The sequence below is a fragment of the Rattus rattus genome, chromosome 2 (genome assembly GCF_011064425.1).
Source record: "Rattus rattus isolate New Zealand chromosome 2, Rrattus_CSIRO_v1, whole genome shotgun sequence".
NCBI lineage: Eukaryota > Metazoa > Chordata > Mammalia > Rodentia > Muridae > Rattus > Rattus rattus.
Window position 1 is genome coordinate 131,753,594 of NC_046155.1, and position 72,089 is coordinate 131,825,682.

General features: G+C 43.5%; 1 pseudogene; it reads right to left on the reverse strand.

The window, feature by feature from the left end:
* Positions 1–16,480: 16,480 nt before the first annotated feature.
* On the reverse strand, positions 16,481–16,909 carry LOC116894288 (annotated as a pseudogene).
* Positions 16,910–72,089: the final 55,180 nt, after the last annotated feature.

The following is a 72,089-nucleotide window of genomic DNA, read 5'->3' on the forward strand; positions in this document are numbered from 1 at the left end:
CCAGATAGCCCTCTCCGCAGGAACCAGAAACAGGAGGGTTGAAAGTTTATGCACACCAACATGAACAGACTTCTAAAGCATAGCAGTCCGTGGGAAAGGAAGAAAGGACAGAACTAAGTCAGCAGCCTAATACATTTTTGAAAACTAGAAGCCCACGAGGAAAAAAAATGCATAGTTTACAGTAGTGCCCGCTGCTAAACAGGATAGTCTGATGAAGTGTAAATCCTGTTCTTGTAAAGATAAAGGGGAGGGGGAGGCAACGCAAGGGAAAATGTAGATAAGAAAATGACGGGGAAATTAGTGAACGCATGAATGAATGAATGAATGAATGAATGAATGAATGAATGAATGAATGAATGAATGTGTCTCAACAGTTTGATACTGGCAAATCTTCCACGAGCTGAGAAGCCCAAGCAAGTCTCACACCTGACTTCATTCGGTATCATTCTTATATATTCTATTGTTCTCTGTATCTATCGTTCTACATATATTCTTGGATTCATATACTGCATTATGTCTATTGTGCGGTATCTACATGAGGATGCATTTTTAATGATCAAACCAATATAATCAACTACCTGAGTGCCTTCCAAAGAAATCAGACAAGTTGTTCAAAAAATGTCTGAGACTTTCTTTCCTGTCATAGTCACAGCCCACAAACGAACAACTGCAGGTTTAAAGCCCAGTTAGCTATACTTTACCCTATGCCTAACGTAGATACGATAGCTACAAAAGAAATTATAAATATAGCAAAAAGAAAGCAAGGCAAGAGGAGGGATGGAGGAGGGATGTGTGAAGAATAAATCTAAAAGTGGCATTACCAGTTCCCAACCAAATGAAAAACGTGCAAAATGGAACGTACAGCGAGGCAGAAAAGAGTCTTCTGGGTTTTTCGGAGACCTCCTGTGCCCCTTGGGAAGTGGATTTGAAAGTCAGGAACTCTGCAATCTTTCCTAGGTTTGGGAACAAATTCCCGATTGTTAGGGGCATCTGTTTCCATCCGTGGAACTCTGCTGCCACCTACTGGTAGCAGCCTGCTACTTCTCCAGGAACCCTACTTGTTAGCCCCAGGCTACCCACAAACCATGTCCCTGGTCCCTCGGGACTGAAGTATGGGGATTCACTGCTGTCAATCACTCTACCTAGATTTTCAGATCAATACATGTATGTGTTCCGAGGGTAATTAACAATAGGCTAGTTTATCGACTAGGTGAGTTTCTGTCTTCCCATTATTTCTTTCACTTTTGAAAATCAAAGAAAAGACAATTATCACTCGAAGCATGGCCTCTTCCCTGTCTTTCCTTTTTCCCCCCAAGAGAGGTGTGAGTTTAATTAAAGAAAAGAATCACACGTTTTGTGGTAGTTTGCAAAGCACATAGTGTGCTGGTGTCTAACAGGACTTCCCCTTTTCTTGTAAATACCACGGGATGCTTTCTCCCGGCTAAGGTGTGAGCTGTGCAGGGCAGTAAGCGATGTTTGTAGAGTGGTCCGGTCCTCATGGATGGCGCTTACCAGCTCGGGAGGGGGCCAGTAAATGAACTTAATGTGGTTTTGAGTTCCAGAATAATTACTCAGGTTTAGCTGGGGTACAAAAGGGGAAAAAAAAAAAAACTCCACTGAATCATCGAATGAGTCCTTACTTGATCAAACAGCAGTGATTTGAGACGGGAAGTATAGTAAATTTTGGTCAAATTTACTTATTTCCCACAACTCACCTTTTAAGTTTGGTCCACGAGATTAGTTTGCTGTGAAAGAAATAAGATTCCATTTTATCTTGACTCATCGAAGCTCTTTAATCAAAGTCAGTCACTACCCCCCCCCTCCACGCCAGCCCAACACCAAACCCTCCATCAAAGGCTGGCCTGAGAATCCCACACAGAGGTTCCCTGAGCAGGATGGATAATTAGGAGCTTGGTAGTTCCAAGTCCAGCCTTGGAGCTAAAGAGATACCAGAGATGGGGCCGAGAGGTGGATCTATACAGAGAAGTGTCCAGGAAGGAGGTCAGGGGTAATTACCGGGCTGTGAGAGTCCGTGTACACCTTAAAAATTATTGGTCCATAAAATGTCTGGAGATTTATACCAGAAGGCTCACATCTCCTGTGTTGTGCTGAACTAAACCAGCCAGACGTGATGACTCGAAGAGAGCGTCTTGTTTAGGGCAGTAGAAGGAGCCAATGGAGAGGGTTTGAATGGAGTTATACACAGTGCCCAAATCCTACCCCTACCAGCGGTGGGGTTCATTCCAAAAACATTGGGGTGCACGGATTCAACTCCAAGAACTTGCAAAGTGGAAAGAAGAACCTCTAAGCTCGGAGAGGACGCTGCCTTCATTTGACTCATTTGACTCGGAGAGCGACTCTCCCAGACCCAGGCACTTGTATTTCATGCTCTGATGACTTCAAGTCAGTTAGTTGCCTTCTCTGATGTGCAGGTCAAGAAGTATTGGTTTATTCCAATGCAAGAAGGGAAACATGTCAATAGGATTTGTGGACCGTCAGTTGACAGTCGCTGGTGTAGAAGCTCAGAGAGAGAGAGGAGAGAGAGAGACAGAGAGAGAGAGAGAGAGAGAGAGAGAGAGAGAGAGAGAGAGAGAGAGAGAATATGACTCTGTGAAGTTTCACTGGCTCTAGGACCCAAACCACATAAGTATCAACCTGTCTAAGCCCAGGCTTTCTCTTTCTAAGAAACCGTGGATGCCCATCACTATTGAGAGGATTAGATGAGGGCAGCTGATCCACCCTTGGCAAGCCCTGGGCAGCCCTTGCCCCTTTCCACAGAGAACTGGGAGCCCTTGATAAAGATCAGAGCTGAGCCCTATGTACTGTGTGCTATCTTTGCCCTTGGGCCACGATGCTCCCGGGAGCGAAACAGTCTTCACTGAGGTACCTTCCCAGGCCCTTCCGGCCTTTGTTTAAGCAGCTGAGTCATCCGGTTACATCACTTCAAATTAGGTATGCATGAAAGAATGAATATCAGGAGAGATCTACAGCCTGTATTTTAGACAACCCTGAATGTTTTCAACAAAACCACTGCAAGATCCCACAGAGACAATGTAGAGTGGACAGCTGTTGGGGAGTTAGTTTGTGCCGGATACTAGGTGTTCCTTCAGCCCTCACCCCACCACTGAAGGGAGACAGCATCCCTATACCTACAAAAAGAAATGCAGGCAGGCAAAAGGCTTTCGACAAATGTGCCCCTGGTCCCATTGGCTTGGGTGGTGGCATGGAATCACACTCACCTTGCTAAATAATGTGTCAGAAGAATGATTCTTTTCCAGCTGAAAGGGTTTGCAACCCCATATGAACAGGAATGCCAACCAACCAGAGCTCCCGGGGACTAAACCACTACCCAAAGACTACACATGGACAGATCCATGGCTCCAGCTGCATGTGTAGCAGAGAATGGCCTTGTTGGGCACCAGTGGAAGGAGAAGCACTTGGTCCTGCCAAGGTTGGACCCACCAGTGCAGTGAAATTTCAGGGTGGGAAGATGGGAAGGGTTGGGTGGTTGGGTTGGGGAACACCCTCATAGAAGAGGGGGAGGGGATAGGGAGTTTATGGATGGGAAACCAGAACAAGGGATAACATTTAAAATATAAATAAAAAAATAAAAAATAAGAATTAAAAATAAGAATACTTTCCTTAAAGTATTCAGTAAGACTATTTTTCACTTCCTTAGTCACAGACGAAGAGAAGCCAGGTACTTAGTACTCTACTATTAAGAGTGATTTCATGTTCCAGATGCCAAACTGAACACTTGTTTGCACTACCTTTGTCAAAACTTCTCATTGGAAATAACACGTGCATGTATGAAACAAAATCCAGGCCTATTCAAGAAAATGTGGATGGGATGGAAGAGACATAAGATAGCATAACTTGGGGTTTTTTATTGGTTTTTTGTTTTGTATATTTACTTGTATATGTGTGCATACATTTCCATGTGTGTACACACACACATTTGTGTATGTACACATATTTGTGAATGTGGAGGCCAAAGGTTAATAGTAGGTATCTTCTTCAATTACTGTCTACCTTATTCTTTTGAGACAGAATCTTTTACTGAAAGTGAAACTCACCTGTTTTTCAAGTGAGCTTTGGGGATGCGCCCATCTCCATCCTCTCAGCATTAAAGTTAGAGGTCCGTGCCACCATATTGGCTTTTTACATGGGTCCTGAAAATTTAAACTCTCTTGCAAGCACTTTACTAATTGGGCTTACTTCTCAACTTCTAATTTATTATATTTAAACTAAAGAAGTCAGATTGGTTAAGTTAGATGCTAATTTAAAAAAAAAGAGTCAGAAATGTCAGGAGAAGGGACCAGGGTCAGTTGTGCTGAGAAGAAAGGTAGGGAAATTGATTAGGGAAAACCATGGGAGGAGTTTGTGGGACAAGGCTTCCCGTGGACAGAGGCTTTCCCACTAGGCCACTAGAGTCAGAGTTCACGACCTCCAGACTAAAACACCAGGAGACTGAGCCCTAACATCTAGTGGTGAAACGGCCAGATGAAAATGATGGGGGCTCCCGGTGATGCATTTTCTTTTAACTCTGAAGGTTCCCATCTCACAACCTGGAGGGTGCACAGGAGGGAGAGGGTCAGGCTACCTCCAAGCTGTGCTTTGTGACATCGGCCTGCTATTACGTTAGAAAGTCTATGTCCTACAACATTCATGTACTGAGACTACATGTCCAAAGCAATATCGCTAAGAAGTGGGGACCTGGGGCGGTCATTATGCTGTGACTTCTCCCCTCTGCCAGAGGGGAAGACTGATTGTTCCTTCTGCTACTAAACAATCAAAAGTAGACGGTGCCTGAGGAATGACCGCCTTCTCTCCACACACGTATGCACACACTTGCACGTGCAACACACACATTTGCATGAGTGCAGACACACACGCATGCAGGGAAGTTTTCAAATACAAGGTACCTGAAAGACCTATCAACCCGGGTAAGCAGGGCTCCTTTTTAATGATTAATTAGTAAAAAATCGCAGCTAGAAAAGCGAGTTTCAGTTTCAGCAGCAGCATCTTCCATTCACCTAACTTGCAGTGAGGCCGAGACCCTGCGGACAGACAGCTAGTAGGACGTTTGTCCCTGAATGAGAGCTGAAGGGCATGCCAACGGCATTGAGTCCCCGGGTGCGTGGCGTTCAAGTTCTGCCTGTGTTCCTCACACCGTCTAGACTTGCATCCAAACATGGCAGCCGGAGTTCTTTCTGGTTTGAGCATCCTGTGTGCAAATTTAGGCCTGAGCAAAGCTTTTCTTGTGCTTTTCATGTTATTTCAGTTCATATACCCCACGAATTTTATTAGGCCACAGTTGAGATTTCACATTATTGTTATTTTTATTTCGTAGTTGTCTCTGGGAGTGTTTATCAAAATAATTTCCAAATTAGTACATGGAGAACTATTTTTAAGAGAGCCTAATGATACATAAATACCAGACCACGCCAGGCACAGCAGTGAGGGTCTGCACTTCCAGCACACGGGAAGCAAAGGCGGGAAGATCATGAGCGAGCAGCTGCATGGCAAACTCCAGGCCATCCTGGACTACATAGTGAGACCTTGTCCAATTTACCAATAAAGTTATAGCGTCTTGCCTTCGTTCAACAAACCAATTTCTAAGAGAGGCGCTATCTGTCTTCTTATCCAAATAACGGATTCCAGCGAGGCATTCCCTTGACCCCACGGTCGATTTTGCTTGCCCACTGTTCTTGAATGCCTTTAGCCATTCTTCAAAGAGCCATTGCCTTGCTCTGCCGCCATAACTCAGAGAATAACCAGATGTCCTCGGCAGTCATTTGTCCACAATGACGGTAATATTTTATGAAGGGCAATGACAGGCAACATGTTTCTGAATTCCATTTAGCCTCTTGAGTTTAAAACAGTGGGAGGTGGAGCTCCAATGTCCTCCAAGATTACCCAAAGGAAAGAGGAAAGTGACCAGGTGGCAAGGACTCCCTAAGCGCTAGACGCTGTGGGAGACACACACTCACTCGCTGATTTGAGAAGGTGGGCTAGACAACATGGAATTCAAAATAGTCCCGAGATACCTGAAGTTGTAGCCAATCCCATAATATTCTATGGGGTAAATATAGACCTCTGGATAGAAAGCGAGGCATGAATAATTTAAAGTAAGCAAAGAATGAGAAGGAGATACACTCCAGCCAGCAAATTAGAAGCGGAGAAAGGGATAAAAATAAAAGGCCCATCTTTTAATAAATACCTTACTGATATTACTGAGCAATTTATAAATAAGCTGCTTTGCCACCAGAATTCTAAGGTTTTAAAACAACGACTTAGCTCCAAGAATCCTGATATAGATATGGAGTGCTCTGCTTAGTTTTTTATTTTCTATGTTAAAACATTGACCAAAACCTAATCGGAGAGGAAACTGTTCATTTAATCCTGCTGTTTCCCCTTCATCACCGGGGAAGTTGAGGCAGGAACTGAAGCAGAGGCCATGAAGGAAAGCGGCTTACTGGCTTTTCCCTTGTGGCTTACTCAGCCTGGACCACCCACAGCGGGCCTGACCCTCTCACATCAATTACCAATGAAGAAAATCGGCTAATCTGATGGGAACATTTTCTAAATCGAGGTTCCTTCTGCCCAGGTGACGCTAGCTGTGACCACTTCAGAAGAAACTAAACAGAAGATGGGTGTGGTGGCTAACGCCTTTAATCCCAGCACTCAGGAGGCAGAGGCAGGCAGATTCTGGGTCTAAGGCCAGCCTGGTCTACACTGAGAGAGTTCCAAAACAGCCAGGACTACACAGAGAAACTCTGTCTCAAAAAAACAAAGCAAAACTAAACAGGATAGATAGATAAATAGATAGATAGATAGATAGATAGATAGATAGATAGATAGATAGATAGATAGATAGATACACAGATAGATACACAGATAGATAGATAGATAGATAGATAGATAGATAGATAGATAGATAGATAGATAGATAGATAGATACACAGATAGATACACAGATAGATAGATAGATAGATAGATAGATAGATAGATAGATAGATAGATAGATAGATAGATAGATAGATGATAGATAGATGATAGATAGATACATACATACACACATACATAGAAAGATAGATACATAATACACAGATGATGGATGGGTAGATAGACTTATACTCATAATTACTTAATAATTTTTCTATTTACAATTAGCAGACACAAACACACACACACACACACACACACACACACACACACACAGAGTTCACTTTTCCTTCAGTTTTTCCGCACCCTATGTCAGAACACTGCAAGGACATAGCCTTGGTGTGCAAGTATAGATGACTTCATTGTATTTCATTCGTTCCATAGCTCAACTTATTCAAATACGAATGATAGTCCTATTTTGGAGAGAGAGAGAGAGAGAGAGAGAGAGAGAGAGAGAGAGAGAGAGAGAGAGAAACACAGAGAGAGAGAAACACAGAGAAACAGAGAGGGGGAAAGGAGAGGGGGGAGAGAGAGAGAGAGACCTAGGTGACCTTCATAACCAAGGCCACAGACTGAGGACAGAGGAGCCCTAGCTCCAAGCGCACCAAGAGGTTAAAGTAAACAAGAGCCTCTCAGAAATGCAATAGTAACCATGAGAGGCGGTGAGGTCCCCTCACCAGTAAAACTCCCAAGAGATTGAGTATACATAGAAGGCCCCTATACTAGAGAAAAGACCCTTGAACTCGTTCAGAAATTTAAGAGTCGTAGGAATAATCCAGAAAAGGGTATCTTGTAGGGTCTTTTGAACTTACAACTCCAATTTATTGGCGTTGGCATTGTAGTCATCCTGAGAGCTATTCACATACAATCTGATTCTATCTTCCTTCTGGGCATGCCTCATATGTCTTGGTGTAGGCCAATGAAATGTAAGTAACCCATGTTGCCCTGTAAAGGCGAAGCATTAAGAGTCAGGCTTAATTCGGTTGCTCCATAGCTATCACATTGCAAAGGCAAGTGGTCTCCTTCAGTGCACATCTCAGCATGACCCCATCGAAGAGAGGGCCCTGCTGACCGGCAGAGGACATGCAATGTGGGTAAGTGTTAAGAATGTAGGGGGTTTGAAGCATCTGATATGGGAGGTTCTTGCCTCCTCATAATCTCAAAGTGTCCCGCTGGCCAAGAGTCTCACACCTGAAGTTCTCACAGACAACCTGCAAAGCTGCATCCTACATTCCTGAGCTGAGGGGTTAGTCGTGCTGGGCAGTTGTAAGGATAAGTTGGTGACACAGACCAGATGAAGTTCCAAGTTAAGCATGCAAAAAAGATGAGAGGAAGAATCAGACAGGGAGTGGGAGAGTGTCTTCATTCAAAGGGTAGAATTATCCCTCGGAATCACAAAATCCAGTAATTTACCACCTCGGCATTCTCTTGTCTCCCAAGAGGAAAGCAGCGCACTTTCTTCCTAGGGAAAAAAAAATATTGACCTTTTCTTTCACACAGACCGACTAGCAGCAATTTAACTATGATTCCTGTAGATGATCCCCCAGGACGTCAGTCATGCAAGGGAGAGTATTGATTTTTATCTTCTTAAAAAATAAACTTGCTAAAATAAGCACATTGGCGATGGCTTCTGTCTTGTTCGGTTTTGTTTTTAATGTGGAAGTTGGTTGATTTAAAAAAAAAAAAAAAAGCAATGAATTAAGAGATGGGACTGATAAGAGAGGATGGAGATGCTTGGGCTTCCAGACAGAACACCCACCAAGAATAACATCCCACTCCTCCACTCCTGCGTCCTCGGACACAAATGCTTTAAATATAGATGCAGTCCAGTCTCTCTTCATGAACTTCAGATCTGCATCTCTGGGCCGTTCCAGCAAGACAGGAGCTTTACTGGGAAAGGAATTGTATGGAGGCCTGTGTGGACCTAATTGTCCTTGCTAAATGTCCAGTCCAGCCACACCACGGTTGAGAGCACTCAAGTGTGCAGCTGGCCGCCAGAGCTGTTGCTGCACGAGGAGAACCGAAGGCAAAAACTGAAACCTCTGGTTTGCAGAGTTAAGAGTGGAGGCTTTGAGATGAGCTCAACCCTCGCCCCCTAATTCCTGACACTTACAGATTCCAGTAAAGACAAATGGACTCCGAAATCCCGGAGGCTTGTTTATGGCATCACTCCTATCTCTTGCTCTGCTAGATGGTACACTGACTCACCCCAGAAAAAGGGCATTGGAGCATTGCTAGCATCAACTGGAAACCTTTAGATAGGTAAACAGGCCACTTCCCTTTGTGACCTGTCCCCCAGTAAAGGTGTGTAGGCTCTGGGCCAGAGCACTCTTGCTTAACACGGCCAGGCCTTGTGGATTTGCTTTGTTTGCAAACGAAAGCCAAGAGCGTTTATTTTACCAACCCCAATGTTCCAACGCTATCTTCAGTCACAAGTAACTTAAAGTTGAGGTTCACGGGCCTATCTCATTCCTTCAGTCGGATGGGAATGCTGTGTGTAATTTACGTTAACTTGCTAAACTGCAGCAGAATTCCTTCTGTTCTGAGCACTCAAAACCTCTCCACTGCACAAGCAGAAAAGTCGGCGACAGAGGGTAAGAGGCCACCACTAAAGACTGTAAATGCTTCGTTGCCGCAAAGTGGGATTTCACCATTCCATGGTCTTTCCTATGTAAATACAATGTTTTATCCTAAAATGCTGTCTTCTTTTGGTTTTGGGGTCCTGACTTGAGACTGGCCGACTCTCCATCCAAAGCAGCTGATGAAGTCTAGATCTCTACCACTTCCTTTACCTGGCTACCACACTTTCAGGCCACTGTGCACCTGCTCTACCTAGCCCAGGGCCAAGTACTGGCACTGGTCACTGGCTAGAGCAGGGGTCACTACACCTCAGTTCCCACACATGCCTTCTGATCACTCACCCCCTCTTGAAGCACAGGAGCCCTGTCAGCCCCACCCTGTGTTCCATACAGAAGCTGTCCCTGTAGAATTAGCCTCAGTTAGCCTGTCCCTGGGGCGGTCTCCTCTGCGGTTCTTGTTGGCAGCATCCTCTCATTCCCGTGTGTGAGTAACCATAAGTCTGCCTTTCATCTATCTAGTTTCAGTGTGTTATATACTGCCATCAAAGAACCCTTTTACCTCATATAAAGCACCCCAAAGAACTGAGAAGAGCCTTCTCATGGCCATCCCTCCTTGGATCAGACAGACCAAACACATAATCTGGAGCAACCCCACAGCTATTTGGGTAGATCTTACCAAGAAAATATTCAAAGTGTTTGCTAATACAACCAAGTTGATACTTGCCATGGTATAGCGACCATGGCAACCAGAAATATGGCAGGATTGGTAGGAGCTACAGCCACTAGGAACACTCAGGGCAGTCAGACATAAAGAGACTGGGTTTATCCTCAGCACCCACGTTACATGCATTTCCACTCACCTCCCCGACTCAGCAGGTAGTAGAGTTCCTGTCCTGCAACAGGCACCTCATAATTGAAGGCCAAAGGCATGAAATGCAAGATCCCCGAGAAATAAATATAGACAAAGTATTTATCCAACACTCAGTGCTTGTCTGGTATGTTTCAAGCATCTGGTTTCAGAAGTTAGGCTAACACAAATCAGGGCACTTTCGCATCTGAGAAGCAAACAGCCACCAGCATTAACTGGTTCTGCTTAGGAAGCTCCTCGATGACTTAGTTCAACTAGTATCGAGACGCACAGCTCACCTCCTAGATGGAACATATTCAGAACTCCCTGGGAGAAGTGGCTGTCCCCCTTCTCCTGCTTCCGTGGCACCCATCACCTTACACAATATCCATTTGCTGGCTCTGAGCTTCCTAAGGTCAAGGACAGTCACTAACTCTTTTTTACATCCCACACGCTTACTGAGCAGAGCAGAGCTAGGGACCTGACAGGTGCTTAGCAGGAGCTGGTTGGATGAGTGGAAAATAACTAAATCCATTTCCTTCTGTGCACCCCTTCTGTGTGGATGCTGAGATATATGACACAGGTGGAGAATAGATTTTAGTGGGCATGAGAATTTTCCAGAGGACCTCTTCAGTGCTGGGCTAAGTCCTTTATCTGACTGTAGGTTTAGGAAGACAATCGAATGAACCCCTTTCCCAAACTCCCAGGTAGCGCTTATGCTGCAAACACAGGGACCACACTGTGAGTTGCGGTGTGTCCCACTGACATCAGGTGTGCACTGGCTCACAGAGACAACACTGGGAGACCATCAATGACGAGGCTTACGGCAAACATCCTGCAACCGTGCAGTGGAGACGATACCTAAAGACCAAGTCAGGCCTGACTTTATTAACATTCTTTAAACCCTAAGGAGTACCCTGGTTTATCAGAAGTCAGCCCACCAGCTGGACATGGCGGAAGAGAAATACTTGCATGTACCATGGGCAAGCAAATATCCAGTCCTTACTGACAACAGGCCCAAACTATACACAAGCAAATTTCCAATAATAACCTGAACAACAACAAAAAAAAAACTATAGCCATGTGATAGCCATGTGAGAGGCATGTGACAGCCACGTGAGAGGCATGTGAGAGGCATGTGATAGTCATGTGAGAGGCATGTGAGAGGCATGTGATAGTCATGTGAGAGGCATGTGAGAGGCATGTGATAGCCATGTGATAGTCATGTGATAGCCATGTGATAGCCATGTGCAGTAGCATTGCATGGATGAATCTCAGAGAAGTGAGAAGAAATGCATTCTGTTTATGAAATTAATCTGATGTGGATCCAGAATGGTTCCTTTGGTGAAACAGGGGAGGAAAAGAATTGAAAGGAAACCTGAGGGGTGTATTTGGGTGCTGTGGCATCCCACTCCTCCATGGGAAGGGCGATTACAATGCACCACACAGTGACGTTTTCCACTTCCTGCCTGTTTACTATACTGACAGACATGGGTCTTTTCAAATGAAAAGAAAGAAGAATAGGGAAAGTAGTTAGGATGAAAGCAATCAAGAAGTAGACCTGATTCCTTACATCAGTGCCTGTGTGGAGGCTGACAGGGGTGATCTCAGAGCAGCAAGGAGGAGGATGTGAATTCTTCCAGGAAGCCCAGTGTTCAGGAACCAGTACAGATGGTTTCCTCTAAAGCGGTTTTCCAGGCTCAGCATGTGACTCCTTCGTGCCACTAGAAATGGGTTACATATAGATGAATTTATTACATGAAACTTGCAGAACAAATGTATGCATATGATAGATTAAAAAGACATGGCCGTGTGTTTCCCAGACAGTGTCCTGTGTGTCCCTGTCTGGCCCAGAACTTCCTACGCAGCTGAGGATGATCTTGAACTTCTGATTCTTCTGTGTCCTCTAGAGGGCTACGATTAGAGGCAAGAACTACCTACCACACCTAACTTTGTGTTAGGGATGGAAGCCAGGGCTTTGTGGATGCTCTGTGTCTGTCTGTTTGTTTGTTTTGGTTTTTGTTTTGTTTCTTACATTTTTATTAAATTGAGTATTTCTTATTTACATTTCAAATGTTATTCCCTTTCCTGGTTTCCTGTCCATCAGTCCCCTAACCACTCCCCCTCCCCTTCTATCCCCATGTTCCCCTTCCCATCCACCCCCTTTGCCGCACCCGCCCAGCAATCCCCTACACTGAGGGTCCAACCTTGGCAGGGCCAAGGACATCCCCTTTTATGGATGCTCTGTAAGCACTCTACAATTGAGTTACGTCTCTAGCTCCACCTGATTGATATCAAAATCCAGAAGATTTTATAGCAAAATTTCTTAGAGCCTTTCCCATTGACCTTCTCAGCACTTGTTTGCACTGTGAAGCTGGTTAGGTAGACTAGGGATGAAAGTATTTAGGGGTTCAATATCCACTCTGAAAAAAAAGTTTTTCCCCCAGTGGATCCTGAGACCCGTCCTCAATCAGAAGCATGAGGTTGTGCTTGAATATCACCTCATAGAGTGTGTTCTTTTTTCCTAAACTACATTGTTAAAACAGCCTCGCAAAGCCACAGAGAAATCCGAATGATCTTAAATCCTGTCCTGGAAGATGAGACCATCTTTGCCCCCAAATGGTTTGAAAACACAGCATCCCGTGAACTCTGAAGGCCAGTGCACACATCTGGCTGGCCGAGAAACGAACCTCCTAACTGATGTACAAACAGTAAATGGTCTAGACAACACCACTCGGCCTCTTCCCTTTTTTAACACTCCATAAACCTGTGTGTAAGTGCAGGTGAAGGTGGTCGTAAATATCGAAACCACCAGAGCGGGGTAGCCTTTGATTCTTTGTTGTCACGGGCTAATTAAAACACAAGCCGAACATAAGTCAGTTCTTTAATGGAGTTTACCAGATGTGTTGTAACTAGACTTCGCTCTGTATGAAGTCTGCGTATAATAACTATAATTTTTTTATTTAGTACAGCGGCCTGCTGTAGTTGAGGGTGTGTCTATTTTTTTGATTACAAGGTCCACGGTTTAAGGAGCAGGAAAAAGGATGGTTAACTACTGAGAACATGTTCTCTGGGCATTGAAACCATGATTAATCTAAGCCCTGTCCAGGAGTGAATTCTTGGATGCCCTGCATACTGTAGTTATGCACCGTGCCAGAGACATCCCTGGAAGTATAATTACTGACTTTTAAAAGTCACCTTTCATCCCAAGGAGCCCTGGCTCTCTCAAAAGCGATAGAAAGCCATTACAAATTACAGTTAGAGTAATAGCTTCCACCATTCAGCCATCACTTAAGAAGCACTTCAGCTGCCGAGAGCAGGAAAGGTCAGGCTTGCTGGGCCTTCCCTCCTTAGCTGGGAAGCCATGTGGATCTTTCCCCAGTGTGGTGGCCACTGGGGATGGCCGGGCAGTACTGAGCATCCACACTGGCTACGCATTCCTATAAACAGTCTCTCAAACTCTTGGGTACCATCATAGTTTTAGGATGACATGTACAGGCTAGGGTTTTCGGTGTTTGATTGATAGCTAGGGTGTGATACCGGGGAGGCACCGGGAACATTGGGAGGTGGGTACCAGCTGATGGAAGTAGGTCACTGGCAGCAGGCCCTTGACGATATGTCCTCCCTGCCCCCTTTTGGTCTCACTCTTTCCTTCTTAGCCATCAAAAAGTGAAAACTTCTCCCATGTTTCCTCCTCCACAGTGTTTGCCCAAGTGTATGATGTTAAGTAACCATGGACCAAAGCTTCCGAAATCACAAACTAAACCAAATCCTTCTTCCAGGAAATCATTTCCACCAGTTATTTTGTCTCGGGGATGAGAACTGTGACTGGTAAATGCACCCAGGACTTCCAATCCTGTGATGCTGTTAATGAGCCAAGAAGGGCATGACTTCAACCAGCCCTTATGGGTCCATGGCCTTTGCTTGCCAAACTCTGAGTCAGGGCCCGTCCAAGACTCTCCTGAACCCATGATTCATGCATTCTTTAGTGGATGCCCTTCAGGCTCTCCAAAGTCAGAATTCCCCAAAATGGAATTCCTCACTGTCTTAGTTAAGGTTTCTATTTCTATGACAAAACACAATGACCAAAACCAAGTTGGAGTGGAGGGGGTTCACTTCAGCTTACAACTCTCAGGTCGCCACTGAGGGAACTCCAGGCAGGAACCTGGAGGTAGGACCTGAAGCAGAAGCCATGTAGGAAAGCTTCTTACTGGTTTGTTCCCATGCCTTGCTAAGCTTGCTTTCTTGTACAATCCAAGAGCCCGCCAGGGGTGGGAGTGAGTAGGTGACACCATACACAGTTGGCTAGGCCTTCCCTCATCAATTATTAATCAAGAAAAAGTGCCACAGACTCACAATCTGGTAAGGACATTTTCTCAATTGAGGTTCCCTCTTCCCAAATGACTCAAACTGAGAAAGAAAGAGAAAAAAAAAACATTAATCAGGACAATCTTCTTCTTAGGTAACTACTCTTAACTTCCACAATTCGGTTTGCTGAACCTCAAAGTGGATTCATCCTTGATTTTTTTTTCTTCCTCATATTCACATCTACCCAAAACCTGCCAATTCTACTTAATACCTCCTAACCACATTTCCACCATTATCTCCCATATAAATTCAGATTAAAATATCTATTTCATCCCTTAAGGACAAGAGTTCTCAAACAGCAGTGACTCTCCTCACCACCTAATCCCCAGGGGATGTTTGGCAATGTCTGGAGTTACTTTTTCAGTTCCCTATCTTGGGACTCATGATGGTGTTATCGGCAACCAGTGAGGAGAGAGTCAGGGATGCTACTAAATATCAGGTAACACGACAATCCCACCACTGGGGACTCCCTGCCATACTGCCAGGGCAAGCATCTAATGGATGTGTCCTACTAAGAACCCTCCAAATGCCATCGATCTTAAAGTGAAGGCCCTCGACTTTAACAGACCCAAAGAGAATTCCTTTCACCTGGTTTCTCTATAGGCTCCATACATAAAGAACCCACCCCAAGACACCTGCACTTCTCCAAGTTTCCAGGGCCTTGCCTCGAAATTCTTTCCTCATGCTAACCAACAAATTCATCCATATTAAGTAACTGACAGACTTCAGCCTAGACCAATCCCTACTCAAACACCCCACAGCACAAACACTGTACTATCCCTTGCCTCTTTAAGCTGCCACTGAACCTATGTATGCTATATGTTCAGAGGCCCTTGTCTATCTGTACATCCATTGTAGCTTTGTGCTGTGTCTGCCTTACAGTAAGGGACTCATGGATGGTCAATGAGGTTGGGAATCTTTGTTACCCTGGGGAGATTAGATTCCTTTTCATCTTCAGGAACAAAACATCCAACATAAGCAACCCAAGGAAGGAGGAGGTTATTTTTACACCTGGTTTCAGGTTCAGTCCAAGGCTGACTGGCCCCTGCACAGTGGGAACTCAGGGTTGCTCTTCATTTATCTGTGACCTGGAAACTTGGAGCATGGGAAGGGGAGAAGGGGAAAACCACGATATGCCCAAAGTCCCCTCCAATGACTTCTTTCAACTAAGCCCCTCTCATGCCTACCAACAAGGCCACCCTGTCATGAATCCTTTAAGGAGTTAACCAAGTGATGAATTCAGAATCTCATAATCAAACTGCTTCTGGAAATATAATCTCACACACACACACACACACACACACACACACACACACACACACACACACTCACAGACATTCCCATACACACAGACACACAAACACGAACACAGTCACACACAGGCACTCACACACACAAACATAGACTCAGTTAAGTTTCCTTCTTCCCAAATAACTGGTTTGTGTCAAGTTGAAAAAAAATAAAAATAAAACATTAATTGGGACAAACTTCTTAGGAAACTACTCTTAGCTCCCATAGTTCAGTTTGCTAAATCTCAAAATGGCTTCTCCCTTGATTCTTTTCTCTCCATTCATATTCACATATGCCCACATTGTCACTCACACACACACACACACACACACACACACACACACACACACACACACACGCACGCGCACACGCACGCACAGAAGTGGGCTTTGGAAATCTTCTAGGTGCTTTTCTTTTGGGGGGTTGTGGGGCAGGAACTTTATAAAATTTATTCTCGATATTGGATGTTACAAACTTTAGGGTCTTTGAGATATGCAGGATCCTTGTATGTAACTGGCATTAGTCTCATTTTCTGAGCTCTCTCAGTGGCTTTAGTTATTTCCCTCTGTTTCTTTCCACAAAGACCTATTATGTGTCTTCTGTAAATGCACCCGATAAATGGAGAAATAAACGGGGACAAAAGCTGCACATTCTTGTAATCTACGCGTTTCTCACACAAGACACACTTAAGAGGCTCCTTAGAGGGGTTTTCCACGGGGATTGGCAGGTCCTCATTGCTGGTTACCTGTTCATACTGTGAAAAACATCATCTCCACAGCACAGAAACCACGTGAGTTCCGAGATCCGTGAAGCCGCCAGCCGCAGTTGTCAAGGTCTTCTTCCCCACACTGCTGCACACAGCAACCAGAGCTGCCATGGTTCCCCGCCCTTCCTCTTCCTTTTCAGTGTCTTCCTTTAACTGAGGTTTAATTTTTGTTTGGTTGGTTTTGGTTTTTGACAGTTTTATAATTTTGATTATCTCCCCCTCCCCCATTTATTATCTTCATTTAGCCCTGTTAACCCTTCCTACCGGCCCCGTTCCCATATGGCATTATTTTAGATCCCCATTTAGTTTCACAAAGGTCATCACTATGATCGCTGAATCAGAAGTATTCCTTGGAACCTGCCATTGGGTTCACAACTGAAGAAAACTGATTCTACCACTCCCGGAATCTATCAGTAGCAAAGCACTGAGCAGAGAGGTTTAGGCTCCCCTGAGGCCCTCTTCCAAGCACTGCTCACTGTTGATGGGGCCATTCTTGTGCAGATCCAGTACAGGCGCCTGTACACAGTTCCTGTGAGTTCAAAACTGTAGTGACTGTATCTTTCACAGCAGATAACATCTGGACGCCCTTTTCCAATCTTCCAGATTTTGCCTCCTTTCTGCACCCCCTCCTCCACCTCAATGTTCTCTGAGCCTTGGAGTATGTGGTATACATGTTTTACTTAAGGCAGACAAAGCCCCCATGTGTCACTGTCTCTTGGTACCTTGTACACCCTCACCACACTACACAGGAAAAAAGAGGTTTCTCAGATTGTGATTAAGGCTATAAATTGACCATTGGTAGAAACAAAAACATTTAGAATACAATGTGATGCTATGCCAATTTAGCTAAATAACAGTGTTTAGTTCCTCACTAGGACCTATGACTTCCCCAACTATGGGTGACCAGGTTTACAATACCACTCCAGGTCTACTTTCTGTGATGCAAGCCTCAAATCCAATCGAAGAATGACTGGTTACACTATCTACTACTTAATCTGAATCAAGGGGACAAACAAAATCAACCTTGATAACTTTGGAGAAAACAAAACTTTACATCTTAAATGAGCTAAATTTGCATATGTTGATTGATTTATTTATTAAATTAATATCTCAGGCATTTGCAAAGGATTTGCAAAGGCATATGCACCTTCCCTATACAGATTAGCACATCCATACATATCTGCAAGTATTTCACATTCATACATATGAAGACATTCACAAACACAAGTACACATGAGCATAGGCATATACATACACATAGGTAAATACAGAACACATATGCATGCTCAGGCATACACACACAGCTAACATAAAGCCAAAATGAATCAGCCTTGATTATTTACACATTTAGCAACAAAGGTCTTGCCTCCTGTGAAGCAATGGGCTTCATATCTGGCAAACACCTTAGGGGAAAAAATTTATCCTGCGCCCTAATGTTTCTGCCTGAAGCTCTCATCCCCTGTCAGTTCCAGTACTCGGGGATCTCACAGGACAAGACAACCTTTCTATCTGATAAGTGGCATGACTCCATTGAGCTTCACTCCTGTTCTTCTCTCCTTTAGTGCTCCTTCATTTCTTTCCTCATCTGAACACAGCTCCATTGCATGAATATCTATCTCAGAATACCTTTGGAACAGGAGTTAGTGTCCATAGCTAAATTACTGCCAATTCTCCCTTTGGAGAATAGATTTATGATATGTATGCCTTTTGACCCGATACTGTTCATTTCCAGTAATATCTCCTTCAATGCACAAATGCTAACCATCAAGAATCTTTATATTGTGGTATCGTTTTCAAAGGCAGTAAGCTTAGAATGCCCTTAAACATCCATCTTTGAAAGGCAGCTTCACAAACAATGGTCCATCTACAGAACAGAAGCCACTTTTGTAAGTACATGGTGACCCTTGGCATACTGAAGAGACATCTTGAAAGGCACTGCATTACACATAAAATGCAAACTTAAGAACAATATACCTTGTTACCACCTAGATAGGAAGAGAAATAGAAAGGAAGAAGAAATAGAGGATGACCATACTAATGAAGAAAAACTGTTCATCCAGTCTTCAGCATCATTTATGGAAAAATAAGGTTAGGAAAGACAAGTGTGTAGCAACTCAAGTACCAGCTGGACAAGCAGAGAATAACCAGCATATCAGAAAATAGACATCACTATGTTTTCATTAGTTAAACATAATCTACTTAACTAAATCACCTCACTGAATAAGCAGACGAGCTCACTGAAAAGACGGAGTAGGAATGGATAAAGAAGTGAGTCTTCAAGCAATACACAGTACTTCTATATAAATATATCTTCTTGTATTGAAATTGTGATCCTTCCCAAAGACAACAAAAGGTGGTAAGTGATTAACTTGGCACTATGTACAGTCAACCAAAATTTAAAGTATCTTTCCTAGGTGGTTCAAAGAAGGAAAACCAATATTTTACTAATACCTTAATAGAGTTTCTGATTAAGGGAATATCCTATATGTTGTTATTATTATTTATGGGTACATGATGTTGCCTAAAAGCTGTTTCCAGACGCCAACAGACACAGTACTGAAAAGGAGCCATCACTCCAATACTCTCCTTACAGCAGCAGCTGTGAGGACAGGAAGGGCCACTTCCCTGCCAAGAAAAGGATAAGGAGTGGGCAAATGGATTCTGAGTTTTCATTAGGCATTTTCAAATCTAGGCCACTGTGGACTCTTGAGCACATATGAAAACATTATACCATCTAGGTATGTAATCTAGATCTGTAATCCCAGCAGTTATGAGGCTGAGGCAGGAGGATCACAAGTTTTAGACCAGCCTGAGCTTCACAGTGAGACCCTGAAGTAGAAAGCTTGGAAGGAAGGAAGGAGGGAGGGATGAGAGGGAGAAGGGAGGGAAGGAGGGGTTATGGAGGCAGGGGGGGTGAGAGAGGGAGGGAAGGAGGAAGAGAAAGAAGATGGAAAGTGGAGGTAAAAAGGGAGAGAGACCAAAATAGGCTGGAGCAAGAGAAGAAAAAAAATTATACTAAACCACTAGAAAAATTGTCAACAATTCTTTGAAACTCCAGTAATCAACAAGGATATTTTTAAGTTTTTACCAATACTCACCAACAGGCTTCAAAGGTGCTCTGAGCTTAAGAAAATTTGGACTCTATTGGGCTTATTAAATATCAATCCTGAAACAACCCATTCGAAGCAGCTATGGAACACAGAAGGACAAACCAATGAGGGAGGGAAAGGGGTTGCAGACAATGCAGATGACTACATAGTGCTAGCCTACAGGATGACTCTTTCCTGTTCAGGAATGACTTGAGGGGAGTGCTATTCTTTCTTTGTGTCACTCACACAATCACTGCCATTAAGTACAGCACCACCTCAACTCCACATACTTTGAAGGAGTGTTTTGTGTTTTATATAATCAGTTATCACATACAAGTTACTTTAGGAGTGTAAAATGAGGGAATTCTTTCCAAACTTAAATTACCCTAGATATGACCACTTTGTAAAAGGACATCCTGCCAATATTCCCCTCCTGTATGAAACGCAGATTATCCAGAACTGCTTTCTTGACTTGCAAGATCAGACCTAACTTCATTCCCGAAGAAGAGAGGTGAGCCATCTGGGGGTCCCATCCTTTCACCCACCAAGAAGTAGAACCACAGTGGAAGATCTCTCTTCCTAGGGGTAAGATTTGATTCTAACTCGTGTTACCCTGTACCACTCTTCAATCATGCATGTCTGCTGGTACAAATACACATGCATACAAACCGCACACACACACACACATACACATGCACGTATGTGAATACATATACATCTACCCTCATGAACAGAACTACACAGAAGTTTCCTTTGTGGTGTACTACTGATGTATGTCAATATGGTAAATCCATAGAGATCATCGGTCTGAGCTTCCTTTTTTCTTCCAGCTCTGGGTTCTGTATCTGAGCCACACCCCTTCCAGTTTGGATCTCAGTATCTCAAAGTCCTAAGAAAATCCACTACCTTACACATAAAGCAAATGGAATACCCACTGGATGCAAGTCCCCGAATCCCATGGTCCCTGAATCTAGAATATGTAGAAACACCTGAGCTGGTCACATGACAGCTTCTTAAACAAGAAGAGACAGATGAAGCCGATCTATTTATAACAACTATTCACATACTCAAAATCAGCTAGATAATATTTTTTGTAAAGTTAAAATACGATTTCATTTGGCAGACAATATGCATTTCCAAAACGTAAGTGTCGATGAAACTGTCCATTATTTTATTTTCTTCCCCTTAGACATGAGCCACTCACTCCATCAATTTTATAGACCCTTAGACTTATCTATTTCTTCAATAACACCCTTTCCTATAACCAGGGTTTGTGGAGAGAGGGAAAACAGCATGGTTCCACCCTTTCTCAAACTTCCCCCTTGTCAGCGAGGACCCAACCAGACCATGTTACATGCATGTGAGCTGACCCTCCACAGCCTCTGGTCTCCAGCAGGTAGTCAGAGTGATGCTTGGATGCTTATCCCATGACATCTTTACCCCAGGTTCCCAGTGCACAGAGGTTCTCAAGACCACTGATAAACAAGTCAATGAGTGAGTGACGCACTTCCCAGAAGCCCCCCTGCACAGCCCTGCAATTCACAGGGAATATGTCCGCCTTTATCACTGATTGCAGCAGGCTCTAGTTTGCCAGCAAGAGTACAATGAGAATAAAACATCGACCTTGAGACTTCCATTTTGATTCATATGTTAATGTCGGAGAGCTAGGATTGAACATTCACATATTCCAACTACAGAAAGTCTCATTGTTGTTTTAAAAAGAAGAAGAAGAAGAAAAAGCTTTGATTTCTAAAGCTTCTGCTTAAAGTTTAGCTGGAACCCTACCCATCACCAGGTGCTTTCGCTGGTGTGGATTTAAAGGCTGGATTTTTCTAAAGCATAATTAACACCTCTCTAATATTTCTTCTGAGTTTGTTCAGGTCATCTGACAAAGCCAGCTACTGGAAAGAAATGATTTAACCCATAGGTGTTGAGAGCCAGCCAGTGGGAGCACCCTGCATCGCTCGGCCGGGAAACTCCTGCCAGCAATGTGAGGGTTAAGCCTACTCCTGTCATGTTTGCCCTGAACTTGCCCAGTTAAATTGCAACAGCATGGGTCTCCATAATTATCTAATTGTTAGTGTTGTGCCTTTACGTAATTTATGATGTAGCGTTAAAGTCTGACCCTGGATTTGAAATGGAGTGCAGTACTGCTGACATCGGAGCTCAAATTAGTAGGTAAGCACCCAATTAACGGTTGTGCTTCTGAGCTCTCATTTCCATCTGACCACACTGCTACGCTAATCAGTTTTCTAAGCCTTTCACCTTCGCCATAACTAACAAGCATTTCTCTCCTTTTTATGTCTGTGGGTGCCCTGCATCCTCATAAAAAATAATCTCCAGGACGCTGTCTTTATGATTACTGCTGAAAGTGGCTTTCTGTGAGTCAGCTGGTGACCTCAGATGCCCTCCGTGGGTGAAGCCAGAGGCCACCTAGATGGGTCCCCACATCCCCGCTGTGGCTTTTCTCAGCTGCTGCAGTCTCTCAGCCTGGAGGATGGATCGCTTTGAATATTCAGATCATGGAGATGGTGTATGCTCTCACTCAGGGGGCCTTGCCAAGAGGTCTACCCTGTCCCTGACAGCTGAGGAAGGAAGGAGGGGATTAACTCCAAGATGGAGAGCAGTCAGGTACGTATGTGAATGCTCATTGGAGCAGGAAAATGACTTGGTAATTACCACACACTTGTTCGGCTGTGCTTGACTGCTCCTGGGTCTTCACTCACTCTTCCTTCTAGAACCCAGCCCACATCCATTTAGTTAACTGAGCCCACCCCCACCCCCACCCCCACCCCCACCCCCACCCACCTCCCACTCCCGCAAAGCTGAGAGAGGTCATTAACACGCCCTGCCCATTGTGAAAACTAAGAACCAAATATATAAATTGCACCGTCCTGAATATATTCCCTGGTGGGAGCTTGGACTTCCCTCCCACTCCAGGTTCACCATCACGTGTACCTGACCAGCTACTTCTCTGTGGAGTTCATGCTCCTTCCAACTTCAGTGCGACCAGAAACTTTATTCAACACTAGTAGCATCCAGTCTAAGTGCCAGAAGCCTATTGTTCGACTTATTTCTAATATCTTTATTACCCCAATATAAAAATCTTATTATGAAAAATGGATAGAAAGGAAGCTTCTCGTAAAGGTGAGGCTGAAACTCACCACCCCAATAGTGCCACCTGAGGACATGTCTGGGATCCAGCACTTGACAACTACTGTCAATTTAATTAGTGTCACCCGACTTTGCCAGTTCTCTGAAGTAGTTGTGCCCTAGCCTTTGAGCCTTGGGTCCTAGAAACCTGACTAAGGACAGTTGAGGAACTGAAGAAAGGACATGCACACAGATTCACAGACAGGAAAGACGGAATCTACTGGGGGATCATCTACCAATAAACCAGGCCCCGTGGCATGTTCATTAAGTATAGCTCACAGGGGAGGGGTCAGCTACTCTTCATAGGAGGTGCCTGTCTCAGGCTGTAAACATCTCAGAGAAGGAAGCTGTAATTGCTCATCTGTGAACACGTGTGCACTTAGATTCCCCCAGCCCCCATTTTTCCTGAGCTTCAGGGGTTAAGGCTCTGCTACTCCTCTGGGACTGAGCCACTGGAGTTCCCATGGGCTGTACCAGGGTCAACAATATACACTCACTCAGGACGTCTACAGCTCCCACATGCTTTCATATTCATAAGTACAGTGTTTATTTATTTGTCTTTTGAAATAAGACAGAGGACACCAGCCATTCTGTAGGCTAACCTGAACACAGAACTCAGTAAGTGTGGAAAGCTGGGGTATGAACTTAATTCCTGAGACAGGAGAGTGGCTCTGTGGGTAAGCGTATGTACTGCCCTTGCAGTTTCCAGCAGCTGTATGGAGTCTCACAAACATCTGTAACTCCAGTTCTAGGGGATATATATACATATATAGATATAGATATGTGTGTGTGTGTGTATAAAAATCTTTTTAAAAAAATCGAGTAGACTCCTCCTGTGGATTACGCCTCATTTAAATGCTTCCCGGCACATAGCTAGGTGTCACAATCTCCCTAAGGCTCTAACTGGAGACAGTAAGAAGAACAGAAGTTGGAATTGCACTGAAAGAGCACACCAGCAGCACAATAACTGAGAAGCGGCTTTAGAAACTCCCTTACTGTGGTGTCTCTCCATGTTCTCATCCTCTCCCTCAGCCCTTCATTATGTAAATTCGTCCGGATAAATTCTGATCAAGTCCAGCTAGTTAAGAGCAATGAGGACACATTAGCATACCTTCATCTTTGATCAGAATTTGATTAGAATCGTTTATGGCATCCAGATATTTAAATGTGTCAAGTAGGCAGATAACTCAAGTTCTTTTGGAACTATGTGCTGCTACGAGTGTACGGATAGTATAGAGGCCCAAAAATGTACCAGCATTGCAATGGGGACTATCTAGGACTCTTGCTTAAAAGACATGGTAATGATCTACAGAGAAGGGGCAGCTCTTCCTCCCCAGAACTGGAGAGAACCATGGCTTAACAGGAAGTTCTGGTAAGAGAGGAACATGGCTGACTGAGGAAACCCCAATGCCTAACTACCTCTGTGGGGTCTGTGTTCACGAAAACTTCAAATTATTTGACAAAAAACCTTTATTCATGTTGTGTTGCCCAATATAGATTTGTGGAAGTAATAAGCAACTGAAATCTCCCATTAGTCATTGCTAAAAAAACTCAAGTTTTGAAATAGAAAACTTTGGATCCATACTTCAATTAGCCGTTAACTGAACCCAGCCAAGTAACTTAATCTTTCCGAATAAGCAGCTATAAGGTGGGAACAGCACCACTAATTATGCTGGGTACGTGTGTGGGAAAAAAAAAACGTAATGCAGATGTGCGTGAATCGCACTGCACGAAAGTCCTGCTCAGCAGCCTCCAACTCCTCTTCTTCAGCCCGAGAGACAGAAAATCGTTCCTCGGTTAACAATTCAAAAACAGTCCCTGAAGAAGAATCTGGCAAACAAGGGCTAGGTAAATAGCTCAGTCAGCTTGCAAAATGTTTGCCTCACAAGCGCAAGGGCCTAAGTCCCATCCTTCGCACCCACAGAAAAGTCCAGGTACAGTGACATAGGCTCATCACACCAGCACTTGGGGAGCCAAAGACAGGAAGATGGTGAGGTACTGGCCACCAAACCTAGATGGATAAGCAATCCTTGAGCCAGGAAGAGAGCCTATCTCACAAAGCAAGGCACGTCGGTTCTGTTGTGTCTGGAAAACACTGTTTCTTGGAGTCATCTGTCCCATCCATCAGGCTCTTACAACCTTTCTGCCTCTTCTTCCTCATAGATCCCTGTGCCTTGAGGGGGAGAGTTTGAGGAAGACATCCCATTCAGGGCTAAATTCAGAGACTGTGGCAGCTCATTCAGGGCCTGCACGGGTTCAAGCCAGGAGACCCAGTGCTGAGAGGTATCAGTGCGTACAGGCTCCCACCTTAACCGAGAAGCTATCGACAGTTGACACTGACTTACAAAGGAAAAATGACTTTTCTACAATAGAGCGTCATTGGGTATATAAGCCATATTTAACTGGGCCTTGTGCCCAGCAGTAGACGGCCAAGACACAAATGAACTCAATGGTATTTTGAATATGCTTGGCCCAGAGAGTGACACTATTGGGAGGTATGGCCTTGTTAGACTAAGTGTGGCCTTGGTGGAGGAGTGTGTCACTGTGGGCGTGGCCTTTAAGACCCTCATCCTAGCTCCCTGGAAGCCAGTCTTCTATTTGCCTTCGGAACAAGATGTAGAACTCTCAGCTCCTCCTACACCACACCTGCCTAGATGCTGCCTTGCTCCCACCTTGATGTTAATGGACTGAACCTCTAATCCTGTAAGTCAGCCCCAATTAAATGTTGTCCTTATAAGAGTTGCCTTGGTCATAGTGTCTGTTCACAGGAGTAAACCCATAACTGTGATAGAACCCAACAACTCAATAAAGAATCTAATTTCAAAGTAGGAGAGCTCCTTCAATAGAGGCTTAAGATTTAAACACCCAGTGGTTACAGGGCAGAAATAAAACTCAGCATTGCTAATCACTAGAGAAATGCAAAGCAAAGCCACTAGGGTGCAGGCAGGGGCCTCTAGAGGAACAGAACTGGGAGAATGAATAAAACTAACAGTTAATTTGGTGGGTGGAGATACAGCTCTGGGGTTAAGAGCATTTGTTGTTATTGTGAAGGACCCAAGTTCAGGTCCCAGCACACGCATGGCAGCTCACAACTGTCTAGTGTGTAAATCCAGTTCCAAGAGATCTGATGCCCTCTTCTGGCCACCAGGTGCACAGACATACAAGCAAGCAAAAAAAAAAAAAAAAAAAAAAATCCACACATAAAAAATAAATAAATCTAGCAGGGGTATTCATTAGATTAGCTCTCACCATATCATTTAAATAATCCAGTAATGGCAGCCCTCACGTGGGACAAACAGTATCAGGTAGCTGGCTGCTCAGTCCATGAGGCTGGGTGTACCAACAGTCTCTACCTAGTGCTGAAGGCCTGAAGAAGTTCTGGAGAGCTATAGTCTTCAGTGAAGCGGGTTCTGATGTCACTGAGAGAACCAACAACAGCAGCCACAGCAATGACAGAGTAAGTGAGTTTCCTGTTACCCAGTTAAATATGGCTTATATACCCAATGACGCTCTATTGTAGAAAAGTCATTTTTCCTTTGTAAGTCAGTGTAAGAAGAAGGCACTGTGGCTAATGCTTCTCTGCCTTTATCGGGCACCACTGGAAGGTGCTGCCGCCCTTAGGATGCACCATCCCACTTCAGTGAAGCAGGTCATCCTCACAAGGGTACCAATCAGGACACCTCTTAGTTGACTGCATATCCACTCATGAGGGCAAAGAAGATTGACCATCCCAGATGCTGCCTCGTGTCTATCCAAACGTCTGCGATCCAAAACCAAAAGACAGCAACTGTGCCCAATGTTTGCAAGAACATCAACTGCTACAATCATGCTACAACCCCTATACATGTGTCTCGAAAAAGTTTAAAATGCCATGAATCATGCATCTAGATACCTCACTGATGGGTAAATATCTGATGGAAAAGAAATCAGCAAGATACCTGCACCTCCATGTTCATTGTTGTCTTATTCACAATCGTCAAAAAAACCATATTGTACCCCTGTGTTTACATCAGTCATAGTCACGATAACCAAGATAAGAAATCAACTTATGTGCATCAATAAATACGTGGTTATCGAAAGTGTGCGAGGTAAACATAATCGATGGCACCCATTTTTTTAAAAGGAGGAAATCTTGATAATGTTTTTCTTTTATTGTTTTCATTGTATTTTAATTACGACATTTCCCCCTTCCCTTTTCTCTCTCCAAACCCTCCTGTATACACCTCCTCCATCTCTGTCAAATTCATGGCCTTTTAAATGTACTATTACATTCATATGTGCATATGTAAACACAAATATATTTCTAAATACAACCTGCTCAGACTGTATAATGTTACTTGTACGTCTGTTTTCAGGGATGACCCTTCGGTATTGGATAGCCAACTGGTGCGCTCACCCCTGGCAAGACTACTTCTCCCACTCTCAGCATCCCTCAGTTGCCTGTAGTTCTTTGTGTAGAGTTAAGGCCTCCTGGGGATTTCCCCATCCACTTCAGCATGACTGCTATTCCCGTTCCAGCTCATGTGCAGGCTTACTATTTTTGACAGCATGACAAAGACTAGAGGAATTTATCCTGAGTGAAGTAAGTCAGAGACGGAAAGACAAATACCACATGATCTCACTTAGGTGCTGGATCAAAAAGGACTGGACTCGTGAAGCAGAATGACTAAGTACACTGAAGTTTAGGAGAGCTGGGTTAAATTATACACAGTTTCAATTAAGCGGGAGGAACGAATGAAAGAAGTCTGTCTTAACGCCTGGCAAGTAAAGTTAAGGACAAAGACTTAAATTCCCACCGTCCCTGAAAAGTACCTATCGGAGTTAGAGAAATGACTCAGCCAGGGCGCAAGCTCTTGTACAATCGCGAGAGCTGGAGTTCAAACCCCAGCATGCATTTGCAAGCTGGGTAGGCAGCCTCTATCCACAGCACGAGCTCTGAGGGATCTGACACCCTCTCCGGCCTCAGAGCACAGAGGGTGTATATGGGTGTATACACCCATACAGAGAGGTGCATATACATAATTCAAATAAATATTGGAATTAAAGTTCTCTCATTTAAATAGATAACAGCTTATAGGATAATAGATAATTTTAGTAAGCTCAGGTGAATTACTATACCGTGTGTGTGTGTGTGTGTGTGTGTGTGTGTGTGTGTGTGGTGTGTTTAAACATCAGTTGTATACAATAAATATATGCAATTTTACTTATCAATTAAAAATTAAAATAATTTTGAGCTTTATACTCATGAATTTCCAATCTAGGATTAGCAGCTAATTTTCAACAAAAGTGTAAAAGTAAACCTTGTTTTTCTGGATAAGAAAATATTTACCCCATTGACGCATAAAAACAGAGGGGAAAGAGCAGGATGACCCCATCTTCACCTTTCAAGGGTTCGCATTAGAGACAGGTGGTAACTGTGTTGACTCATAAGGATCAAGGTAATTTCAGGAAAGACAAGATAAGCAGCCATATTTCATTTCTTCAGCATCATTTTAATTTCAGCAGCCTCCACTACTATTTGCTTTTCCTGGAGCCCAAAACCAAACTGAGAGCAAGCACTTGCAAGAACACAGAAGCTCCCCCAAACAATACTAGTTGTAATATTCCCAGTTGTCCATCCAGCATCCATCGTCATATAACCGTCCAGTTATAGAGTCAGAATATCAGTCCATGTTAGAAGCAAGATGCAGGAACTCTATAAATAGGATGTTGTGTTAAGATATAGACTTGGGGAAGGGAGGGAGGGCATAGGCAAAGCCATTGCCTTTGCACTCACCTGGGCAGGAAGCTGGGAAGGAGGTATAAATGGCGGCCTCCAAATGCAAACCTCAGCCCTACACTTTTCTCTCATATCATTTAAAGCACAAGTGTGACAGGAAAAGGCTAGCAACCCCGGCCACAGGGCAACATACAGGAGAATGACATGCCGAGAGGAAAGGCGGGAACATCAGTGATGGTATGTCTGGCCTTTCCCTGGCCCAATCTTAGGGACATAGAACCGGCTGCTGTAGCTAGGCACTGTGACTCATGCCTATAATCCCAGAAGTTGAGAGGCTAAGGCAGAATGACCAGCATGAGTTTGAGGTCAGCCTGGACCACATGGTAAGAGCCTGTAACCCTTTAAAGGGGCGAATGCCTTTATGTCCACCTTCCAAATCTCTGAATTTTTCCTGTGGTCAACCCCAACTTAAAACAACACCTAATGAGATACTGGGAGGCGTTTCAGCGAGGGACAGAATCCACTGGTAAAGAGGCTCCTCACCGGACACTGAGCAGCAGACATGTAGCCAGCAATTTCACTTCTCCGTCTCTATGTCCTCAACGTTTCTAACTGCTGATGGATAGCACTTAGTGTCCACATCCTTTAAGCCTGCCCCCATTGAGCTGTGTTTGTCTTGTACCATCACGGTGACTTGGACATGTCTCCTCTTTCTAAGTTAAAAAGAAAAAAGTTTGAAAAAGCGACCCAGGAGATCATGGCTTCCCTTTGCCCCTCTCTTCTAACATATGAGTTACAAAAGAAAAGCCACCTTAATAGAGAGGTAATTTCATCCAAATTTCCTTGAATCCCCAGACATCTGTTGACTGCCTCGCTGTCAGAAGAAAGTGTGTCCTTCCAGCTGTATAGTCTACAGGGCTTTCATTTGTCTACCATGTTTTAATATCTATTGGTAAATATTAATCTAAAAGGATGGATTTAGGGCACAGATCCCAGTCCTCTTGTCTTTTCTAATTTCCTAACACGGGGAGGGTTTTTTTTTCTCTTATAAACTCCAAAATAGATGAGCCAAGGGTTCACCTGTCTGTCTGCACTGATACATGACTGTGTGCCACCCAGCAGGGGATGTGGTTTCTTCTAGGATTCTTCTGGCAAAGCCCAGAATGTGAGTTGACCCTCATCTGCCGCAGGACGTGAATTTCAACCCTCTCTAGTAACTGCATCTTGTTGGTAGAGGACACATCTCCTCTGTGTTCTTTATTAATAATAAGAAGAAAATCACTCTTTTTTGTGTGATTTAATTATGTCTCAAATTTCCTTTCAGCACCACGGAGCTAGACCACGACAGAGTCCAGCCATCAGCCATACATTCATATCTGAAGTCATCCAAATTCAAAGTAAAACTCACAGCAGACTGAGTCCAGGAGGACAAAATCAACAGAAACATTGCTCTGTGGGTTCTGAGCACTGGGGCTGCGGTGAGCTTGAATCTCACTCGTGTCTTTATCAAGATGCCTAGAATCCTTCCAGTCTGAAAAGACTGCTCTTGAACCATTCTTTCAAACGAGAAACCTAGCTTCAGCCTCTCCTATGACTTGGAGGTTGAAATCTGCATCCACTTTGTCTAAGTTTCCCTGGCCCAATTCCTGAGTCTTGAATCTGCATCTGAGAATTGAAAAGATTTCTTTTCACTACAGCAGACTCTCCCATGGTCTCATTCTTCAGAGGTGACTTCTCTTGGCCTTAGAGGCACCAGCTCAAGGTGTTCCAACCCTCTTACCTGATAGGAATTGCAAATGTGTGAATTACATCAATTCACATTCTGCTTCCTCCAAAGATGCAGCTCAGAAAGAGGCTCTGTGTAAAGAAGTCTAATTTATCCTTTTACACTTTGAGACCCGGAACACAATGCTGACTTAACAAATGGAAAGTCTCGAATCGAACAGCAGACTCTCGGCCTGTGAAGCCAGGTACTCCGTGCCTCTGGACGACTGTGCCAAACCCAACAGGCTAATGTAACTCAGGGACTTAGATGTACTGAATTTTAAACAATCCAGACATCTATGATTTTACAAGAAATCTTCCAGACCCAAAGTAGGCTTAAATTATGTTAAATTCTATGTAAGTCAGCACAGAGACCCCTATTGTCGTGGCCTTCCTCCAATTACTGTGGCAGACAGTTTGACTCTCCTACACGTGACTTGTTGTCCGAGATGTACGTTCATTCATTTTTCGCAGTTTTAACTTTTTTGAGATGTTATTCATTTTTAACCTTATGAGTATGGGTCTTTGCACATTTGTGCGAGTGTATGCAGTACCCACAGTGGCCAGAAGAGGGCATTAAATCCTGCAGATCGCAGTTACAGACAGGAGTGAGCCTCCTGTGTATGCTGGGAACAGAACCCAAGTCTCTCTGCAGGAGCAGCAAGTGCTTCTAACCCCAGAGCCGCCTCTCAAGACCTCATTTTTCATTTTGTTAAATCCACATCTTAAGTCTGTTTGAAGAACTGGGGAGCAAGGAGAAGACTGGAGCCACATCGGGTAGAACCTCTGTGTATTCAAAATGACACGTACAGCTAAAATTCTTAAAATGGGTCTGATAATCTAAGAAGGTAGGAAAAGAGAAAGAGTGTTGAAAAACAGATATACAAGTGAAAAAACGGCAAAATTAATCCAATCACATTAACTAGTACATTAAGCATAAGGATACGGACAGCCCCTCTTAAAATGTAGATATGGATTAAATAATAATAATAATAATAATAATAATAATAATAATAATAATAATAATGCCTAAAAAGCTAAGCCCATCCTATGTTCTATCATCAAAAAGAAAAACATATATTTAAATGTTAATATAAAGACACATATAGGTTTAAAATAGAAGAACTGAAAAGGACATACCATAGAAACTCAGCCCCCAGAAAACTAGATATGGCTTTACCAGCAGTGGATTACATCGATTTCAAGATAACAAAAAGCAGGTGGCTGGCTCAGTCAATGAAGCACTTACAGTGCAAGCTCAAGTACCTGGCTTCAATCTCCTACACTCATGTTAAACAACAGCAGGTTTAGTAACATACATTTGTAATCCCAGTGCTGAGGCAGACACAGGTAGATCCCTGCAGTTTGCTAACCAGCACACCTCGCCTATGTGGCCAGCTCCAGGCCAATGAGAAAGCTTGTCTCAAGGGAAAGGGGGATAGGGCAAACAAAGATGGACAGCACTTGATGAGCGACACACAAGACTGTCCTCTCAACTGTGTGACACACACCAACACCTGCACACAAACACACATACATGTGAGCATACTTCTACACAAAAAATAAACAAGGAAGGACAATTCATAATGCTGAGTTAATCCATTCATTAGGATGACATCATAATTGTAATTGACTGAGCAGCTAATAACAGAATCTCAAAGCATAAAAACAAAAGCTGAAGAACCGAAGAACTAATTTCTTCTTCCTTCAGGAAACAACTCAGCAGTCTTGGGTGGAGATTGTATTGAGAAGAGTGCTCTATTAGTCACGTTCTCCAGAAGAAAGGAATGAATAATAGGAAAATGGATACATGAAAATCTTTAACAGGGGGTGTTGGCTCATATAATTGTGGAAGCAGAGACTTCTCACAATCTGTTATTGATAAGCTAGAGACTCAAGAAAGATGGTAGCATGGCTCAAGTCTGAATAAGAAGTCTGACAGTGTAAGTCTCTGTTGCCATCCCAAGGCCCAAGGACCAGAGTACCTGAGTCTTTCAAGCAAGAGAAACGGACAGTCTAGCTCAAACAGAGCTTCTCTCATTAAAGCTCTCGATGGATTGGTTACTGTTTTACGTAGTTTACCCATTAAAAAGCTAACTTCTCCCACAAATGCCTACAAAGACACACAGAAATGTTTTACAAGCTATCTGGACATCCCTTAGCTCAGCCGAGTTGACATATGAAATTAAGCATCAGAGGTACAGATTACACAAGCAGGCATAGCATCGTTTCATTCAGGAACAGCATCCCAAATGTTTAACAGCCAGTGAGGCCCAGGTCTAGGAATTCATATCAGACAATCGACAGAGTGGGATTCCCCAGCCTTGAGAAGCACTGTTGCTTTAGGGACTGGTCCATAGCAGAAGGAAGAAGCAAGCTAGGTGTGTGTGTGGGGCGGGGGATTGGGATGACAAGCATTTAAAACAAACACGGATGCTCTTCACATTGCTAACAGTTAACAAGGTTCCACAGACACAGCTACATGCGATCATCACTGACTCTTACTAAGAAATCCGCCTTGTCGACAAAAGTCTTTTATTATACTGAAAGTTTCTTAGAAACAAGATCTGGGTTTAATTCATCTGCTCTATCCTGGTAGAGAGCCCCCCACCCCCACCCCACAATAGAAACCTCGTAAAGTTAATTTAAAGCAAGAAAAAAAATAGTTGTCTTTTTTTTCCTTGGTTCAGGAGACACATGTGGCGACGCCTTCGTTTACATTCAGAAAGACGCCACCCACCGCTGCACTGGGTTTGCTCTTCCCTCACAATGGCAAACACCAAAACTAAGCAAAACATATTGGGATGGCAGCACCTTCTGTTGAACAAGTTGTCTATAAAATGCTGTTGAAAGCAGCATATGTTTCTGATAACTGTAAGACACAGTATATTTAAGGGCCCGGAAGGGATGTAAATGCTGAATATTAATGCATTTGAAGTCTCATTTACATTGGAAACTGATCTCTCTGCTGAGCAAGGTGATGTTTGCCCACAATCCCAGTGCTTGGGAGGTGGAGGCAGGAGTTCAAGGTTATTATTCCCTGCCTATAGAGTTCAAGGTCAGCTTGGGCAACAGGAGACTCAGAAATAAAGAAATACATACCTATTGCTCTGTAGTGTAATTCAATTCTTTCTGAAACAAGACCACCCTTTTGAGCCTTTACTTTTAAGAGGCTATCATAGTGAGAAGATGGGTTTTCTTTTAGTATCCCTATAGAAAGTTTAAGATAGCAGCACTTCCTCTCGAAAGAAAGGTTTTTCAAAACGAAAATGAGACTAAGCTCTAAAGCGATATAAGGCAGCTATGGCTGGCTGGTCACTAATGGACTAGAAGCCTGAACTCTCAGCCTGATGCTAGGCAGATGAGCTCACTTATGAGCACGGAAAACAAGGAGGGGAAGACTCCAAAGTGAAGCCCATGAGTACAAAGCTTAAGGAGGTCTCTGTCCACTTGACTCTCTGTTGTCTCCATTTCCCCATGGGTTGAAGTTTGTCCTGTGCAGAGCTGACCAGCCAGCAACACTTTCTGAGATCCATCTACCACGTTTCCATGGCCACTTGGGAATGCAAACTCCATGCCTTCAGGGAGAGGTGGCAGATATGGGAGGAAGGTTAATAGAGAAACAGAAAGAAGGAAGCCATTGAGTAGATCTTGGACGATGCCCAAGCATTATCCCTAGTATTCCCTGAGGCCTGCCAGTCCATGACCTAGAGAACACACAGCTGTAGCAGACACCACAACAGTCCTCTGCAACCTCAATCCACAAGCTTGATTTACAAGCAGCTTCCTGCAGCCTCTGGCTGTGGTTTGCAGGTCAAGCATATTCATGGAAGGGAAAGAAAGGTGAGGACTGATGGAGTTGAATAATCGAAGGACAGAGGTAACCTGTAAGTAACTAGGTCCATAACCTGAGGCCCTAGAAGGGCTCAAATCTTATAATCGATCAGATGTACCTCATGTCCACGATCTAATAGTTACGCAACTTTGAGTATGCCACTTAAATTCTCCAAATTAAGTTTTCTCATCCAAACTGGGGTGGCAGTCGGTCTAAAAGACAAGGGTGGCCATATAAGCTTTGGCCCTAGTCATTCAATTGAACATTAGCATACCCGTGCATCACAGCAAAGCCTCACAATAAATGGTGTTCATTCGCAAGTCATTGCCTGGCAAGCTAAACTCATGAAAACAAAGTTGCTGTAACCAAAAACAGCCCGGCACTCCCTACCCATACCGAAGAGGATCTGTGCATAGGCCTGCAAAGCCTTGTGGCAGCTAGCTGTGTCTGCCTTTTCCTCCCGTTGTCACACAGGAGCCTCTAAAAGGCTCCGAACCTCAACTCAAGGACAAGTCGCCTTCTTCCTTCCACTTTGCAAGGACAAACCTGACAGCAACACAGGACCCATGTAGATATTTAAACAGTCTGCATGACACAAGAGCCTTCAGCCCAGCCATGAAGGATAGAGTCTGCCACAACATCCACCACACAGATGAGCCCTCAATTAGTACTGGAGCCAGGAGTGCTGGGCTCGACGGAAAGGCGCATCCCGGGCTCTGCCTCTGCCACCAGCCACACTATGGGGCATCCATCACAGTAAGTACCTCAAGGAACACCACCTCTGATACCTCTTCATCGGGCGGCCAGCAAATGAGGCACTAGATTAGGTCTGACACGGGCAGAACGTGAGGCGAGCTTGGCCGGGTGTAATTAATTGGAACTCCGCCAGCTTGACAAATTGGAATGATGAATCTTTCTTGTATGAATAGGGAAAAATGCATAATCAGTCAAAGATTTCGTTAGGACAGCTTTTCTCTGACTCCCTGCCACAGCTAAATCCATTAAGGCAAGGAAACATCACTTGAGAAGAGGCTATGTCCTTCATCTGTTCAATTTATGACTTTCTAGTCTTGAATTTATGGGAGAAGTCAACTCAGATTTGCTTGACTTTAAGGGGAGAGAAGGGGTTTGTCTTGTGAGTTTAAAATGTAATTTGTCTCCCTTGTGCTTTGCCTCAGTTGGAAATATGAGTAGGCTTGGGGGGTGTATTATTAATTCTTGAAGGTATTTCGATACTAGTCAAACTGAAGGGACTGCCTAGCCTCTATGGAGATGATAGTCTGCTGAATGGGAAAAAAGACCCACAAAAATTTTCTCACCAGTCTTGTCCTTCACCCTCCTCTCCAGATCACCATTTACAGAGCATAGTCATTTCTACAGTAAGCGGGAAAGGACTTCCTCTCTTAATTGGCAGGGGAGAGATACAGTTTCGATCTGTCCTGCATCCAACTTGGTTCAGCTTGTGAAGTGAAAAGCATCAATTAGGTGATTATCTGGCTAATTTGACAAATAATAATAATAAAATCAAACAAAATAAATCAGCCTTCCTGTTTAAAAAAAACTTTTGAATTATTGACCAGAAGAACAAGCTAGTTAAACCCAAGGGAAAAGGGCGATGTTTCCGAAGAGAAAAAGAGAGATATCTCCCAAGCTCTCACTTGGGAGCCTACAGCTATCAGTCACCTCAGCAGCGTACGTTGGTGGGAGTGGTTGCTTTTGTTGTTTAATTTCTGAGACAATAATATTGCCTACCCTTTCAGCTAATAAGGAAGCAATCTGGTTGTGGTTTTGTTTGTTAGTTCTTTATGAGAAAACACCTACAGCTTTAATAGACAAGAGTTGATCATGCTGGTCTGTGTTTCAGTTGCTACCTGGATTCTTTTCATTTAATATAGAGTAAAATGCTTGGATTCTGCTCAACATAAAATGATGCTAGCATGAACAGACAGGCACCGACATCCTGGCTCACTGAGGCAGGACCCTCTGGGTACCCACCAGCCTCCATTGCCTGCCGTGTGTGAGAAGGTACTGATGAAGGTAACTCTGACTTCACTTTGGGGTAAGCAACATAAGGTTCATCTGTGCACAAAGAGAGAGGGATGGAAGAAAATAGTGAGTAGCCCAGGTTATGCCACAAGCAGAATTGGGGCAGAAGGACAGTTACAGAGACTTCTAAAAAAATCTGTCACTTTTTCTGCGTCTCTGCACCAGTAGAAATGTCCTATAAAAGAAGATATCTGTGAAACTTGTTAAATACCACTTTAGAAATGGACTCTGCCATCCTGTAATTTGAATCACACCTTAACTTCAAGTGGCAAGATGCCTTTCTTCCATCCTCGTAAAAACTTTTAATGTTCAATGAAACTTAGAAAGGAGAAAGGGGGAGAGGGAAATGTCAAAAAGGGCCTTTCATACAGCTCTTTCAAAGGTTGTGGAGACAGCCACAGGCATGCACACTTTTTTACAAGGGTGCAGGAGAGGAGGGACCCCCAGGGAGGCCACTGAAGTTGCAATTAACAAAGAGAGCCATGCTTTGCTGGCGGCATCAGAATTTACACTTAGGAAAATGATCACCAAGCAAACTGGGGCCATTGCTAACTGAGATTCTACTTGCTTGAGTGTGGCAGAGTTATTGAAGAGTGGCAACCTTTTCCTTCTCCCATCGTCTTTTCCCTTAAATGTTTGTCTAAACCAGTTTCATCTTTCCAATCGTTGTGACACAGGAGAAACTGTCTCTGGAGTAATGTTTTATATTTTTTTAATCACTGTATTACCATATGTTACCTAATTATCCCCGTAGCAAGAAAGGAGAATTTAAAACAGAATTTGGGGTAGTTAAAAGATAGACCCAGTTAGTTGTACTGTGGATATGTAGCTAAAACCCAGAATAAAGGTTTTCGGAATTCATGTGTATCTTTTCCATAAATGACATCACTGTGGTGATAGAATTCGCACTGGACTCCGTGGGCAGATTCACCAGACTGTAGACATGGAACCTTAGACAGACTGTGTCCAGTCAGCGTATTTGTTCATCGTAACCAGGACTGAAAATGAGCAAGGGCAGCTCACTCAAAAAGGGTGACCATGTCCTCTTTCTCTTTCTACCCAGCTGGCCCGTTCTGTCATTTAAAGGCAACTGTAACAATGAGGAAGGCTTATAGGGTACAGAGGCATCATAGCTGGACCATCAAAGTAGAGCATATAATGGGGACACAGGCAAGGGCACCATAGGGGATCCAGAAGTGCCAGATATGCTGGATCTGTGATATTAATGAATAACAAAATCCCCTGGGTTCACAGTCCACAGAAAGAGGGCGGAGCCCCAAATAGGCTGTACAGAGTCATAGTCCCCCCGAGGGACTGTAGAACAAAGTAGATCATGACCCTTGGGAGGGGCACCCAGGATGCTTGAAAATCATCAGGAACCAGCACTTAGTTCTCTGTTTGTCTGGCCCAGCCCAAGTCTGAGCTTCAGGAAATTATTAATCTTAATGCTGCGCCTCCTTCTACATTGACTATTCAACCAAAGTCACAGGATGAATTTAGATGGGGGCTTAGCTGGAAAGAGCCCCAGAAAGGTACATCCACCACCTCTTCAACTGTAGTTTTCCTGAGGGAACATTAACACAGAAGTGTTGTCTTAAGGAGAGTGGGAAAGAGAGGAGGCAGGTTCCAATGGGGCCCATGAAATCATGGGGTACAACATAGTAGGAAGAACCTGGACCACAGCGTGAAGAGATGAGGCCGTGAGTCCATTCAACCACTCAGCAGCTAAGTTAGGCAGAACACCTTTGACCCACTATTGCTTCATCCATCAGACATGCAACAGAGTACAAATAATTGATGGAGTAGGCATGTCCGTCATGTCTCTCCCACCTCATGAGTCTTCAGTCTCAACAGCCCCTCAACCCCAGCCAGAACCCTGCCTCTCTACTGTGTGGCACTGAGTCAAACTTGGATCCAGACTGAATCTAGGCCAGAGAGTGTCTAGGGTTTGTAGATGCAGTAGGCCATGAGAAAAATGCACTGCTAGGCTGTGTAGAGGTTGATGTCAGGGCCACCACTGGAGGGCAATCTTGATGAACAACGGTTGAATGAGCAGCTAAACGAGAAACAAAGGAAGACTTGTTTCAATCCCCACTGGGGTTATGGAGTTTGTCTACGCCTTATGATAAACCGTCTTTTCACTCTGAACCTCTCTGAAGGAGTTGGGGGCCTAGATTCAAAAAAGAGTAGCAGTAATCATGATGTACGTGTAACTGTGGCTTAAGATGTTTCCAGCAGTGATGAAGATGGCTTTTAGGACATTGGATGATTATGTACAAGATCAACCTTGTCCTTGGTAAAGCCACCGATAGGTCACGGACTGGTCCGTACAACAATAAGGCAAATGCACCACATGAGATCCTTAGATTCCATCCCAGACTGAGTTCACCAAGGCTGGCACTTCTTACAAAATGCCCAAATAATTTTTAGGTATGTGAAGATCATGAGACACAGCTCTAAGAGTAATGCTTTCTCCGGGCCACCAGGATGGCCTTGGTAGATGGTTCCCCACTCATCCCTCATAGCTCTATCTGTAACTTCCGAAATCTGAGGGTTTCTTTACAAGGACAACTTGCCTGCCAGAAGTGAGCCCATCTTCTGTCTGGAGGGAAAACTGGACTAGACTTCTCAAGTGTCACTCATTGACTGTTTGATCTTGGACACGTTGCATGGCCCCACTAATTTAGAGGATTTACAATCTATTTCTCAGATTATAAACCCTCAAAGGATTCTGCCCAGACACCAAATAAATTTGCCTGTTAAATAGATGCTGCGGGCTCTTTCAGTCCCCACCATCCTCAACAGTAGTGCAGGTGACTTCCAACGCGCAAAGAAAGCTAATTTAAAATTAGGCGGCTTTCATCTTCTGAAAACCTGAGTTTCAGTAAATCAGAAGCAACTACCTGCCCCAGGGGGTTGGGCACGGTTTAAATTTTTCTATTATAGATTCCACAGAGTGACAATAAGAATCAGAATACTTATTTTCTTATCCATTTATTCACTTGATCGGTCTTCCATTCACTTTTGCCATCTTTTTCCTCCAGGAAATGGAGTCAGGTAGGGAGGTTCAAGTCTTCGGACACAGATGAGAAGAGTCAGTCGATTCTGACTCTTGGGGGTCATATTACTTAGTTCCTTTTCAAGAGTTTGATGTGAGCCAATAGCCATCATGGGCTTTCTGGCGCCCAACATTGAGGCAAGTCTTTCCCTTCCTCAGCATAGGGACCCCAGACCTTGTAGCCACCCAGAGATTTGGAGCATCCCAAGCACTGAAAAGTTGGCGATGTGGTGGGTCTCAGATGTCCTCTGCATAAGCATACCTACCTAACCTACTTGCACCATAAGAAAAAAAAAGAAAAGAGGTTGATTTATGGTGAACTAAAAGTGAGTAGAGAGCTAACAAGATCTTTCAATGGGTATAAAGTCTTGCTACCAAGCCTGAAAACCTAAGCTCAATTCCAGGGACCCAAGATGGTAAAAATAAGGAATCAACTCCTGAGAGCTGTTCTTTTTCTTCCACACATATGCTGTGGCAAGAACATGCATGCACACGTGTGCATGCACGCACAGGCACACAAATCCACAATTAAAAAATGAGTGCATGCTTTTTATAAAATGGTAAATGTAGATTGAAAATGACTATTGACAGTCCAAGCTGACTAGAAATTCTTATTACCACATGAGCTTGTCTGAGCCACATGTGTCTACTAAAATCTGAATCGTCTAGGAAATGGGAATAGTGCTCATTTTGAAGGTTTGTTTTATCAGTCATTTGAAGTCATCGTTATTCATTGAAGGCACTTGTACTATTAATAGCTACCAAGAAGCCTCTGGAAAATGGAAAAGACACCGAAAGCACCCTTGAGACACTGGGTGTGGGTCAGTAACTGGACAGCCACAGCAAGTGGACTGTTGTGTTTTCCAAACAGAAAGACCAGACACTGAAGAAATGCACAGATGGACGATGTGGGAAAGTGCAGACTCATGCAAAGCAAAGCGAGTTTGCCTCAGAACCCCACTGAAGTATGAATTAGGGTAAGATGCAGTTAGTCCTTCTATACCCATCAATTTTACCAAGTACAAATTGAAAACCACCCAGGCATACTGTTGGGATTGTACTGAATAAGTGCGGCTCATTTCTCTGTCATTCTGTAAGTTTAATACATAGATATTCTAGCATATCAGATACTATGTTTCATCTAGCAAGGACTTAGAGTATACAGGAAGATGCACATAAGTTACAAGTAAATACTGTGACTTCATATATGAGGCTTAAACATCTACAGATTCCAATGACCAAGGAGGTCCTAGAAGCAGTGCCCTCAGTATGGACTGTATTTGACTTCTGTAATGCGTTTATATTGGGGATTCATCTCAGCAATGTGCTAGTCACCTCCTACTCCTGTGTCTTGTCTTGGAAATCTTTTGGACAGGCAGTGTGTGTCTTCAAGTTATTCATCTGCACAAACAGTGGTGCAACTGTTATAGTGGCAACCAACGGCTTTCTGATTTTATCTAGGGCCTACTCCATAGGAAGAAATTTATGCCTGGTACTGTAAATCTGGACAATAACCCATGGCTGGGAGCTTCGACTCCAGGGTGAACCTACTACTGTCATTTATTTAATGTCCATGGTATCAATTGTCCTATAAATGTGTATCTCCATACCCATAGATTAGATCTCATCAGAGAAGTTTCTTTGTGCAGTGTGTAGCAGTTAACTTAGAAACTGGTTGAAGTGTGGAGGATAAATGTCTATGGAGTTCTGGACCTTAAATGAAATCAATCTCTCTCTCTCTCTCTCTCTCTCTCTCTCTCTCTCTCTCTCTCTCTCTCTCTCTCTCTCTCTCTCTCTCTCATACACAGAGAGAGACAGAGAGAGGAGTCAAGTATCAACTCATTCCTCTCTTACAATAATTGGTAGATCCAGTGGTACTATTCTCTTGCTAGAGTAGTTGTGTTCATCAGATAAATAAAAAGAGAAACAAGTTGATGGTTTTATTGGAGAGAGGATGGAAATATAAAAAGTTAGTAGGAAGCTCTGATAAGCCTTAACGAGAAAGGAGCAGAGAAGACAAACGCTATCATCTTTCTCAGGAAAAGTCTCTGCCTTCCTATATACCTACTCCCTCTCAGGGTCAGCAATGTTCTTGCCAGAGATGGCTTTTCCTTCAAACACGATCCATCGCCGAAAGCTGGGGTACTAGATTGCAGTACTGGCTTCTCTACTCTTCTACCAAATCCCAAGTGCCCAGCACTCCGTTCCCTTCTTCTGGTTTTAACCTTCATCTACAGTTCCCATGTGAGTCACCAAGGCCTGATTATGGTGCCTAGGCATGTCAGGAGGAAAGATGATGAATAAATTTGGTTTTATTCAAAACATATCTCTCATTAAAAACAAAGTCACTCGTGCCTCAAGCTGTCTGAAGTTCCTCTGCTTTCATACAAACAGGAATATATGTGTTGGTCTGTGGCCTTTTTCTTCCATACTTCTCTACCTGTTCATTACCTAAATCTCCTATTCCTCACTCTACCCCGCAGTGTTTCTTCCTGAGATATGACTGAATGGTTAATGGGACTTGAGAATTTTTTGCCACAAGTGGATCAAGGATGCTTGAAATGTGGGAAGCCACTTTTCCTTACAACATGAATCTTTCCGTTGGACTCCCAAGAAGACTCATTGCCTTTTTTCCCTGCATGTTTCTGAGTCTTCCCTAGATTTGTTGGGTTAACTAATCTCCCACTTCCTCCAAGAAACACCTAGAGCTGCCCACACACTCTATATAGACATCTACGGGAGATGCAAGCAATCATTTGGTGCTCCCCAGCCTCAGATGTCAAGGTACACATGCACCTAGATGTAACTGCCATACCCACAGGGAGGACTTGGATTGCCCAATCTTTGTGCCATCTTCAGTCACCCGACTTAGTGATTTGGTTGGCATGTCTCAAGGACAGTTTTCAAGTGTACTGGCCTGTTTTGTGTGGCAATTTGACATAGGCTGGGGTTATCACAGAGAAAGGAGCCTCCCTTAAGGAAATGCCTCCATGAGATCCAGCTGTGAGGCTTTTTCTCAATTAGTAATAGATGAGGGAGAGCTCATTGTGAGTGATGCCATTCCTGGGCTGGTAGTCCTAGGTTTCATAAGAAGGCAAGCTGAGCAAACCAGGGGAAGGAAGTCAGTAAGCAGCACCCCTCCATGGCTTCTGCATCAGCTCCTGCCTCCAAGTTCCTGTCCTGTGTGAGCTCCTGTCCCGACTTCCTTCTGTGATGAACAGCAATGTGGAAGTGTAAGCTGAATAAACCCTCCTCAATTTGCTTCTTGGTGATGATCTTTTGTACAGGAATAGAAACCCTGACTAAGACATCAAGAAATGCCTCCAGTTTAAAAAGACAATGGTCCCCACCTTCCAATTTTCATCCTTTCTTTCATCTATGAGCCAGTTTCCTTTGGAAAAAAAATAATCTAGTGATTCAAACTATCTAATACATCCGCCATTCACAGCCTTGGTAGAGCTCTGTTGGACTGGCTTTACAAATTGTCCCTGCCTTCACACACAGACACACACACACACACACACACACACACACACACACACACACACACACACACACTGGGAGATAGAGACAGAGACAGAGAGACAGAGACAGACAGAGACAGAGAAAGAGAGATAGAGAGTCAGAGAGACAGAGAGACAAGGACAGAGATGGAGGGAGGTGAGGGGCAGGAACACAGAGGACCCAAAACATTACCTACCTTGCAAGATAATTTCAGAGCCTGAAAAACAACTAGAGAAACAAAAGAATTGTTCAAATATGCAGAAGGTTTCCAAATTAACTTTTCTCTATCACACTGCAAAATTAGGCATTCATGTGTCAAACAAAGGACACTTGAATGATTTGGTTGAGATGCTAAGCCCAAAAATTCATATTTTCCTTTGTTTTCAACTGTGCAAACAATTCTATCATGGCTCTAGAGGTGGCAGCTCTTTGGCTAAATAATACATCAAAACCTCTCTTAAAGAATAATAGCAAAAATTAGAACAGATGCCCCCCACCAGCGTCCCCTCCTCATCTTAATCCTGTTTACCTTCATTCAACCTCCAAATAGGAAGCTCTGTCTTCTGTATGTTCTCTCCGTCTTACAGTGTTCCAGGGCACATCACTGACCTACGACAGAAATGGTTTTTCATACAATTCAGTAGCCATCTATACACAGAGCTTCAATGTCGCACAAGTTCAAACCCTATCATAAGCACTTTGTCTTTGTTGCTGTTACAACTTGATGTGGCACTGCATGAAACCAGGAGTACATACATCTCAATAGCTTGCTTGGCCAGTGGAAGGGGAAGCCCTGGGTCCTGCTAAGACTGAACCCCCAATGAACTAGATTGTTGGGGGGAGGGCGGCAAGGGGGGGAGGATGGGGAGGGGAACACCCATAAAGAAGGGGAGGGGGGAGGGGATGTTTGCCCGGAAACCGGGAAAGGGAATAACACTCAAAATGTATATAAGAAATACTCAATAAAAAAAAAATAAATAAAAAAAAGCTTGCTTGGGTGGGAAGTCAGACAAAATCAAGTTTGAGCACCAATTTGCTGCATTCTAGCCAGGACTTCAGTAGACTCTAAGCCTCGGTTTTCCCATCATTAACCTTTAGGTTTACCTTGAATATTTCAGTGACCTCTAGTGATTTCATGTCTAGCATTACTTTTCCTGCAACATTTTAAGGACGTTTTAATAAACATCAATACATTCCAGCCCACAGACTTCTCCTTCCTTTGCAAATACCCCTTTCTTTGAGAGGGTGGCCAAGTATGTTACACAGTTAAGCTATGTCCCTGTTGTTGATGAAACATTAAATATGACTGATTGTAGTTATCTGAGGAGCCTACCATGCCCTTATCCACTTGGGAGAACAAAGTAAGCTTGCTTACTTTGAGTAAAAGGAAACCTGAGAATGCATTGGAAGCTCGACACAGAACACACAGCAAAGATTTCAACGGCTACACATCCCAAGAGAAAACCCAGCCAACCTAAGGTAGTCCTTTCTACATGATTTAGCATCTGATGGCTTGCAATGTCTAGCCAGGCATGGTGCCGTGTTTTATTACTGGCCATTGAAAATAATTAGTTGGTGACCCAGAAAACTGATATATAAAATCCTTTTAATCACTAATATGGCTTTCAATTACACAGCATAAACTTATTAACCTTTTTACTGCAGAGATTTGATTTATGAAATTTATCTACATTATCATTATGAGAAGAGATAAAAAGTATATTATCCAAGGTGTTGGCACTAACAATAAAGAATTGCTTTTCCCTCTCATGGACACATAAGTGGCCATGGCTGCCTATTGCTAGATCTCTATAGAATGGTTTGATTCTGGCAACCGCTAATTTATTGCTAGCTGAAGACCTACTAAGTGTGTGCGTGTGTGCAAGTTTGTGTAGAGTGAAGGTCAAGCCCTGCAGCATGGTTTCATTTCAATACAACCCTTACCCAGTGTTTTCAGTTTCATTGCCTAAAAAATTCAGCTCACAGCTGAATGAAACGGAAGTTCAAAGTCATATGCTGTGTGAAAGGCAATAAAGGAAGAACGCAGGCATGATGGGAGTGTGTGGAGGACAGGAGTTGCTGGAGTGCCTTCTCTGAGGAACTGATGGGGGCGCTGCAAAGTTTGTACAAGCAGATGATGCATCTGTCTGGCTGGAACTGGAAAAGATTTGGGTGTTCTGCTTTTATCATTTTGATTGAGGGTGGGGAGGGTTGTGTGAGTGTATGTCTCAGAGATCAAGCCCAGAGCCTTGAGCATTCTAGTCAGTGCTCTAATACTGAGCTATTCTACCAGCCCAGGGGAGTTTTTAGGGTATTTTTATATTGGTTGATCGGTTAAATAATTTCTTAGTCTATTTTAACAAAACAAAGAAACTTGAAGTGACTCATAAAAATCATATTGAACATATAGTTCCATGCTTTAGAATTAAGAGAAACATGATCTCACAGAGGATACCAGTTTGGGCCCCAACATCTACATAGAAACTTACAGCTGTTCCAGTTTCAGGGGATCTAGGGGTTTCTTCTGGCCTCCACAGAAGTGAGGGTAGTCCACTTACATACACACAGGCAAAACACTCAAAAACATAAAATAAGAATAATAAATCTTTAAGGAGAAAAGAAAGGAAAGGAAAGGAAAGGAAGAAAGGAAAGGGAAGGAAGAAAGGAAGGAAGGAAGGAAGGAAGGAAGGAAGGAAGGAAGGAAGGAAGGAAGGACTAGAAGGAGGAATGAAATAGTGGGAACAGAAAATAAGGTTAATCCTACTTTGACAGAGGTAAACCATCCATTGAAGCCTATGGCAGAAGGAACTGGTCAATGACTCAATGCTGTGCTCAAGGAATTCTAGTCACCAACGGCTGTGGGTAGGCTCCATATTCAGAAACAGTGCTGTGTTTGTATGCTTCAACCACTATTACAAATTGCCAGAATTGACTTGCAATAAACCCTGGAGGAAGGGTTTATTCAGGCTCACTGTTTTGGAAATTTGGCTCATGGATACTTGACAGTCGTCGTTTGGGGCCTATGTCATGGCACCACATAACTGCAAGGAATCTGTGGTGGAACAAGCTGCTTAACTCATGGCCAGAACTCAAGAGATATGATAGAGGTGGGAGAACAGATGGGAGCTGAGTCCACAGTCTACCTGGACAGCATCCTCCCAATGAGTTGAAATTTCCCATGGAAGCTTTAAGCTCTACCCCTCAAAGCCTCATCACCCATTCAAAAGAGACCAATTTATACCAAGGACATATGGAGAGTGTGAGGTCACAGGAGCCTAAGGGAGGAGGTCCATAGGTTTTCTAGTCTTCTGATGAGCCCTAGATCAAGGTTTTAGGAAATCTGGGCTAAGAGGTCTGAGTGTCAAAACCTATTGTAACCAGAGATTGTTTTCATCTATTGTGTATATAATATTCTGCAACCTGTTTCTTTTAAGGAAAGACTTGTCATGCAAATGTAAATGGACTTCAGTCCATCTCAATCCATTGAGTTTGCAGATGAGGCAGGAAGGCCATGGGCTGGCAAGTGACCACTCTAGAGCACCCCTTCCTGTGGAAATGCACAAACCTTTGGCAAGAGGGGTGTGGACCAAAGAGTTCAAACCCTGCTCTGTTAGCTTTGTGGGTGACTTGAGTGTTAACTGATGTCTGGGGAAACTGCTCTGTACACAGGCAGTGTAAGCACCTGGTCTGATTCCCTGTGACTCACTTCACATATTTAGTGTGTCTCTGTTCCTTGGTTTCTCCTTAGATATTAGCTGTTCACACCTTACTTGAGCTAAAGGGAATTAAGTTCTGTCTTTGTTTTGCCTGATTTCTTCTTAGTTCTTTTGCAACTGTCATGGGAATATGATCAGATTCAGCCCCCTCCACCAACTCATCACAGATACACACTCCTTTCCCTACTCGCCCAACAGCATATCCTCTTTTATTTTAAAACCCATCAAGTACCATTTTGCTACCAATATACTCTTAAGTGCACGGTCATATAATATGCTTGTAACGCAGGCGATGTGCTTGCATGCCAGGGGTCACAGCTTTAAGAATGCTGACCCTTCCTTTCCCGGCAGTCATCAGTTGCCAAGAACCCCTTAGCTAGAAGTAGTCCTTTGAGCCCACCTCCCCTCTCCACTCTTGGATTTTGTCTGGCTTGAGCTCATACAGGTCTCTGTGAATGCTGTCGTATCTACAGTAAGTTCATATGAGCAACTGTTCTGCAGTGTCTGGAAAACACTTGTTTCCTGGTAATCCATTGCCTCTGACTCTTCCGTTCCTTCCATTCCTTATCCTGGGTGATCCCGGAACCATGGGAGGTGGAAGTGGGAGATCCATGTCCCATTTACTAAGTGTGAACACTCCACAGTCTCTCACTCTCCATACATTTACTGGGAGTTGATTAATTGTTATCTATGGCAAAAAAAAATACCTATGTCATTTGTCATCTACTGCAAAAAAGAATACTTTTATGAAGGTTGAGAGAAGAATTAATCTGCAGGTATAACAATAAATCATTAAGAGTCAGCTTAATACTGTGCCCATTTAGGAAAGTAATAGGACTACACTCTCCCCCAAGGCCTATGATCTGTTCAGTCACATGTTCTTGGCCCTAATAATGGTGCCAACTATGGGCTTCAATTTGCGGAGCAAGACTTAAATCTAATAGTGGTTGGTTACGCCCAGGACGTCCATCCACTATTGCAGCAGTGTCTTGCCAGGCCAATTGTTATTGTAACTTACAGAGTTGACAATTAGCTAAGACTGGTGATTTATTTTATCCTCCGGTAGCATGCATAGCATCTCCAGCATTATAAAAGCTATCTAGCAGGGATGAAGCTTCCAACTGAGTACCAGCTTGATCTCTTCATGCTCTATGACTCAAGGGTTGGTATCTTCAGCGATAGGAGTTACCGACAAAAGTCTGGATGGTCACCAGGAGCAATAGTGAGGGCCTGTAATGTTTGAGAATCTATGGAACGTCTCTGGCCAACAACTCCAACTGAAGTGACACATTCCTGTCCCTGGCACTGATTTTTTTTTATTTGTTATTCTATAGTGTGTCATAGGAGGATTGTTGCCCCATTATAAGACAACTATAATTAAACTCTTATTATATATGTACATTTGTAGATTTTAGGAAGATTCTATAACAGTACATTACATCTCTAGTTTTACTTACTAGCTCCATTCTCTTCTCTGCCCTTTAGACCACTCTGTTCTTTCTCTCATTGCTTGAAATTCAGCTCCCTCCCTTACTTTTTGCTGACCTCTTTGGTTATTCCAAATAGAACACAAATCTGAAAGTTCAAAGCTAACATCCACAAATGAGAGAAACCATGGCATTTGTCTTTCTGAATTTGGGTTACCTCTCAGTGAAGCTCTCTTAATGAAATATCAACTTGCTGTGTGTTTATCCTATTTATGACAAAGAAAGACAGGAATTCTTCCATGCAGGAATCCACAGTTTTCTTCAACTGCTTACTGAGAATGCTGTACCTATTAATCACAGACTAGGTATCTAGCACTATGTGTCAAAGCACAGACTTTGACAAAAGCCAACCTGAATTCAAGCCCAACTCAGGATCTGTTTAGCTATCGGGGCTCATTAAATTCCTAATTTCCTGTTTCCCAGGAACTACGATGTTGCCATGAGGTTCCACTGGGATACTAACCACATATCACTTAGCAGCGTGCTTAAAATACAGTAAGCTCTCCATGAATGCATTTTAGCAATCACTGTGACTGCATAAGTCACCTTGTCTCGATTCTGCTGCCATTAATAGTGACAGTGTATAGGGAGGAGTCAAATCATTTTAGGAGAGAGTCATCCCTTGAGGTCATTTGGGAGATTGGTGCCAGCATTTCCTCCGGGCACCACAATGTTAAGATACCTTTTGTATAGAACCTATGCACACCCACTTATAAACTGTAAATTCTCGCTAGATTATAACACCTCGCCCATGGAAATGCTTTGTGAGATTGTTCCGGGGATGATGGCAAGGAAGAAAGTCTGGATGTGGGAAATACACATGCAACTGAAACACGCACACCTTTAATCAATGGCTGGCAGAAACTCTGGATGCAGAGCACATCAGTACGGAAGAGACCAGCTGGATTTTGTGAAGCCAGAGCATTTTTAAAAAAATCAATGGCTCTACGTAATCCAGTCAACATCTTACTCCATTCACAAATCATCATTTGTTCAGCTGGAGTAATTATGAACTGTCTGGAAATAATACAGTAAAGACCATCAATGACAATTAGAGCTTAAAGAGTCCAGTATAGACTCAGTGATGAATTTTGGATCCTCTATTCTACTAAAACCTATTTATTACAGAAAACTCTGGAACCACTTTACCATAAGTAGACATCATTTAGTGCTCAATTACAATGAAATTCCACTGGAAGTATATATTAAATGCAGAACATCCACGTTAATACCAGGAGAATATGGTAAGATTTATGTTATTGCAATGGGTACCAGATGAATACTAAGTACCTCTCTTAAACCTTCCACATTCCTGGGTTTAGGCATACCTATTTCTTTGCTTCTATGATCTCTATTTCATAAGGGCTTTTGGAAAGAGTTTTATTTTTTTTAATGAAGACAAGAGTTATGCTCCAGGTCCATTTTTATTTACTTTTAATCTAGCTTAGAGCTGGATAGTCCTCAAACATTGATTCATCAGGACACTTTATATAATGTTATTAAGATCACAGACATCCCACCACCATCATCAAAAGCAATTCACTTCTGAAGGGCTATAGATCTATGTAATGAGAAAATTTGTAAAAGGGGGTGATTTCAGACCAAGTGCTGAGAGGACATTTTAATAGTCCCAACATGGATTGAACTTAGTGGAGCAAAGAAATTTCAGCTAAAGAATTAGGAGCTTCCTTGTTCAAAACTTGGGAGTGTTAATGGCTGGTGGTGGGTTATGAGGTTTCTGTTAATATCCTATTTCAATACAGATTACATGAGCGGAGAATGAACTTTTATCTGGGGTCATTTTTACATTAATAAAAATCAATTAAGCTCTTGCTATGTAGAAATATGAACAAATAGGGGGTCTAATTCCCCACTATAAAATGTGATGTCATAAAACTTTAAATGGAAGCCATGGTTTTCTCACCATCCATCACGTCATTTGCCAACCAATGGGTGCATTGCCCAGAGTGCAAGGTGGTGAGTCAGCTGACTTCCTACAACATACCCTTTGTTCATATCACAGCTCAACCCCATACCAATATAAAGTATTTCTCCCTTTGGTATAATTGTGACAGCAAACTTGTTAGTTGTCATGGGGATAAAATGAGATGCAAGGCCTGACAACTGCTGGGTGATACTCACCCCGCAAGACAATGCCCTGGAGCTACCTGCTTTTGCAGACCCTAGTAGCGGAAGCCAATGACTGTTCTAATATAATCCCAGAAATTCTCACTTCTCACCTTGGTCTATGATCTTTCCATCTAGCAGAGGAGAATAGATCCGTCCTTTGAGGGTGATCCATGCCGACTGTCAGCTTGAGTGGGGTGAGAGTTGCCTAGAAATGGATTAAGCTCACTTCTGGATGGGTCCAAGAATGTTTTCTGAGAAGAGCAAAGCATGAGACTAAGAGAGTGGGAGCCACCCTAGGATGGTACCACCCAACGAGCTCAGTGCCCGGTGAAAGGAAAAGGCAGAAAACAGGCGTTTGCTCTGCACCCAAGTGCAACCCACCTGGGGTTATCTGAATTTGCAATATCTCCCTCAGGCTGCACACCTGAACACTTGATCCCCAATAATAATGCTGTCCTAATGGTTATGAAACATTTGGAACATGAGATTCAGTGAAGAACATAGGCCATTAACACCAGGCTTTTGAAGACTACCTTACCAAGGTCATACCGTTTTTCTCCAGGCTAGCTTCCTATTTCCTAGTCTGCTTACCGTCCTCCATGTCTTCTCAACTGTGATGGACTTCATAGCCCCCAAAACCAAGAGCCAAAATAGCTCTTCCTCCTGAGGGTGCTTCCATCGGACATCTTCTCACGGTGACAGGAATGGTGATAGACATGCTGTCTTGAGCGATGCATGCTTTGCAGTTGTACTTCCCCCTGCACATCAGAGCTCAGATTCTTCAGCATCTGGAGGTAGAACAGCCCCAACTACTGTCCATATGCCTTCCAAGCCTGAGGCCTCACTAGGGCTGTCTTCATTCCCTGTAAATTCCTGAGAATTTTAGCCTCTTGGACTGAGAAGCTGATGGTTTCCACAGCTCTATAGCTTGTAGACATTCACTATCCAGATAATAAAAGTCAATTCCACAAACCCCTTCTAACTGTACATACTAGCACACGTAGTATATACCCTATTGGTTCTGTTCCTAGAGAGAACCCTAACCAATATAGTACATACTTTACATTTGGGTCCATTTGGTACTGACCCAAGATGTCCCTAAAGTTTTCCACAAGGACTTAGGCAGGGGCTTGGGACTTGACTGCACTAGAAGGAGATGGTCAAGTAGGAAATTTGAAGAAAAACTCTAAAGAAAGTTATAACCTGTATAATAAACCTGTCTGTCCTTGGAGGAAGATAGAAGTAATGGCTGGTATATTTGTTTAGTCTAGTTTTTGTAGTAAGCTCTAATCCTCACTCACAAAGTGGCTAGTTTCATATAGAAAATCCCCATCATTTTTATGTTTCTCTGTGGGAGTCAATGGAACATGAAAGGTAGCTGGTCCTCAGCTGAGTTAAAAGGCTTTGAAGTCCCGGAGACCCTGAAGGGATGGTAGGGGCCTCGCCTGCTCCCAGGCAACAGAACCCATCATGTAGCCACAGGCCCCCATAGATCTGTGGCCATCAGCCATGTAAGGGCAATGCCCCAAGCCCTTCCACGTATAGATGAGGCATCCTCATCATCTCAGACCAAGACAATAGGAAAAGAGATGTGACCTTTGGTCATGTAGGCTCAAGACTGAGATCTCCATGCTAATGAGGTACAAAGAGGGCTGGAGGACATTGCCAATAAGATTCCCTTCCCAGACATCCCTCCTTGCAAAAGGTATTTAATCTCAGGCCCACCCTGAGAAGGGGGGGTTGTTTTACACATCCACCTTTTGACATGACAATAAATGCCTTAGAACCATGGATTGCGTCTTTTCATCAGGAGCTGCCACGGGGAGCCATGGAGAAGACCTTTGCCTACAGAGCTGCTGTAGAGAGGCCATAGCCACAACTGCCACCAAGCCAAGGACAGTCTCCATGGGACTAGCTGGAGCTCCCCTTCCCCTGGCCCCCATCCCCGAGTGGGCCCATACTCCGCCATTCTCAACTCTTCCACAACTCCCAGCAGTGCCTGGTTGTCCGTGAGCCTGAGAACCCCACAGTCCTGAGACAGCTTAGGCTTTCCCACGCTTCAGAGTAAACTTTCCCACCCTGTGTGTGGTGCCTCAGTGCTTCCCTACAGCCTAACACCCGCCCAGGCATGGTGTGAGATAAGCGCAGTCAAACTCTCCATGTGTGCGCCCAAAGGTATGTATATGTAGAAGCCAGAGGTCACTTTGCCACTTTTTTCTGGTTTGTCTGAGAGAGAATCTCTCCCTGAACCTGGAGATGGCTATTTTAGCTAGATTGGCTGGCCAGTGGCCTCCAGGATCTGCCTGTCTCTGCATCACTATGGTTACAGACACGCATGGGTATGCTAGGCTTACACATGGGTGCTGAGGATGCAAATCCAAGTGCTCGCACTTGTGCAACTAGCACCTTGCTCACTGAGACAGCTTCCTAACCAAAAGCATTCATTTTAAAACTCGGGGGGAAAAACCCTCACATTTTAAAATTCTTGATTTTGAGGTTTGCCTCACAAGACTCGGAGGCCTGGTTCCCACAGCCCGTTGTTGCTGAATCAAAGCTGCCGTTTACAGCTTTCCACAGCCCCACGGGTCCTACACTCCTGATTTTTTACTTCAATAGCTGGCTGGCTCTGTGACTTTTGATTCCAACACACAGTTACACTTGACATCGATGTGTGCTTTCATTCAGCAAAGCCTCCAATACTGGGAAAAGAAATGGAATCACCATGCTATCCTATTTGAAGAACAGTGGTCCTCAGGACAGTCCCAAACCCAACAGCACCAGACCCGTACCCAAGTCCTCCTGAATCAGGAGACCTAGAAGTAGGGACGAGCAGTATGTTCTGATGATAATTTGGTGTATTGTGTTGAATAAGGAGAAACTAAGGCACACTACACACATACCATCTCCCTGCAAGGACATATTCACTTGGACCAGATCTACTTGCACTCTCCAGGGTGTCCTTAAGGGATCTAAGAGGTTGGCCATTTGGTTACCTGGCAAGCTCTGCATAATCTTCTTAGCACAATGAAGCAAAATGAAGCCACATCCACAGAAACGTGACAAGGGAAAAGCACAGCACTGAAAAATGAAATATGTGTCAAGTCCCCAAAGAAGTTCATTACCTGAAGGACACATTATCCCCTTCTCTTCCCATGAGTCAGCAGAGGGAGTAGTCATTCCTAATTGGTTTACGGCTTAGTATGAAATATTAGGATGCCACAGGATGTGATGACACAGCTGTATTCCTGAGGGGCTGGCTGAGATGAATCTGTATACAGCAGAGACAGGTGGAGACAAAGGAAGCAGGTGGAAATGGGCTGTAAATACACTGTAACTTAAAAAATAATGGGGTGTTTTCTCCCTGAAGGTTTCTGGTGCTTCATCACTAATTAAATACTGAAACTACAAAAAGGAGAAATAAAGTTTACTGGCTGTTTGAATTTGGGGCATAACTGTAAATATTTTGCACCATTAACAGCAATTTCACTTGAAAACATCCATGCCTAGTCTTGGAGCACTGATGTATAACAACAGAGCTCAGAAGAGGATAGAATATCCATATATATATATTGAATATTCTTCAAATCTAGAAAGCTGAAGAATCCAAAATAGTAGATGCCTTACAATAAGGATTGTAGTCAAATTCACATCACAGCAAATAGTAAGGCTCTTCCCAAATGCAGAAAATCAACAGACAAGTCTCTTGGAATTCTTGAGTGACTCATACCAAATGGCAGCTATTGAATCATATACGATTTCCATTCTCCAAGCTTTCAATGACGAGACATGGGTCCTGATCTTGGCTTTAGCCTAAGATGATCCATGATGGCGTCACAAGCTTCTGGAACCACAGAAGCACAGGAACAAATTCAGCTCAGTCAGCTCACAACCCCATAACTGACTGTGCTCAGCCTCTCTGTTTCCCTAGCTCACACTCTGCCTCCAGGCTGGACAGGGAAAGGAAGATGGCACAGACCTTGAAGAAAGATTAGCATTAGGAGAACCGGGAATGAATCTGTCTTAGCTACTTTCTCCTTGTTGGGATAAAAATGCCCTGACAAAAGCAATTCAGAGTAGAAACAATGCGTGTGTTATTTACAGTTCCAAAGAGATACAGTCTGTCATGGCAGGGAAGGCATGACAAGAGGAGCAGGAAGCTGGCTTGAATTCAGACGCAGGAAGCAGAGGTTGCGAACAGGAAGTAACACCATGCTATAAAGCCTCAATTTGTGCCACTTTGACACACTTCCTCCCCCAAAACTCCATCCCCTACAGCAGCACCAGCTGGGGACCTCGAGTTTAAACACATGAGCTCACAGGGGCACATTTCACAAGCAAACAACAGTGTTCCTCAATTCCATCAATGTAGAAACTAGAGAGTCTTCTTCAAGTAGGACAAAACCAGATAATGTCCTCTTTCTAGTTCCATGTGACAATATGGAGTGTGAACATGATGAAGTCCTTCAAAATGGTTTCTTGATCCAACTTTCTCATTCACAGACAATGCCTAACTTTCTTATCTGTAAAAATCTTCTCCACAATTCCTTCTTGAGGCTATGGTGAAGGGTAACATGCAAGGGAGATCATCCGAAGGAACGTCTTGTCAACTGGCAGGAACCTGGGCCCCTAAGCAAATGCAGTGTCTTGCTAGTGATCTATAAAATGTGGTCTTGGGGGAAGCCACGTGAGATAAGGTCATTGCAGTGATCAGAGGGGTTTGGGAAAATAACAGGACAATGTGAATAATGCCTGGCATGCATCAGTGGAGCATGATTGGCGTTGGACCTTCCTTTGCCAAGGCTCTGGAATTCTACCGAGAGTGAAAATTCAGACTAGTTTCATGTGAGCTAAAAATCCCCATGAGTTTAGAATCCTCTTTTGAATACTTAATGCTCCCAAATATCAATTCGTGAAACAAAAAGAATCGTGTCAAGCCCTTTCAGGTAATGAATCTGGGATCTAATGCGCGTGTTTCAAATACTCAAAATAAATCCCTTCGGCCAAGAGAGGAGCTGCTAGGTCTCAGAAAGTCTGCATGTCGCAGACTGTCTTGCAAAGCAGATCCGCCGGGTCATACTTAAACCAGTTCATAGAGAAACCGCAGTTCTGCGTCCTTCCTGCACTTACATTTTGACTTTTGAAATAGTTTTCCCACATGACTAAATACAGTTCGATACCATAGTGCGCTTCTAATTCCCCTGACTGAATAAAGTGGGGTGTGTTTCCATGTCTTGCTCATCATGTTTGCTTCCTATAGAAAGCCTAGTCTCATCTTCTGCAAAAATTAAAATAAAAAGAAAAGAAAGGAAAGGGAAAGCAGATGGAGTTGACATTGCTGCCCAGCAAGCAATCTTTTGGAGACTCCCATTCACTCCTCCCTTGTCTCTATCTGGGTGCTTACTCCTCTCTAGAACACAGTAAGTGACACAGTAAGAACCTACTCAGCCAAAGAGCCCAGTCTTCTGAATCAGAGAAAGGACTGGAAGAGCTTGAAGGGGCTCGAGACCCCATATGTACAACAATGCCAAGCAACCAGAGCTTCCAGGGACTAAGCCACTACCTAAAGACTATACATGGACTGACCCTGGGCTCCAACCTCATAGGTAGCATTGAATATCCTAGTAAGAGCACCAGTGGGAGGGGAAGCCCTGGGTCCTGCCAAGACTGACCCCCCAGTGAATGTGATTGTGGGGGGAAGGGCGGTAATGGGGGGAGGATGGGGAGGGGAACACCCATAAAGAAGGGGAGGGGGAGGGCTAGGGGGATGTTGGCCTGGAAACCGGGAAAGGGAATAACACTCGAAATGTAAATAAGAAATACTCAAGTTAATAAAGAAAAAAAAGTCTTCTGCATGTCAGGTATCACTCCTGTACAACACAACCCTACAACACTATGCTTGGCACATTTCCTTGAAAGGGGATAAGGACATATTGAAGAAAGCTCTCTTGGTGCTACTATGATGATGTCGCTAACCATCTGGCTACACAGAGGCCATGTAACTCGAAAAGAAAGAACAAAAGAAAAAGAACACGAGGTAGGGGACCTGAGGGAAGTAGCTGAGCTCCTGGGCCTCACTGTGCCTGATGACAGATCCCAGGAAGACGAGCCAATGAATTTCATCCATTGCTTAACTTCCTTTGAGTTTGTTTTTCTGCCACTTGCAGATATCATGAAGAAAAGTTCTTTTAGGAAAAAAAAGACTAAACACTTAATACTCTATATATTTTTTTCAGCCAGGCATGGTGATGCATACATAAAATGTCAGTAATAAAGAGGCACAGGCAGGAAGATAGTGAGTTCAAGGCCAGCCTAGGCTACATCCAAAGTTCTAATCCAGCCTAAATACATAGGCAACCCTATTTTTAAATGTTTTTTAAAAGTATCTTTCCTATATTTTGAGCTAAGAGGCGCAAGTTAAATGTTCCATGAAAGCTGTAGCAACTGACGGTCCCGTAGTGTTTTACAGTCTTAACGGCACTCGTTGCTTATTTTACTGTTACTTATGTGTGTGCATGTGTGGCTGCTGGGTGTGGAACGTAAGTGTGGGTGCCTGTGAAAGCTCATGTCAGATATCCTGGAACTGGACTTATAGGTGGCTGGCTGTGAGCTACTATGTGCGTTAAGCAGTTAAGCTTAACCAGTTAAGCCAATTCCCGGCTCTATGGCAGAGTCTTCGTCACCTGAGAGTTTCCCCTCCAAATCGGCCTACCTAAAACACGCAAAACATTTGCTTCATTCTCAAACAAATGAAACAACGTGCTTTAAGAGTGCCTTGCTTCTACTTGGGAAAATCAACTTCAAAGAATGTTCCAGACTCACTATTGACAAGCAGACTCTGTACTCCTCGCACATCCTCGGTGCATGGTAAGCGCTTAACAACTGAACCAAGGATTGTCAACAGCAGGCAGACATAATGGTGGGTGACAAAAGCAGGGAAAGTGAACAATATTCCCCAGAAGCTAGCATGGCAGCCAGTCACTTAGGAGAAGAGGAGTCCATATTGAACGCTAGCATCGTCTGCACACCTCTAGAGTGAATAATGACTTGTAGTGAACAGGAAGAGGTCTCTGTAATCAATATTTTAAAGTGTTTGATCAAAGAGGCTGTGTTCTAAAGCAAAGGCAAAGAACATGAACAAACAAGACACAGAGGAGAGACGGTGACTTATACGTAAGACCATCCAAAGTGGAATGAGAAAGGTCAGACGTCCTCGTGAATGTCTTCCCTAATGTATGCTTGTGGCCACACGAGCCACGGTCAGTTTAGCTCCTAAGTAAACTCTGTGCCCACTCTCACTTTTAAATCATTTTATTAGCCTAGACCACTTTAATGGACTAACAGGGTTCTTGTGATATTCCCACATGTGCGTACAACGTGCATTTTCTTGCCCACCGTTCTTGTACCCTGACCCCACAAACACCCTGGTACTTTTTCTAGTCCTTAGCAATCACTCTTCTACTTCCAAATTAAAACTTTTAAATCTCTGAAGAATCATTTCTGTCCTAGTTAAAAATTCCCTTGAGCTTTTTTTCTAGTGTAGACCCTGAACCCAGGACATTCTAAAGAACACCCTGTGGGATTCTGAAAACCAGAGGAGTTGGCCAGACATGTCATCAGATTGCCCTGTCCAGTTGGCTGCTTGGCTCAAGCTTCCTTCTTGTGGTAAGACATAGCTTTGAAATTACAAGCACTTACCTTCCAAAGTGTGCAGAAAGACAAACACTGGGAAATAAAAAATCAAAGGGAGTGGGATTACCTGAAAGCTCACAAAACTTGCCAGACTATTTATGCTCAAGCCAGGAGGCCTCCTAAAGATTTACAGCAAGCTCTACTCCAGTAAAGAACCTCATTTGCATGACATTGTTGTGTTTATATTCATTAGTAACTAACAGTGTAGGACAGAGGAAAGAATTTATGTGCACAGAGGTTGTGTTGAACGCTTTCGAAAATGTGACAGAGACTTCGGGCACACTTATAATGGTCATTTCCTCATTCTTATTTGAAAATCCATTCCCCAGCTAACCAAGTGAAAAACTACATTTCCCATCCGCCTTCACGGAGGCGTGCTCAAGTGACTCATTCCCAGCCAGTAACGGGTAAGTGGAAGGGTAAGCTTTCTTTTTTCCTGTTGCTGTATTGGCGGGCCCTCATGTGATCAGGCACTGATGCGCTGTGGTGAGAATGGATGAGATGTGTTAGTCTGGAATCCCAGCTACCATCTCAGAATAGGGGAGTTGGAACTGCAATCTAGGAATGCAGAGGAAAGCTGAGAGTAAGGGGGCTTGAGCGCCACTCGCTCACACTGTAACCCTGCATCGCTCTTCCCTGAGCTTTGTTGAATAACACCTCAGACTTGGTATATTTTCTAATGTGGGAAGCTTCAAATAACCATGATTTGTTTAAAAGATTGAAGTATATGCCAGGATAAAAGAAAAGGCAGATTTTTTTTTTAAGATGGGGATCTTAGATGAAAGCCCAACAGTGGGGAGAGGAAACTTTTAGAGTCCACCTCCAGTAGAAAGAGGAGTCCACCTCCATCAAGTGGAGGGATGGGGTTGCCATCCCACAGTCAAAAACTCTGATCCAGAATTGTTCCTGTATAAAAGAGAAGGGATTAAAATGGAGAAGAGACATTGAGCCACCAACCAGCCCTCCCCCAGCCCCCAGCCACACATAAGCAGAAGACTTCCGGGTCTGGCCTCAGTGAGAGATGATGTGCATAAACTGTGAGAGACTTGAGGCCCCAGGGAGTGGAAAGGCCTGGCCGGGGTTGGGGGTGAGGGTGTGGTGGGGCGAACATCCTTTTGGAGGGGGCGGGAATGGGACAGAACAGGATGAGGAATGGGAGGAGGAACTGTGGGAGGATGGACCAGGAGGGGGGTAATGACTGGACTGGACGGTAAAAAAATAAAAGTAATAAAAACTTTAAAAAAAAAAAAAAAAAAGACAGGGTCTTGAACTCACAAAGATCCATCTGCCTCTGCCTGGGATTGCTGGGATTAAAGGTGTATGCTGTCAGGCCCAGGTAGATTGAATTTTAAAATGAGTTAAATTAGGGCTGAAGAGCTGGGTCAGCGGTTAAGAGAACTACTACTCCTAACTTAAGTTTTCCTGTGAGGAACCTCTCGATACCCACATGCAGCTAACAACCAACTGGGACTCCCGTTCCTGAGGATCCCGTTACCCTCCTCTGGACTCCTTGAGCACCAAGCACCAAACATATGTAGGCAAAACAGCCATGCACATAAATAAAAATAAACAAATCTTTTTAGATGAGTTAGATTTTATGAAGATATTGTGTTGTCTCCCTGGGATGCCCTAACCTTTTATCCCAATAATTTCCATGGGTGCTAAAACCTGTCCCATGTTTTAGGTTGACGATCACTCTGTATTTGTGTGGTTCTAACAGAAACAGAAGAAAAGATGGTGCGGTCCTTGCTTACTCCCCACCACACACACACACACACACACACACACACACACACACAGAGAGAGAGAGAGAGAGAGAGAGAGAGAGAGAGAGACAGAGACAGAGACAGAGACAGAGACAGAGACAGAGACAGAGACAGACAGAGACAGAGACAGAGACAGAGACAGAGACAGAGACAGAGAGAGGCAGTCAGGCAGACAGAGGGACAGAGGGGCAGAGGGGCAGAAAGGCAGGCATATAGACAGACACAGAGACAGAAAGGCCTCTGAATTAGAACCTTTGACTCCTGAATTATGAAAATTTGTTGAGTTCTTTTTATGAGGTCCTCTCTCTAGGGGCTCCGCTTTTGATTCCAAGCTGCAAATAGTTCAGCTGCCCTAAAGAGAAAAATGGCAGCCTAGTTGAACTCTTTCTTCTCCTTTTGTGAAGTTCTACTGGCTTTTTCTCTCAGCAACTGGAAGCCCATGGCTATTTTAAATCCTGGTTATCTATCTCCTGCCTATTCCTAGAGGCAGTGTTAACTATATCCAAAAGAAACTGCAGAAGTCAGCTCATAATACAGCATTTGCCACTGTCGTCTGCCTCAGCAGCTCTGCTATCTTCATCTAAGTGTTCGCGTGTGTGTGTGTGTGTGTGTGTGTGTGTGTGTGTGTGCATGTGTGTGTGTGTGACTTACACATAAGCACATGTGTGCCTCAGAACAGATGTTGAAGTCAAAGGACAATTTTCTTGAACCAGTCCCCTCTTTCCACCCTGTGAGCTTCAGGGATCAAATTCAGGTCATCAGGCTCGCCCGGCAAGCACATGTGCCTTCCGAGTCATCTTGCCCGCACTGGTTTCTATTATTTTACCTGGCACTAAGTTCTGAATGTTTTTGTGCTTCTGGTTACCAAGATGACAGTACTAAAACTCAAGATCACATCACTAGAATGGTGGAATTAAAAGATGAGACCACTGCGGGCAATTAGGTCTCGGCCATAAATGCTATTAATGGCCCCATAAAAACCCCCAAATACCCTTTCTGAGAGCCAGTGAGCAGGTACTGCTGTGAGCAAGAGAGTCTTCGTCTTCGCAGGACTTAAGGAAGCCTGACCTTCCCATCCTCCAGAAATATTTCTTAATGCTACTCAGTTTGTGTTTTGTGCTTCTCTTGTTACAAAGCAGCATCCCAGACGGACTGTTTGGTTTTCCACATTGTTCTCTAGATGAATAGTATCTATTATCTACAGTCAGATACTCCATCCCTGCTGGAACTTATAATCTCTCAATGGAAACTTAGAAAACTCAGAAATCTACCACTTTAAGCATTCCTCTGCTTCAGACTTCCAAATGCTGCCCACAGCCGCTTTGCACTCTTAAGTTCACTCCCTACACAGGCTCCCCCACACACCCAAGCCAAACTGACCTGATTTCTATCCCTCACTTCAGAGCCCGAGGAGACCTGTTTTGTGGTCCCTTACTCCTCAAAAGGGCTTCCTGAAAGAGCCTGGTGTGGCAGATACAGCTCTCAATCTGGACCCTCTGTTTCGTGGAAAGAAAGTGAAGGTTCATTTGTGTCCTGACTACAGAGCCTCAGAAAACACATCGACCTCTCTGAGCCTCTATGGCCTCCTCTCCAAAACGAGACGGTCAAAGTTTTTATGGACACTGAACTAGGTATCGATTGTCTAAACACCTTAGTATTTACGTTTTTCTGCCTTTCCCTTCTTTATTCAAAAATCAGCAAACCTCGTGGAACAGCAGTGATGCGTACCAGGGACAGATGGATCTCTGTAAGTTCGAGGCCAGCATGGTCTACAGAGCAAGTCTCAGGACAGCCAGAGCTACACAGAGAAGCCCTGTCTGGGGAGGGGGAGGTAAACTACAAGGAAACATTCTTTGCACCCAAGATCTTCATTTTAGTTTCTGTGACAGTGGTCTGCTTCTCCTTCTCCTGCTTCAGGAGTCAAACATGTTTGGAGCCATTTCCTAGACACACACATATCCTGCCTTCACAAGTTGTGCCCCCCACTGAAAGGCAGGAAGATACCCCAGTTCCACTCAGCCCTTTCTTAAGGGAAGAAGAGCCAGTTCTCCTCAGACAACATGTCTCTTTTTTCTAATGTCCCAATCCTTGACTAACTGTGACTTGCTTCTAATTGCTTTTTCCTCTCATGTTTTATGCCCACTGCGTAGTTCGTTTGTTCAAGCATCACTTCAAATGAAATGGCGCCAGCAGAAAGATATTGCATCTTTGGATCCTTCTAGTCCAGTTGCGAACTTTATACTTAATCCTTTAGGGCACTCTTGTCTGGTAAGTTTTAATTTATATTAAATTTTCTACAAGGAGAAGGCAGCATGGTCAAAGCGAGAGAGCGAGACAGACAAGAGTCGGCCTTTCATGAATTAGTAAGCTTCACGGGCCGCCTTCCTTGACCCTTTAAACTCTATGAAATTAATATAAGTAGACAACTAAAGTCTGCCTGGCCCCGCCAGAGCCCTGCAAGTTCACTTAAGCAATCCAAGTTTCCTTAAAGTTTTATAAGCCAGCTTTTAGAACAAGTCCTTTGTACTTATTGCTGGTGACAGTGAGCATTGCCACAGCCAATGAACCTTACTGACTTACGACCCCAATATGGTCGAGCACCGTAATCAAGGGAAATATCAGAATCAATGCTTGTATATTACACTGAGGTCCTGACTTCTGCAAAAGCCCCCTACAGACCCTTCAGAATCTGTCAGGGAAATAAACAGCTAACACTCCAAGACGCTCCGCTGACACTGCCCTGACAGTGCTGTTTGCTTAACCACTTCCCAGTCATCCCGCCCTTCCAAAGGGTGAGGGTGCTTCAGAAGAAAGTAAAGAAGGGGTGTTGTTATGTTCCTAATCCTTTTCCAGTGGGACCATATTGGTGCTCACTTTCTGAAGGGGCAAGATGGGTGATTTTATCATAAGGAATAGGGAACCCCATTTATTCTCCCCTCACAATTAATTGTCTTGCATTATTAAACCTCTCCTGATAGAATGGGCAGAGAGTACAATGCCTTCTGTCACATGGCTCCCATGTGGGCACTTTCCCTTACAGTCTGCTTGAACTGGAAGAAGGCCGTTTCCAGAGCCATCTATTTTTTAAAAAATTATTTTTGCATGAGTATGTGGTGGGGGGGTGGTTATGGTTTGTGTGTAGGTATGTGTCTGGAATGAATGTGTGTGTAAGTGTGGTGTGGGGGGTTGGTTTGTGTGGGGATGTCTGGTATGCATGTGTGTGTAGATGTGTGTGTAGGTGTGGGGGAGGGGCTGGTGTGTACACCATATACTTGCGGGTGCCCTCAGAGATCAGAAAAGACACTGGATCCTCTTGTGAAGTGCTTGATGTGAGTGCTGGGAACTGAACTCTGGAAGAGCAGCAAGTGCTCTCAGTGGCTGAGCTATCTCTCCCATCTCCCAAGAACTACCTCTCAGCTTACAGAAATCGCTCAAGCTACTGCTTCCATGGTTCCTCTCTTACATATATAAGCACCAACCCTCCTGTGCACTGACTTCTCATACAACTTTATATTTTTTTATTTGTGACAAGCATATATATAATATATATACATATACTATATATATACATATACATATATATGTATATATATGTATATATATATATATATATATAACTTCAATGTTCTGCCAGACATAGGAGGATAATCTATAATTACTGTGTTTATCTGAACTTACATTTTTAGGACCTTTTTTCCCATCTCTATGGTCAAAGAATTAAAAACCTTGTGATGTCAAAACCAAAGCGTATGAAAAAAGAACACCTCCTCCCTCCTCCCTTGCAAGGAATAATCTGTTCTCTTCTAATGCTGGAACTTTCTCTACTATCTATTTTTTTTTTTTTACCTTTCCCCCTACAATTGCTGTTCACTCAGCTGTGCAAAACATTCTGTCTGGTAGAGTGCCAGTTCCTGAAGCTTGCCAATCCTGAGGAACACCACATCTAACCTTCAGCCCCTAGGCAGTGCACTAAGAAACGTAAGTGAGCCTGCCCAGAATTCAGTCCAGAAGTCAGCATCGCCCAGGGGTACTCAGCCTAGAACCAAAAAGTCCACCTTCCCTCTCTGCAAGTCCAGTAGTCATATTTTTGGCACAAAGTAATTCACATTGATTTAACTTTTGTTATTGGAAAACAGGTACCATGTGATGCTCCTCAAAGGAACAGGCTTCAACCAGTTCAATGGCTGGATGGCCTTAGGTTTTGTTTAAAGTAACAATGCCTGTGGGTGCTGGGGGTCACCACAGGAATGGAAGACATATCTGCCAACAGGATCGTCAAGGACACGATGTCCTGCTTAACGTGTCCAAGTGTAACAGCATAAGAAGATGAGTCCTCAGGGCAACCCCAAGGGTCAAACTGGGGTCTGCAGTGTCCAAGTATAAGAACACTCAAAGTAACCAGAGAGACAGACACAGCAAGAACAAAGAAAAATCCCTGTGTAGCTGCCGAAGGTGAGATTCAAAGGCACATAAATTATTCTTATTGATAGCTACCTCGGAGTTGTGAAGCTGGCACTGACTGAGGATAGGGAATCCGCTGAAGGGAACCAGAACCTTCAGTATGAAGCACATAGTCAGCATTTCACACCTGCGGGGCTACAGCCTAGGACTCAACCAACAATGTATAGGAGATACTCAAGGGTGGGGGTAGATGGTAAATTAGCAGTACAACTACAAAAAGCATATATGCTTTTAAAATTCAGCACAGTCTCTATACCTAGTGTTTACATTGACTGGAATAACAAGCAATCAAGAGATGACCTAGACATACATGAGAGATGCATGAGGCTCTATGCAAATTCTGTGCCCTCTTATTCAGGGACTCGACTATCAAGGGGTATTGGTATTCAAGGGGTCCCCACTACTGTGTGGAAGAACTAGTAAAAGCATCTCCCTCCCTCCCTCCCTCCCTCCCTCCCTCCCTCCCTCCCTCCTACTAAAGATGTTATCTGAGAAGAAAGAACTTATATTTTCAGGTGCAGACTCATATCCACAAAGAAAGCACAGTGCCATTGTGATGCCTAAATTTGGTTGTCAACCTGACTAGATCTTGAATCACCAAGTGGGGAGGTTTAAATAAGAAAGGACCTTCCAGAGACTAATATATTTGAATGCTTAGTCATCTGAGAGTGGCAATGCTTGAGAAGAATTAGGAAGTGTGGCCTTGTTGGAGAAAGTGTGTCATTGGCAGGGAGGGGGATGTAGGCTTTGAGTTTTCGAAAGCCCAAGCCAGTCCCGATGGCTCTCTCTTCCTGCTGCCTGCAGTGTGCCACCATGCTTCCTGCTATGATGATGATGGACTCAACCTCTGAAACTGAAAGCCAGCCCCAATTAAGTGCTTTTCTGTATATGAGCTGCTGTGGTAATGGTATCTCTTCACAGCCATAGAACATTTACTAGAACCCCTAGGAGCAAGCTTCCAGGCACTCCTGTGAGGCATTACCTTGACTAGGTTAATTGAGATGGAAAGACCTACCCTAAAAGTAAGCGGCACCATGCCCTGGGCTTGAAAGGGGACTGTATCCAAAGGAGAACTCAACACAATCGGCTCCCTCTGCTCCCTGACTTCGGATGCAAAGTAACCGAATGCCTCTAGCTCCTGCTGCCTTAACTTCTAAAACTTTAAACCAAAATAAATCCTCCCTTGTTTCCATTGCTTTTATCCTGTATCTTGTTGAACCAAGAAGCAAAGTAACCAATGTAGCCACTAAGTTTGACCAAGACCATCCTCAACCACAACAGGAGCTATGCTTGGAATACACGAGACGTTGATTATAAAACTTGCTCCTACACTAAGATTATCAGGTGTTGCTGTGTAGATGGGACTTTTAAAGGAAACTGGGGCATCACTCAAACCATGTACATGTGTAATACGGCCACGGATTTTTTTTATAGTCTTCCAGGAGATTCTAATGTGCAGCCAAGGCTGAAAAACCACTAGCTTAACAGGGTCCTGATTCGAAGGGAGAAGGAGGCAATTCCAGGTCAAATCCATTAAAGCCACATAAAGCACACCAACACTACTGCCACCCACATCTGCCCGGCACATGCCTGAAACCTTTTGGTTCAAGTTTTATCCAACCTGCCTGATTTCCATCAGGGGAAAAACTGCATTTGTGAAATCAAACCCACTCTGAATAACTGTAGTTCATGTGCACTCAACACATTCTCCTGAGGACAGGCACTAAAATAACTTGGACCAAATCATCTTTTTAATTTATTGAAGCATCCTCAGGAGGGAGCTTGCATTTTGCTACTCCCTATCCCACCCCCCATCCCCCCCCAAAAAAATCAGGGAGGAAGAGGACTAAGCCCCATTTTTTTCTGTAGGGAGTTTTCTTCCTTGACTTTATCTGTGGCTCTTTTTTTTTTAAGATTTATTTATTTATTTTATATATGAGTACACTGGTGCTCTTAACCACTGAGCCATCTCTCCAGCCCTATCTGTGGCTCTTGTATTCGGCATATTAACCTGTTTTATCCCTTCTCTGTGCCCCTCCCCTGTCTCTCTGATTGACAGTTTGTTTCAACAGGGACCCTAAACAATAGGCCGTAGCACTGGGGTATATCACACATTCACAGATGAGGTGCTATGTCCACAGCCCCAAGTCAAGCCTTTTTCAGACCCAATGTCATTTAAAGCTCACAGTGAACAGATGACTTCTTTTGCCCATTACAAGATGCGGGTCAGACCCCAGTTCATAGAACCAGGACACAGTTAAGCAGGAGACCAGATCCAGGGTACCTCCTTCCAAGCTAAACTTAGGAGACTCAAAAGTCTCACCTCCTGTCAGCAGCCAAGAAGGGTCAGTGTACATTTTGTTTAATCATACACATCCACCACAGAATTGTAAACCATGTGGGTGGGCATGATATTTAGTCACCTTTCATTTCCTTGAAGCCAGTGTGGGGTCCAGAGCATAATAAGATCTCAGTATCAGCCCGAGGAGACTGTGAATGCTAAAGGATTCAGTCTTCAGAAGGGTTCTTTCACTGGTAGAGCCTAAGCTTCCTCATCGCAGAAGTCCGGGTTGACACTACACATTTCCCATTTCCTTTACCTCTTCCTCCTTTTGATAGAAATCAAAAATATGATGTTTATTTTCACACATTTTCCCACCCGCCTGTGCCTTGCTTCTGCTTTGAGGAGAGTGGATATGTGCAGAGGCCTCACATATCTCACATATCACATAGTAGATATGAGTCAGAACACTGAGAGGAAAGGATGCTGATTGTGCCACAGTCTTTCCTAAGGGGATAAACCAAAGGCTCCCTATCCCTTCTACCTTCAAGGAGAAAGAGGGAAATGCAGCAAAGTCAGCTCTTAAAGAGCAAGTGCTTCCTCCGCTGCTCAAACCCCCATAACCTGCAAGTTTAGTATTAACTTACACAGAGAAAGACATTGGGAACATAAATTTCAGGCCCCAAATTTCTTAATGTCCTAAAACAGAAAGAATTACCATACTTCAGCTGTTCCTTGAAATACAGAAGGGTTTATAAATCAGAGGAACATCTCAGGAAAAATTTGGGAACTAAGATTTGAAGCACTAAAATTGCCAAATAATGAAATCAGTACTCTCTGGGGCCTACACAATGCTACACAGAATCCTGTCTACCTACCCAGTTACAGGCAAGCAATGGAGACTCAATCTTCCTTCAGCAGATACAGAATAAAGTAATAGCACTTCCCCGGGGCAAGTATTCTTAGACACATCTACAGGTAGGAAATGAATCTAAGGATCTGTCCAAAGTCATATTCACAGAGCCCAGAGAAAAGACTGATGGGTACAAGGGGCTGTAGTCAAACTGCAGTCTACCTTTAAGAGTTAAGCCTTAATTTATGCACCTGAACATCACAAATGTGGTGCAGAGGAAGCTAATTGCCTGGAATTGAAGTGTCTCTTTCAAGATGTGATTTAGAAGAAGAAGAAGAAGAAGAAGAAGAAGAAGAAGAAGAAGAAGAAGAAGAAGAAGAAGAAGAAGAAGAAGAAGAAGAAGAAGAAGAAGAAGAAGAAGAAGAAGAAGAAGAAGAAGAAGAAGAAGAAGAAGAAGAAGAAGAAGAAGAAGAAGAAGAAGAAGAAGAAGAAGAAGAAGAAGAAGAAGAAGAAGAAGAAGCAGCAGCAGCAGCTTTAATTGCTTCATTGAAGAAAGGTCAGTAAATCTAGTAGTAATCATAAAATTTTTATACCTGTTGGTTCTATCCAATGCATCATGACATTCCTGTAGTCCTAAAAGAAGTCTTGTTATTTTCAAAAGAATACCAGAGTATCCCTACACAGCTTCTGATCTTCTGAGTTTAAAGCAGTCTGAAGTGGGTTTCAATGTCATCTTTCTGTGACTCAACAGAAATGTTCATTGAACAGTGAAGGGCTTGGGATATAGCTCTGTGGTAAAATGTTTACCTATCACATGTGAGGTCCTGAGTTGGATACCCCATATTGAAGCAATTTTATTGAACAAACAGAAGAAGGGAAGCCCAGGAACAACGTGTGTCTGGATAAGCAGAAGGCATTTTGTATATCACTATGGAGGTCTTCCTCACTGGCTAACGGCAACGCATCAAGTGAGATTAGAAGAGGTGAGAAGCATGCACACCGGATTCTTCATGCACAAATGTTTTAGGAAAGCTGGAAGATAAAGGTTGACAAAATGGAGTCATCAAATCTTCTGTGTGGATTCTGCATTGCATATGACTCACGTTAACCTGCCAGGAACAGGCACGTGTCATATTTGTCCCGTGAACCAAGCTTTTTTGTCTCTCCCATCAAGCCTGTCAAAAACAGGCCTTCCTCACTCATTCTCCTAGAAAAATTCAATCATCTCTGGGGACACATTTACATGTTCCAGAGTCTCAGTTAGGTTCCTCCTTTTTCTGATTCTCCAAGCAACTTTCCATACACCTCCATTGTGGATGGTGTCTCATACTGGTTTGCCTACCTATTTTGAAATGTTTATTTCCCTCCATGAGATTAACTGGCAAGAGTACTCCCTGCACAGGACAGTGTCTGTATTATAGTAAGTGACCAATAAGAATAAAGACTGTGACATGAGTCAGGCACTTAGCACAGGTTCTAGGTGAGTTAGGCAACTGCAATACCAGATACAGTATTTGTTCTTGGGCCACGTGTGCTGTGAACAGACTAGAGACACGATTATGACTCAAAGACACCTGCCCAAGCCCCTATGTAGGTGGTGGCACTATTTCTGGCTGAAAGTAGGATTGGAGAAAGAAAGGGATAAAATTGAAGGCAGATTTTTAAATATCATACGGTTTAATCACCTGTAAACTCTGACCAGGATATGTGGCCTTTTGGACACAACAGAAATATCCAATTCAGAAATATCAACTTGAAGATGACAGAATGAAAAGGGTACAGAGGCTGGGCAAAGCTGTGGGTAGGGAAACTGACTTGGGATAGTTCTGGGAACTACCATGCTATTACCGAAGGAGTCTGTCAGTAACAAAATGGGGAAGCATCTAGCAACTAAATATATCGCATTTCCTAGCCTGCAGATACGGGATGTCTTTAGTTTTTAATTTTTATTCTTTTTATTGTTATTTAATGTTTTCCTCCAGCTACAGTATCAGTGGCTTTCACAATGCATTCTGCAGAAAAGGAGCAGCTTCTCTCCAGCAAACATCATTTCAGTTATTTATTGCCATAGTTTAAGCACAAAAGCAGCTTTGCTCATGTAAATATACCACACTCGTAGACAGTAAGAGGCAGTTATGAGCTTTTCCGGTGCCACCTGTGAGCATTCATTATTAAGTCCCGACTTCGCCGTCTACAGCATCCACATTCACATTTACAGACAGCAACGTCAAATAGCCCCATCCCCTCCTCTTGCTTGTTTGCTTGATTACTGTTATGGCCTGAGTGTGCACTTCAGTTTGAATAGCAAAGCCTTGCCAATAGAGTGTTTTTCCATGCTCCCCTGGTCCATGGAGATCACAGAGATTCCAGGAGTGCTGGATGGTTATCCCTGAAGTGTTACTCAGTGGTGTCATTCTCAGATCTGGCTTGCATCCTCAGATCAGAAAATCTCATAGAATCTGGGATAAGCCTCAGGACTTGGCTCTGGGAACTAGGTCTTTCTCAGATGACCCTTCCTTTTACAGTAGGGAATGTATGTCGTAACCTTCAATTCATACTGAGAAGATCCTGCTTTTTATCCTCCCTCTTTGGGTTTATGCTTGAGAGACTAAGTATTGTCCTTGCTTGAGTTTGCACCACATAGCTCCCTGAGCTAGTTAACAATGCTCACCCCTTAGGATGGGTGAGCACCTCTGGACTTAAACCAGTCCATTTTGCCAGGGTGTAAGTCTCTGCCTTTTGCCTTACAACTATTTGCATCTGCTGGCACCCAGGTGACAATCTCTAAATATTTATCTGATATGGGAATGGGAAAGGCAGGATATTTTTGGTGTGGAAGAGGGATAAACATAGAAGAAAGTGGGAGGGATTAAGAGAAATAGCAGAATACAAGAGGTATGATAGGGGAACTGGAAACACTTTGGGGTAGGGGAAGGTAAAGACAGAAGGAGGGAAGTGGGCAAAATAGAATGTCTGAAAAAGCCACAAGAATTCATATTATTATTTACCTTAAAAAACCTCTAATGGTTTTAATTCCATCTATCATCTAGGCTTAAAGTACTCCCTTCAAAGCAAAAACCACCTAACAAATACCCCCAGTACAAGGCATGAAAAGCCCTCTTTTGAGATATCAGTCATAGCTATCAAATAGACTTCCAAAACATAGAGCCTGTCACTGTTTCCCTTGGTTGCCCCACCACCACAGGTGGAAGAAAAGCCCCTATTGCTGAAATACTGTGCACTTTAGAAACAGGGTCCATGAACCTAAACTGATCTGAATGTCTCCTCCCTGAGGACTAGCTTTCATGGTACCAGAATGTTTCCAAATGCAAGCTTCCAAAGGAGGGAGGCAAGCAACAGTCCTACCCATCCATGACACCTCTGAACCACATCAACACCAACATGGCACAATAACCCTAAGGGTGCAACAGTGATATGCACATCTTGGCAGTAACCAACTTGCTCTCTAATTAGACTTAAAACCAGCTCAACAATAGAGAAATCTAGCTAAGGCCTTGGTACTCGTGAAGTCATGGTTATTGGGGAAGAATCTACAACCATTAATTTTTCAAATCAGCATAATCCCTAGCAACAATCTATAAACATTTGTCTCTACACCCACAGATAATTGTAGTCTTCACATGTCATCAAGGACATTTCTCTTTGCAACAGAGACCACTATAGAAAAGTCAATCAATATGCAGAGTTATGGAGCCCAGTCCCAATGGACACATCTATAAAATATCCTACATCTGAGCCTTGAGGAACAAGATGGTAAAGAGGGCAGAAAGACTTCAAAAGATCAAGGACTTTGCTGTTGGATTGTATCTCCTAGTAACATCAGAAGCTACACCATTTATGATCTCACCAATATAACTGCCCAAATGTGAACTAAAGGAGGATGATACCAATGGACATGTCAAAGAAGATAGGGAGTGGGGGGTAACCACTAGGCTTCAACCCTACACAAAAAGCTATAGATAATCAAGGAAATCCGGGAGCAGGATAGGTGGACTTCCCCCAAGGAAGAGAGCATCAACTGGTTGTCCAGTGCCAAATGGTCATACCTGAAAGCATGCATATAAGTAACATTATAAAATTTATTATATAATATATATTTATTATATGATATATATTATATATTAGGAATAATATATATTCCTAAATCTAAATTTATTTGTATGTATGTATGTATGTATGTATGTATGTATGTATGTATGTATATATACACTGTGTGTATTTCTTTCCAGGAAGAACATCGTGCCTACAGTAACAAGAAAAAAAATTGTATAACATTGCACAAAAGAGTAACTCTCCTTGAACAGATCCTAAGTTTATGGCCACTAGATTACCAAGAGAAGCACTTTTTATAAAGATGAGTCCTTGCAGAAGGAGAGAGAGACAAGATTCATTGTCATGTTTAGCAGTGTCTGTCAGGATGAAGTTAGCACCAAACATGCCTACAATTGCAAGTTGCGTAAGTTTTAGTGCCAAGTTTCTCTGTTACTGTGAAAAAAACAGACCAAACAATCATGGGGAAGAAAGTTTATTTGGTTCACACACATGATTACAGTCTATCACTAAGGGAAGTCGGTGTCGGAATCTGGGGGCAAGAACTGATGAGGAGGCTACAGAGAACGCTGTTTACTGTCTTGCTCCCCATGGTTTACTCAGTCTACTTTTTTATACAACCCAGGACCACCTGCCCAAGGATGACACCACCCACAGTGAGTTGCATCC